The sequence below is a fragment of the Medicago sativa genome, chromosome 6 (assembly GCF_051527215.1).
Source record: "Medicago sativa cultivar Bolivia chromosome 6, Bolivia_mono, whole genome shotgun sequence".
Classification (NCBI taxonomy): domain Eukaryota; kingdom Viridiplantae; phylum Streptophyta; class Magnoliopsida; order Fabales; family Fabaceae; genus Medicago; species Medicago sativa.
Window position 1 is genome coordinate 23983538 of NC_140754.1, and position 72089 is coordinate 24055626.

The following is a 72089-nucleotide window of genomic DNA, read 5'->3' on the forward strand; positions in this document are numbered from 1 at the left end:
CTTCTGGTTTATAAAAACAAATATGGATATGGTAAGGATATTTTTTGTGTTCTAGTCTATCTTTGATATTTGATCATTCACCCTAACAAGGTAGCTTTGGACAAATCAAGATAATAAGCCTTTCATAGAAGCATTTCCTTTGCAATCTTCATTCATCTCTCTGTTATACAAATGCTTTATTAGAGAAATTCTCTGGCATTTCCTTTGAACCGAAGAAGGCATTGTGTTAGAGAGATTTCATTGTCTGCAACAACTGGTATATAACTGTACAAGTTTTAATTTGACCAATGTGGGTGCAAAGCCAGAATTCTCTGGCATTGCTCGGGAAGATGAGGATGTAGACGAGACAGATGTTGATCCCTAAAATTTCATTTTTAATTCCAATGCCAAGAATGATAATTCTTGTTTAATGTCAATGCCAAGAATGACAGTTGTTTTATATTGTTTATTCATAGTATAAACTTTTGGTTCTTTGATCTTCATTGCATGGCTTATGAATTTGTGAAAATTGTTCGTGGATTTCTTTCCGCACATTTCATTTTTAATGGTTATATAGAATCTGTAAATCTCTAAATTAGCCTCTCTTTCGGTGTGTATATACTTTTCTTGACTTAAACTAATATGGACGCTTTCATCATTTTTTCGTATCTATGCTGTAAAAACTGAAAATTCTGAGAATTTTATTGTTATGTGTGTTATTGAATGAATTCTGAAGGAGTTGCCTCAATATTTTATTTCATCTCATCCTTCCTGTTCTTGTTTTGAACAAAGTAGGAATAAATAAAAATTAAATTAAACTAAGATTAAGTTACGTATGATTGACTAATTAAATTATTAACCATTGGAATTATATGTTAAAGAAATTAATTTGATTGTTAGAATTAAAAATATTGGTTTTGTTAGTGTCCTTTTTAACTTGCCAATTAAAAAAATGTCCTTTTAACTTTTGAAATTTCTTCATGTATCAATAGCGTGTATTTTTCTCTTAAAATGTTGATGGAGAATGTCTCAAATCCCAACTCGGCTAATTTGGTTGTATTATCCTTATTTTAGCATTTGAATGAAATTTAGTTTACTATAAAAAAAAATATATGTATCTATGGTCGTTAATACATTGACATGAGAAATTTTTGCAAAATTTAAAAGATTTTCCAAAAATTAAAAAAGTTTTAAATAGTTTATAAAGTCTAACTCAATTAATAATACCAATATTGTTAGATTGAACAATATCACATATGTTTGAACCGAGGATATGTAAAAAAAAATTGTTATGGAAAAATTTAAAATTTCGGATTGTTTAGTTTATGGGATACATAGCTTGGAGAACGCTTAGTATGACCACAATATTTGAACACAATCTTTGGCCACAAACGCATACATACCTATCTTCATTTTCTATAAGAAAAATTGTCCCAAAAAGATTAAATTTCTCAACGATCATGCAAGTACTTCTAATGCAAATATGTGATAGAGATTTATAGTAAACATCTTCATAATGAGTATTACCATTTCTAGAAGGAAAATTTGGCATGTCACTATGATATTATAGTAAAGCTTTTCATAGAGACTATTAATGTCATAATCTAACCACCTTTAAATGAAATATATATCATAATATATCATCACCAATCCGAGTTTACCAATATCTCGTAGATAAATACACTACTCATCTTGTGATATTCAAAAGGAACACACTAACTTAATATTTTAGGTCGTAGATAAATACACCACTCATCTTGGGATATTCAAAAGGAACACACTAACTTAATATTTTAGGTCGTAGATAAATACACCACTCATCTTGGGATATTCAAAAGGAACGTGGTCATGAACTTCACAAGCACATTAATACTATGTAGGCAGTATAGCAACATGCACATATCTTTAGACAATTCTTTCTCTCCACCTAGGTTTCACAATCATCAATTATACCCAACAACCATTCCTTGAGTTTCTGTATTATCTGCAGAAGAAGAAAAAAGAAACAAAGTGTCATTATTAGAAATTGAACCGTGCAACTCAAGTTTAGATCAATAAGGTTCCATCATGCATACCAAGCTAGAATTGCTAGCCCATCTTGTGACGGAGCTGGCTGGATTTCTGAGGTGAGAACAGTGTGGAGAATCAAATTTCAAGTAATAAGTTGAGTTTTCATTAGCATCAGCAACCCATATCTGGTTTGTATAGTCCTTCTCCTTTTTTATAAGATTACAGAAACCAACCTGCATAGAACAAAAACACATGTTTTATCTAATTTCTCAATTGATGCGAAATAAGTAGTGTTTTGCAAACTAGACGGCTTAAAACAAAGGAATTGAATCACAGTCCATGACCGATAGTTAAAACAATAGTAACAAGAGTTATAGAACAATGTAATTACCGTAGATCCAACAAGGTTATGGTTGATTGGTGTAAATGAATCATGATCAATCAATGGGGAGCAAAAGCAAATAGCAAGCAATGTGTCCATAAACTTTTCCGATTGTAAACCTTTAATGATTGATCCATCAGTCACAAAAACCCATTGCTTCTTTTGCTGACCTGATGTATAAGCCTTTCCGACATGCACAACAAATGCAACAATATCGAACTCGCTGAATAAGTATAATAAGACAACGTCAGATATTTTCTTGGATGTTCTTTTTTGACTGCTAGTACAAAGATATATGTATATAAGGACTAGGGCGATAAAATTACTTGGAAAGAGGGATGTGACGCAAACTTGACAATGGGATTGATTTCCGACTATTGAAAAATGAACTACAAAGGACAACAACAAGATGGGTTTAGAATTGACATAACCATAATAAAGTGAAGTAGAAATTCTCTTTTTTTGGCGTCCTATTCTAATTGTTAGATGCCTACCTAAACTGTTCCTTTGCGTTAGAAGATAATGGCAACCACTTGGTAGTAGATCCTCTAGTCTGCAAACGAAGGACATCCGAATCAGATCCATATGGTGTGAGTCCTGCAATTGCATATGCTTCTCCCTCTGCCAGCTCCTGACACTGTCACATTGTAACACAATATAATGAAATTGTGAGCAATCTTCCGATGTCCATGATAAACATGTATGTTAAAGAATTGACAGAAAGGAAATCAAGTACTGTATAATAACTAGCTAGGCGTGCATGAGAAAATCATTTGCATAAATTCTGCAACCATAGAAATTGTGAAAAATTGTTGACATTGGAAAATATGATTATTCTTTGCATTTCGATGATCAGACTCACCTGCTTCTGTGTTGGGTTCCAGATTGTTATTATGCCTTCCTTAGGCTTATCTTGTCGATTTTTGTAAGTTAATCCAACGACCCGCAATTTCATAAATGGCGTCACATCTCGGTTTCCCAAGCCAGAATCTTTCAAAGCTTTCTCAATCGAACTTTCCATTTGTGATTGTCTAGTTGCCTGAAGATGGATATGAAACCATAAATATATTTCATGCATATAAACTAGAATATAAAATGTCTTGCTAGCTGATGCTTTTAAATTCAGGTTGGGCAACAGCGAAAGAACTAGCTTTTGGAAAGATGTGTGGCTTGATGTGTCTGTTAAAAGAGTTATTTTCTCGCCTCTCTTTGCTTGCAGCGGAAAATGTGACAGTTGCAGAATCAGGTTGTTGGTCTGGTTTGAGTTTGAAGTGGAATTTATGTTGGAGCAGGACTTTGTTAGATAGGGAGGCAGGCGAGGTATCTATGTTGGAGGATATTATTGTCGGCATATCACTGGTAATAAATACTCCAGACTAGTGAGTTTGGTTGTCCAACGCTGCTAGAGGTTTCTCGGTTAAATCTTGCTACCTCTGGTTGACAAAGGAAGGCATGTGACTCGTACAATACCAAAACCCGTGCTCTCATTTATTGTGTGGATGGCTACAGTTTGGTGCATGTGGCTAAGTAGAAATCAAATTATCAGGTTAAAGGAAATTCAATGGATGTAAGTGTCATAGTGTCACATGTTAAAAGGGTTTTAGTGGATGTAAGTTATTCTAGTTGGTGTATAAATCCTTCGGAATGTATTTAACAGTTGTACTCATTTACTATGGGGTTGAGTATGCTTTGCACTCCCCCTAATAAAGTGGTTACTTATAAAAGAAAAATAATAACAAGAATATTAAACCTCACATTTAATTTGGCCTTATACGCAGCAAACAAACGAAGTTGCTCTGGAGTCATATCCGCCATTAAGAACTCAGGTTCTGCAGCTGTCTCCAACATCATGTAAATCTTAGCCCCTTCACTGTCGTCGTGATCATAAACATGTGAAACCGCTCTTTCCTTCTGATACTCCGAAACAATGTTATCCACAACAGCTGAGCGTCTAACACCATACAAGTGTGATCAGTCATAGCAAAACAACCAAATTCATATTAATGGGATGTGAAAAGAACAACCATGCCAGTATTGTGAGAGCCTGATCAATTTTTTGAGCTTCCTACATGCTTATTAGTCACAATAATATTTTACAATGCTTTGTGTTTCATGGTATTCAAATTAAGACTGTTAAGATGGTACCAAGCCCCACACACACACACACACACTGTGTCCATGTCTTTAAGACTCTAGCTAAAATGAATGCACATAGCAGATTGGATTTCTGATGTAGTTGTTTATTTTTTTTCTCACCTCCTTCGGTGTTTTTATGGAAATGAGCATAGAACAAATGATAAATGAACATGAAAAATAACCAAATTAAACCACTTGAAATGAATAGATATGATATTCAAATTATTAAATACTTAAGAATAAACTAACAACTAGATAGTCATTTTCTACAAACCAAGTTCTGGAAAATGTGAAAATTGAAAAGCATTTCCCTTTACAGTAAAGAAGACATCCTAAATGAGTTGTACTGCCACTATAAGATTGTTTTCCATGTATATAACAATGTACATTTATATATATAACCTATGAACTTCTTGCTTCACTAGTAATCGACAAAGCCGCATTCCTAGCTGCTTTCAATGGAGCCCTATTAATCTTCTAAATACTAACTAGATTTGTATGCAAAGATTTCAGAGGATTGACCAAAATCTATATGGTTAATAACTACCACTATCAGTATCATGCAAGATGATCAATAAATAGAGAGGAGAGTGTTAGTTTTATTGTTAGATGAAAAGCTCAACTTCTCTGACACCTTTGTAAAGGACCTTTTATGAGCAGAAGATCGATTGCCATTAAGATCACTCTTCTTTGGAGGCCACATTATCATTTAGATGAGAAATCAGAAAATTACTCTCTCATTTCATTCTCTCTCTCAATTGAGAGAATGAATATTACAAAACACACATGAAAGACATGTTTTATGCTAGATAATGAATATTACATGGCTAACTGAAACAAGACAAGCTAGAAATAGGATTTGGATTCTAAACCACAAGTAATATATTAATGTAAAACTTTTGCAGTTATAGTAAAAGATTTGGAACAATGAATGTCAAAATAAAAATCAAATATTTTATGGGCTGCAAGAACTTGGAAATGAACCAAACAAGCTTTTTTTAAACAAAACCTTCCAGTAAACTTTGACCTAAGCATATTTTCTGCTAAGAAATGAAACCAATTCTATTTAATATTTAAGAGTACCTACATGACAACTAAATAATTTCATGTACCTTTTATTTATCTAGAACAGATACATGATGAATATGGAACTAAACTACATATTAATTCTTGAAATCCAAGCAATAAATTGAAAAGGATTTACCTATATCTGCTTTCAATCGAGGCCCATTAATCTTCAAAATTCAAACTAAATTTGTATTCAGAAATTTCAGGTTTAATCAATCTATATGTTTAATGACTACTGCTATCATCAATAGTCTTCTAAATACTAACTTCTTTGACACCTTTTTAAAGTTATTAGGACTGTTAAAAAAACGTGAGAACAAGTACATGTCACCATCTGAGAATATAAGGTATGGAATTTAATTGTATTGTACACTTATAGTTAGCATTCAATAAATTCAAACACTTCTTAGAATTATGTGTATATCATGTATCAGATGAAAAATAACACGATAATTAAAAAAACTAATGTGCAGAATCTAGATACTAGGCCTACCAGACCATAATTGTGTGCAAAATCTAATGTGCAGAATCTAATTGTGTGCAGAATATAGCCAACTGAGTGAAATATTCGCATCAGACGAAGAAAAAGGAGATTGATGGGAATATGAGAAGTCACCTTTGATTGTGCAGCTCCATCATTTTATTCTCCATCCTCTCTGATAAGACAACAGACCGTCCATTGCTTAACCTAACAAGGAAACCAGTTCTTAACTTTTTGGATAGTATAATTAAAAAATATATCTACAGAAAACAAATTTAAGTTACCTTTCTTTGTAAAGAATGGGATATATACGGGTAATTCCTGCCAAGGTCTGAGGTATTAAACCTCCATTGTTTTTTATGCATTTGAAAGCCAAAGGCGGACCGGCAACTTTACCTATGATTAGCTCAAGAAGATAAGCTCAAGGAACAAGATACTAATTTTCTCTAACTACAAGAATGACATCCACAAACTAAAAGATGCTTACAATATCCTAACCGCTCGGACCAATGAACTCTATGTGTTCCATTTATGTGAAGAAATAAGCTAACTGTTGATGACACCTACAATTATAACAGAATATAAGGAAACCATCCAACAAGACATTACACACAGATACTCAATCATATTCTTAAGCCAGAAAAACCTCAAAGGGTGAAACTGGCCCGTTCCAGCCACATAATTCTGCTCCCCAGATCTGCACAAAAAATATGAAAAGAAAATTCAGTATCAAGTATAAAGTGTGTTGTAGTCATAGACAAAATTCAGACCGACACATTACCCGAAGCTTCTGTCCTACAAATAATCTTCCAGCATCCAGTTGCTTTGACAATGGAACATCTAAAATGGCATTTATAGAATACCTGTGAAAGAAAATCACTTTGTGTTTTAGGGAACCTCTTTTATTTTCACACGGCACAGTTGAAATTCTTACCATCCATCAGTTAGTACAACTTTTACTGCCTCCCTGCTCTGATTCCCGGTTTGTGCCTCAAATAATGTCCCACTTTCGGTCACATGATCAGAGTGAATGCTAGAGATGCAAAGGATCATCATTGAAGAAGGCGGTATATCCCCTTCAAGAACTTTCTTGATGATAGACCGGTGGCCATGATTCACTTCTCTTTCATATCTATACACCAAATTTTGCAATTAGTTTTATAGACCTAAAATATGTTGTCTAAAAGCAGTTACATACCTGTACTTTAGTTCCTCAAGCACATTTGATACAGTCAGAAATTTTCCCGCACACCTAGCTGGATAGTATCTCTCATAGCATGCCAGTTTCCATACAATCCACTTGTAATGATTCAATACCCACCTAAAGAGATATGCAACGGAAGTGAAAAAATTCTGCCAATTAAGACTAAGCAAAAGATTACATACAAAGTGCCTTCCAAGTACCCAACTCACGTACTTGAATTATGAAATTTAACAACAGAGGATAGAAGCAACTTACTCTTTTGAAGCAAAATGCAGGAAGCCCCTTGTTGTGTCAATAGATGGATGAAAGCTTCTCCTCCAATACCATTATCATCAGAGCCATCATAGAATATGTACTCTCCTGCATTACCAGATGTCACCTGCCTGACCGGGTTCGGAAAATGCTGCAATGAATTTCATTTTAGTTTATAACAATAACAAATGAAATCCTAGCAGAATATGCTAAACAACATTGATAATATATTGATTAACTAACCACTTTTTTCTTTAATGTAGGAACTGCAAAAAATTCCTTTATGTGTATCCTTGCATGCCGAGATGGATATCGGGTGGAAACCTTTCTTTTGCATCCAGAAGCACCAGATGATAATTTAGACAAACCTTAAGAACCACACATATTGAAATGAGTTTAATCGATCTTGCAACAGATAAAAGTGAAAGGAATGTACTAAAAACTCTTAAATCATGCATACCGTTATGAAATTTTTGAACATGTTGGTCACCAGAGGCAAAAGTTTTGGAAATGCGAGGCTTTTTGAAGGAAGAAACATTTGCAGTTAATCCTAGTCTCCTTTTCCCAATAGCAGGTTGTTTATTATATGTAGGATCTGTCTTAGTAGTATTGGAAACATCAACCAATGTCCTACCCAATGGTTTTCCACATGAATCCATTCTTGAAGAAAAGTCGTTCAATGAAGAACTTTTTCTTGTTAAGTCAACAACTTCATTCATATTATACAAGGGTTTCTGTTGTCCAAGAGTGTTGCTACTTTTACAGCCATAATCACTTTCATTCGCAACATCATCAAATTTCATGATTAAATTATTCCCATTACCTTCATGGCCAAGCAACTTATTTGAAAATTCTGTTTGTCTCGAAGGCTGCAAAGGGTATGTGAAACTTTTTGTCACGTTATTTTGATTGCTTTCTGGTGTCTTTTGATGGACCAAAGGAGTATAAGTATAATTATTACTCTCACTTCTTTCAGCAGAGGATGTGATTGTGCTAGTTTGTCTCATATCCAAAGACAAGAAAAGTGAATCCTCTCCATCAAAGAAATCTCCCAAATCAGGGTCACCAAGAAGGCTCCTAGCGCGTTTCAAGGCATCACTGGAAATGGATAATGACATCCCCCCTGCAGTTCGGAATTTAATTTGAGCTTGCTTAGCATCCCTACCACTATCTGGTTGCACAATTTTATTCTCAAAACCACTCTTCAATCTACCAACTAAAGGACTTTGAAATGACTCAGCACTCGTCATTTTACAACTTTTCATAAACTTGTAAATGGGGTGATTCTTCTTCAAAAGCATTAAAACTTCTAGCATTTTGAGGAGTTTGAAATTTAATCGGAGCTTTCTTAGAACCACTACCACTCTCTATTTGCACAATTTTATTCTCAAAACCATTCTTCAATTTTCCAACTAAAGGAGGTGATTCTTCAACAAAACCATGAAACTTCTTGGCATTCTTAGGGGTATGATTATTACTATCAATGATTTCTTCTTCCAATCCCAATCCTAGTAACGTCTTTGCTCTAACAAGACCGTCGAAGATAGAGTAACTTTTCTTCCTGAAGCTGTCTTGAAAAGAGAATTTGAGAAGCCAAAACTCTCATCTATCACATTTTCTTCATCTGCAAAACAGAAAAATATACATTAATTCAAATGAAGACACTTCAAAATTTACCTTGCAAGACTTCGTGAAAAACCGAAAGATAGATAATAAATGGAATGTTATCATCGGGATAGTTCAAAAGTTTTCAATTTATTAGAAGACTTGGTATTTTGTTTCAATTCCTAGCAAGGTTTTAAATACGGATCCATTACCGCGAAAATGGCTGCGACAAAAAGGTATAGGTGGCCACCATTACCGTTTTTACCTATTTTCAAGGTGGAAAGTAAAATCACACCGAAACACCGATTAAAACCGCGACAAAACGTCGATACCCCCGTGAAACTCCGTTACAAATGCGACACACCGTTATGGTTATGGAAGTGAAGAACACAACACCGTTCATAAGAAAAAATGGAAAATGAGAGATTGTGGTGAGCGAGCGGTAAACCCTATTTTCGTGTTGTAAAGTTGTAATTATTATATTTATTTGAACCATGTTATAATGTATAAAACATTAATTCAATTGAAAATTTTAATAATACTTGTGCATTGTTGCGATTAATTCACACTATAACAACCACAATCAATAATGCAGAATACCTAACAAATTGAAATCACGAAACCTTAACGCGACCGTTGTTTAAAACCTTGATTCCTAGTACTATTCATGTTTGAGTGTTCTATTTAGTAATTACTAACTGATTATTGATTCTAACACTTCATTTCTATGGTTTTTTCATTGAATCATCTAATCTAATATGAAAATTTTTGAAACATGGATTAACAATATGAGGGCACAACTTAACTTATCATTGAAAAGAAAACAATAGATTAATGAATTTGAGAATGAGTACCTTGTAAATTAACATAAAAGCTTATTTATTTGCGTAATTTGTTTTACATAAGCTCAAAAAATAAGCCTAATCCAAACGGACCCTTATTTATTCATGTGTTTATCAACCAGAACCTATGAAGCATATACACTCCACAGATTATACATGTCCCGGTGTCGGACATGTGTCGTGTACACCGACACCGAATTATGTGATTTTCTTAAATATTTAGTGGTGTCGGCGTGTCGGTGTATGTGTGCCGGTGTATGTGTTGTATCTGGTGTTCGTGTCCGCATACGTGCCTCATAGACCAGGACATATATTATCCCACACTAGCAGCAACCGAGCAACGTCCAATCACTAATCATTATCATGTTCATAATCGAAATAAAAATCATTATAAAATAACAGATTTGGGGCCATTATAGTAACACACAGATTATCATTTGATACTAAACAATAGTTATCATGATCATTATAAAAACAAGAAATAAAAATTAAATTAAATTAAATTATAAGGTTAATGAATTCAATAATGAGAATGAGAGTTACCTTGAGCTTGGAAAAGGTGTGAGGTGGAAGCATGAAGCAGAAGATCATACATAGAAGGAAGTGGGGAGGTGATTGGAGGGGGTAAAGGTTTGATAACATGATCTGAAGTGTTGTTGATTTTCTGCCACTTGTAACGGGCGTCGGCGTCGGCATCGGCATCGGAGAATATCTCCCATGCACTCATCTATTCTTGTTATTCAGCTTACTTTCTCTGTGGAATGGGTTTCAGAAATGGGTTTCTTGTTCTTCTCTTTCGTTCTCTGTGTGTGGAATGGTTACTTTACTTACTTTCTTTGTCTTTTCAGCTCCAATTTTTCATTAGTTTTCCCGCCAAATAGAAAAAAGGATCGTACGATTATAAAAGAAAATGGACATGCCTACATTTTTTCGTTAGTAAAAAAATGCTGAATCATCCATTTAATGTAGAGGGCAAAATGGATTTTAATACGTAATTAGGTGTTTGGCTAATGAATCATTCATTTAAAATAAATAAATATTTTATTTTAAACTATAATAAGTTACAGAGGGTAAAAATGGATTTTAGAGATAATTATAAGTGTGAAAATGGAAGAAAAGATGATAAGTTATAATTTGTAAGCTCAAATGCTACTTGAAATAGTGAATTGAAATAAGCTATAAGATCTCGAAATAATTTATAAGTTCGTTGTGAAAAGATCATTACCAAACGGATCATTTTTTGCCAAACAAACTTATACGCTATAACATATAAGCTCGTTTCATGACTTTACCAAACGAGACCTCGGCATATGTTGGTTATCTCTATTATATCAAAGCAACACTCTCTCAAACACTCATTTTTTTATTGGTTAAATCAAAGTGAGTCTTACACTTTGAAATTGGGTTCCACTTAAAGTGGTAGGACATACAATAATTTCATCCAATAAGAGAATGAATGTTAGAGAAAGTGTTGAAAAGAGTGTGTATCTAGCATTCCTCTTGTTAAAGAATGAAAGACACTTCAACAAGTTTTTGCCTCTTTGGTAATCTTAATAACAAGAAGAAAAAAATTATGGAAAAAAATTCATTTATTAAAGTTTTAAGATAATTTCTCTCCAAAAAAAAAAGTTTTAAGATAAGGTTTTTTTAGAAAAAAGTTGTAAGATGTTGAATGCATAATTTTTTAGATAAAATTTCTTTTTAAAATTAAATTACTAATCAATTACTTAATTAAATTACCGATCCACTAATTAATTAAAGGGGCGTGCTAACCGGTGCCTCCGACACTGGTCAATGATGTCGAAAAAGGATATTATTACCATAAAAGGAAACATTTTTTACTTTTTTAAAATTAATTGCACAATTTTTCAATGCAATAACTATTATATAATTTCTTTTTTTAACATCCTTAATTGCGATTTTTTCACTCTTTGGTGCTGCTGAGGCCTTTGGTTAGTATTTTCCTTTAATTAAAAGGATTTTTTATTTGATTTTGACTTAGTTTTTATACAAGTGAAAGATGAGGAAAAATAGAAGAAAATATGATTGTCTCTCTTAGTTTGGTCATTAGAAAGCTAGCTTATGGTAAGCTCATTAACAACCCTTAATCTATCTATATTCTATAGCTATAAATAATTGATACTTTACAAACAAGTTAAATCATTATAGCTTTTCTGTTAAAACCTTATGCAAATTACTAGGCTAGGTTGATCAGAATTAAAGCTACTTCAAAAGTGGTACATCAATATAGATAGGCTTAAGTTATAAATTCCAATAAAGAAATTAGAAAAAGGAGAATATGAAGAAAAAAAGTGAGATGATTAAACTCATCTCAACTTATGTAAGGAATAAATTATTTAGATGGTTTTGTCATTGTAAGATCATTTCAACTTTTCATTTTAAGTGTTTGAAGAAACACCGACAGAGACGCCAAACACAACACGGACTCCGATTCTAACATGTCAGTTAATGCAAACAAAATGTACATTCAAGAAGAATTGAATCGCCAATTTCCTTAAAAAAATCTAATAGATAGTGAACCATAATCAATGATATAGTGAATCAAATATCAAAGGTTTTTTCTATATATTATCAGAGACCAACTTTTGAAATTTGAATTTGTCCAAGTATGCTGATATGTGTCACATCTTAATTAACTTGTTTCTAAGTTTTTCTTAGAGTTCAAACTTAAATTATGTAACATCTTACCAGATAGAAGATGAATCAATAGTCTAGCTTTGGTTAAAACGATCTAAAGATCAAGACAATAGTAAAAATATTCAAGAGAGAAAATTTTTGAAACTATTAGAACTTGATCCATAATGAAAGAATGCAAGTGTGTATAACTTACTTAACAACAATTGAGAGTAACCAACCACTTAGAAACTAACTAACCAAAAATTCTCCAATATAAACTTCAATGTATAATTTCAATATTAACATATATTAAAAAACAAGATCAACATTTGATTTTCAACTTACCTTTATGATCTCATAAGCCTCTTGTTTCAAAGCATCTTGGTGTTTATTGTCCAATTCTCTAGCATATGGTTGCCTCTCCTGAAGAGATAATGAATTTAAGTGTTTATTGTCCAATTACCTTTATAATCACATATGGCATAAGAAGGTAGCAATACATCTATTGTTCCACATTAGATCCAAGAATAACTTCAAGGGGACTGGAGAACATTGCAAATTGTTGACAAGTTATCTTACCACCTTGTAAAGGCTATGAAGAGGCCACTTTTAGTTATAGTAATAACTTTGATAGCATAAAGAAGCTATAGGATCAAGATTGAATAGAAATCATATAATAATTTATGAACAAAATTGAATAGGCATCTAAATAGATCAAGTTTGAACACGAATCATATCATAGTCATAAACAATGCAACAAAATTCAATAGGATAATGTCAAAGAAAGAAAGATAGGAAAAATGGAAAACAACATCCTACATGTGAATTTGGATTCCCTAGTCCTGCATTCACGTAGTTTGGACATAGGTGGTTGTTCGATCATGATGAGACGGTCCCAAAAAAATGCAGATTCTATTTTTAATATGAATTGATTGAACGTCTACAGGTGTCTTGATTGCGTGAATGTGGGGAATCCCTGACTGCATATATTGAGTAACATACTAAAAGGTTGAAATTCCTTTAGTACATTTAACACTAAAGATGGACTTGCGAGTGAGCAATGTTACATTAAAATGTGATAAGGCGAAATGGGTTGGTTCTTCATCAATTGTTGAATGTTTGAGCGAGTTCGCTTGGGAACAGTTCTGAGTAACCTTTTAAATTGAATGTTGTTGGAGTCACAGCCAATGCAATAGCAACGGACATACCACAAGTTCCACTACATACATACACATTCAATTTAATCATATTAAGTATAAGCACAAAAATATAAAATACAAAAAATGAAAGAAAGAAGAAAAGGAACATTGAATTGAATTAATGCATACCATTTGAAAAAGGCACTTCCATCAAGAGCACGAATTCGACGAATGGCGCAAATCCTTTTTTTAACTCTTATTCTTCTTTGTGCCATATTACAAGTAATGAGTGATTCATGATGAAAATAAACAAAACAAGTAGTGAATGTGTGTTTGCTTGTTGATGTGTGGTGTTGTTCAAAATAAACAGAAAAAGGGTACTAACCCTTCCTGCTATGAACCAAAACCTTTCGTGTTCTCTAGTTTTGGGACACAACATAATTTGATGGGACACTTTTGATTTTTTTGTTTTCGAAAAGAAATTGAGTTAGTGCCTACTAGCTTAGATTGATTAATTAAGTTAGGGGTACTAGTTAAGGACATTAGATAGTAAATTTTTATGAAAGTTTATGTAATCGGTGTATTGATAATTGAAAAGTTTAACATTTTAAAAAATAATTACTTGATTTAAAATGTTTAAAAGGTGTTTCGGGACACTTGTTAGTAAGACCATTTAGTCATTTATTTGAGTCGATGAGCTTTTTCTTCCTTCAATGTGTATGCACGTTGAAGGACACGTGATTTTTTTTCTCTCTTCACAGTGTCACAAATTGTATTTTTTTCTCTCTTCACAAGAAAATTTTGCTTTTTTTTTTTATAAATAAATGGTGACATGTGGCACTTTGTGGTTGGTCAATGTCTCATTGCATTAGCACTACAATGTCACTCAAGTGTTGTCCAAATGAGTTTTTAAAATAAATCTTATTAAAAGTAGGAGTAAGACACAACAAGAACAATATTATCCAATATAAAAAATTTACTATAATTTTATTTGTTAAAAACTTTTTGATTCATACACAACAATATCGTAAATTGTAGTACAATTTAAATGATAAAAGTTACAAATACATTTATTATTTCACAGATAGACTTTTTCAAACCAAAAAAAATAAATAAAGAACTAAACACTAATACTACTAATAATTTTATTAAATTATTTTATGTAAACCGAGTTTACATACACTACGTAAGCTGAGTTTACACAATTTATGTAAACTAAGTTTACGTAGTTTATGTAATCTGAGTTTACATAAACCGAGTTTACATAAGTTAAGTAAACTAACGTAAACTGATTTTACACGGTTTAAGTAAGCGAGTTTACGTAGTTTATGTAAACTCAATTTACGTAGTTTATCTAAACCTGAGTTTACATATACTACGAAAACCGAGTTTACACGGTTTATGTAAACTAAGTTTACGTAGTTTATGTAATGCGAGTTTACATACACTATGTAAACCGAGTTTACAATAAGAGTTTACACAGTTTACGTAGTTTATGTAAGTTGAATTTACATACACTATGTAACTGCGAGTTTACATAAGTTAAGTAAACTAACGTAGTTTACACAGTTTATGTAAACGAGTTTACTTAAGTTCATGTAAACCGATTTTACTTAAGTTCATGTAAACTAAGTTTACGTGTATGTTATTCCTCTTTAGAATATGTACGTAAACTAAATTCACGTGAGACCTATGTAAACGTAAATTACGTTACCCTTCTACGTAAAATTAAATCAAACAAATCGACGGACAAACGTGAAATTAACAATAACGATAAACATCCATGGTAAAATTAACAACATCAAATAAATCATAGAGCAAACGATAAATAGAAACTCGAAGAAAATTATGAAATTCACTTACTTGTATGAATCGAGTACGTATCAATGGATGAGATGTTGATTTAATTGGCGATTTTAGTAGGTATTGATTGCATATCCATGGCGGTTTGTGGGTGAAAAAGGGGTGAGGGTTTAGAATGATAATGAAATAAGGGTTTTTAGAAATTTACATGAAGAGGACAATTTTGGTATTATTGTAAAATTTTAAATAAATTTGGGTGTAACTAAAATTATATGGGGTGAGACTAGAAAGAGTCTTAATATTATCATAAATATAAAGTACGATAAAAGTTTCTTTTTGAACGCTATGGTGAAGATGGAATCGAAGCAGAATACATGATCATCACCATGACGTATTTGATGAAGAATCAAATGAGATTTAAAATCTGAAGATGGTAAGTATGGAAATGATTCAATAGGTAGAAGCTTAGGTGATTTGTTAGATTTGAAAACACCTTATTTGACACTTATATCATTTCCACAATTTTTTACTCCTCTTAATTGTAGTTCTTATAATTGTAGTCTCTATGATCAACATGGATTCAATAGATTAAAGTCATTACATCTTTCAAAATTCAAGTTCATACAAGAGAAGAGAACAAGGCCAGTTTGTTTTTCATTTTACTAATGTATCCGACATGACACTGTCATAATTAATTAAAATAATAATAATTGAGTGATGAGAATTGAGATGGTCATAAAAGATGGTCATACTCTTTTATATGTCTAAAGGACATTGAAGTGAATTTGATATTTCATTTTCTTCTCTTTACAAGACGATAAATGAGACATATCTTAAATCAACATCAACATTGTCCCATGTCATGTTTTTCCTTTATTCAATTATCCCTCGCATACTTAGTAACACAATCACATAAATCCAATTTGTCATTCATATGGTGAAACAAACGCTTGCGACGATTCTTTGGTGAATATGGGTTGTGATTTTATTGATGGTTGAATGTTTATGAGTTATATTAAGGATCAGTTTATTTGATAGTGGGTGGCATGATTCATGGATTAGTTTGATTTTTAATAAATAATTCATGAATCGATTTGTAATTAATTTCATTTTAAAAAAATCAAAATTTTCTATCAAATTTGTCCCTGTATACTTTGAAGTGACTTGGAACTCCACGTCGGTGTTTAACGTGACATGTTGGCACTATTAATGACGAGACTTGACAAAGAGACTAAATTGATTGAACTTTGTAAAATTCGGGGACATATTAACTATTGCGATTAATTTGAGGATGAAATTGACTGGTGCGTGCAAATTGAAGGACCGAAAAACCTATTCACTCTTATGTATAGGTTGATGTTCGAACCCTATACATGACAAAAAAAAGGTTGTTAATTTTCTTTTCTTAAAAGCTTATAAATCAACAAGGACATAAGTTCGGTTAATAAGGAGTTATTCCGTGAGGACATAAGTTCAACTTCTAATATCGGCGCTAAGTTTTTTAAGTCTTAAAGTATGCCTCGTCGAATTCTTCGCGCTCCAAGAGGACCTTGAATACACGTTATTGTTGCGGCATAACTAATCGGGTAGAATAATTTACACCATCATTATGATTTACTGGTTACATACGATGGAATTGTTCACCTCAATCTCTTATTGATACTAAACAAAATCATGGTTATTGGGATGAACAAACCTTACTAATTATTGGTGTTTTGATGTGTGAATTTATGGGTGTTGTGGTGGACTAGTGGTGTGGCGAGGTGTGGAATGATTTTGCATTATTTGATTTGGACAAAAAGGGAGGAAAAAACATGAGTTTTTATTTTTAAATTATTTTAATTCAATCGATAATGAACCGATTTTTTTATATTAAAAATAAAAAATTGCATACATGTGTACGACTCGGCTAAAGTTTTTTTTTTTAAGAAACTAAATTAGACCACCTAAATTGACACTAGAAGGAATCGAACCCGAAACTTCAAGGAGGAGCACACTCTTAGAACCCAAGTCAATAGCACTAGGCCAACCAAAGTGGGTTAAAGTTATGTACACCTATACATTAACTAGATCCATATTGAAGGGACCGACATTTTTGCAAAATGGTTATAGATAGAGTCAAATTATTTAAAAAGTAAAGGATTAAAATTGTAGCTTTGTGAAAATTGAAATTAAAATTTCATTATTTTTTTGTGTAAATTTGGGTGTCACCGCACGCAACTTGCGGAGACTAATCCCTCTAGCTTTCGGAATTCAAATGGACGACAAACTCTTCTTAAGAGTTTTAACGGCTGATTGAATGTCCAAGACCGAATTCAAACTCAATACCTTAATTAAATTAGAAGAGAGTTGTATCATCTCATCTAAGCGTTCTTGGGTATTAAAAGTTCATTTTAGCACCAAGAAGAAAAAAATTACATTATGGAGCAATAAAAATTCCAAAAGTTTTTTTTTTTTAAGATAAAAATAAAAAAAGAAGTTATTAAAAAAGAAAATAAATGGGTTAGTTATTAAAAAAGAAAATAAATGGGTTAGTAGGTGTCACAGCTTAAACCATCTCATCTTCATCACTGCCCTTTACACATTCCAGCGCTCTCTCTCTCTCTCTCTCTCTCTCTCTCTCTCTCTCTCTCTCTCTCTCTCTCTCTCTCTCTCTCTCTCTCTCTCTCTCTCCATTTCCGACCCATTTTACTCATTTCGGTGACAGGAACTTTCCGGTGGTGGTCAGGTCAGGTAGTGATTTCTCTTTCTATTTTTTCCCCTTATTCTTCGGTTATTGCATTTCCGACCCATTTATCAAACACTGATACGAAATAACTTATTTAATGTAATTAGTATGTTTGTTTGTACCTCGACGGACACCTACACACGTTTTCGATCAGAAATGTCGTCGGTGTTATTTCTTCCTTATTTACAATGTCGGTGTATAACCCTATCAAGCCAAGCACCCACACCAACATCCATAATAATTTGACAAAATGATATAATTCTATGTAATTGTTATGTTTGTAGATGGACACTGACATGTTTTCGATCATAAATGTCGATTCTACTGAACCTCTGTTTACCTGTTGGGTAATTTTTTTAGTTTTCTTTTTTATTTTTCTGTCACACAGGGAGAATGGAAAGTCAGCATTACAATGAGTTTGCGTACGTCGACAATCCTTTCAGTAAGTATGCGTACAAGGGAAATCATCTTACAAAGAGTGTTGTTGAGGTGGATTCTTGTCGTGCTAGGAAGGTCTTGTCTCGTTATTCTCAGAAAATCGAAGAGTGTAAAGTGGAGCATCCAGAGAGGGTCGTGTCTCCTTATTTTCAGAAAGTTGAAGAGTGTAAAGTGGAGCATCCACAAAGGGTCGTGTCTCCTTATTTTCAGGAAGTTGAAGAGTGTAATGTGGAGCATCCACAGAGGGTCGTGTCTCGTTCTACGAAGAGCATTGAAGATTTAGAACAGTTTAGGTATCAGAGTGAAAAAGTGTCAAGTCAGTGTGTTAAGAAGAGTGAACTTCCTCCTAAGATTTTCAATGGCTCTCGAAAGAGACCGAAAGTTGAAAAGCCTAGGAAATCAAAAAGAAAAACTAAACCTTTTCTTAAGGCTGATAGATGTAGGGAAGCTTACATAAGGAAAACACCGGATAATAATTGGGTGCCTCCACGTTCTACACCTCCTCTCGTTGAAAAGCGTCTCCTTCAAGAGTATCATTTCCGTGATCCATGGAGGGTGATTGTTATATGTATGCTACTGAACCGCACTAAAGGTGAACAGGTACATTTATCAAAGTATTTCTTTAGTTGCTGATGTTTTACTGTCAGTCCTGACTTTATTATGATACTGTTTCTTTCTATTTTAGTGATTAATGAATATTGTTTCTGATTTGCTTTAGAAAGGTTTACTGCTATTCTTCATTGTTTTGGCTTTCTAAAAGGTTAATCGTCTTTTGGTCGCATTGCTATAATGTCATATTTGAAATTTATCTTCTTGAGGTCTTGCTTAGAAATTATGATTAAGAATTTGGTGCTGAACTGCTGATTTTGTTAGAAGCTTGTTGATGACTACATGTTGAAAGAGATGCAAACCGTTTGCTTCAGTTGAGTTTTATTGAATAGTAGAAAACACAAGATAACATAAAAAGTAAAAATCCTTTTGAGTCATTTTGAATTCATCGTAAAGAAGAACAGTGGCACAGTGGCAGCCTTTTTCTCTTTTTTAAAGACTTACAATTGAACGTGAATTCTGCTCTGCAATACTCTGTTTGGACAGGTTTTATTGCATTTGCACATGTCGCTACACTTGTACACATGATAACCTTTTTGTTGTTCTGTAGAAAAATTTCCAGCATGTAAAATATTAATTCTAAATTAGTAATTTAGAAATAAAGAAGGATAATGTATTAGGATTTTAGCAGACTCTTGATTTGTTACCAAACAATGCCCAACATTTTCAAAACAGTTCCGTTTTGGATATAATGGCAGCATAGTATTAATGGAAATATCATATTCCAAACAGTTCAGTTTTGGATTTAGTGGCAGCTTACAATTAATGGAACTTTTTGTAATAACTGGTAATGATAGAATAATTTAGAAACTCTCTGTTCAATATATAACATTATTGGTGTCTGCTGAACATAATGTAATGCAAACAACTCTTTGCGACATTATCGGTGTCACTTTTATTACAAGAATCATACACGAGTATATCATAGAAATTTAGAGAAATAATGTTAATGTAGTTACAAGGTTGGTTCCTACCCGAGAATCAAGAGCTTGGTCTCTCCCTCCTAATTATTAATCCAATTTTGATCGAATCCTCCCTCCCTTGACCTATTACATGAATACATAACCATAACTGTCCTATACGTGATCACACAATAATAAAAGAATATACTAAAGGGGAGGAAATAAGTTACACAATTTCTGCTGTGATATGCTTTTGCGGATATTATTTTTATTCATCAGTTTAAACATGTTATTTCCATTTTCATGTTGCTTCTATATAAGCTTGTTGATGATTTAACTTCTTTTCTAATGTTATTAGAATGTACCATTAGTTCTTTTTTATAGTGACTGCCAATGAACACACTTTATGATGACATACTTGCCCCTCATTTTTGCCGTGATTTAACCATCGACTTTTTAGGGATGCCTCAGATTTAGGCAATGTGGGTCGTGTCCTTTTCACATGATTTTTTTTTTTCTTGATGCTGACTAACTTTCCCTTTTAACAGGGATATTTTGTTCATGACTTTATCTATAATCTATGAATGTCTCGAGTGCTGATATTTTGTTAATTTATGACATGATTTGATTAATGTCGGATGAGGTGGATGCATGATTTGAGAATATGTTAAATTAGGAAACTGGTAAATTTATGTCCCAACATCTTGCGTGTCATTGACAAGTGTTGCATTTTTGCTTTGGTTAAAACATCTTTTCTATGTGTTACGTTGCTCCTTTTGTATACCCTATTATGAGTTAGCTTCTTATTTTGCAAAATGCGGGCGAGAAAAAGTTTTAGCAAACTTTTTAAGTTATGTCCAAACGCAGAAACTTGCATGCAAGTACCAAAAGAGGAAATACAAGAGGTAATTAAGACATTAGGTCTTCAAGTGAAAAGGTCGGAAAGTTTGCAACGCCTTTCTCGTGAATACTTAGCCGGGACTTGGACGTATGTGACTCGAACTGCACGGTGTTGGCAAGTATGTGTGCTCTTTATTAACATTTTATATGTCAGTTTTTCATTTTTAACATGTTACTTTTAGGCTAAATTACAATTTTGGTCTCTCAAGTAGTTTGTTCTATGTGTAATTTCGGTTCCTCTAGTTTTTTTTAGTGATTTTAGTCCATTCATCCTTTTTTGTTTCTTTAAAACCCTCAAATTATTATAATAAATTGAAAAATGTACAATTTGAATTGTTTAAATTGAAAAATGTACAACCACGATATAGAGACGATGTTTACGAGTTTAGTTCGATTGTCGACGTATTCTATCTTTAAATTGTGACTTTGAGGATAAGTTTGTTCGGAGACAAGCGAACATGGTTGCTCACTCTCTATATCTACACAAGTTTTGAAATTTCTTAATTTTAAACTTTATATCTCAAATTCATCATCGAGCCTTAAATATTTTATAAAAAAAAAAGTAAACCTTAAAAGATTTATGTCAAATACAACTAATGGTAGGATTATATTTCTTTAATTTTTATAATCAAGGGACTAAGTTACTTGGAAAAAACCGAGAGGGGCCAAAATTGCATATAACATTGTATATTATCTTTTCCTTACATTGATTGATATCGGTTGTCGCTTTTAATCGGGTATGCGGCGGATGCATATGCAATATTTTGTACGAGCAAGTGGGATGAAGTTGTACCTCATGATCACAAGTTGAACGAATATTGGAATTTCCTTCACAACATAAAGGATACATTGTGAACATCACAAGATTCCCAGTGTATTTATCTACATTGGTATCTCTAATATTATGGTATATATTTCCTTTAATGGTCGGCTAGCTGCGGTGAAGGGAAAACTATGGTGAGGCATGGTAGTTTTTTTTTTTTTGTGACAAAAAGCCAATATGTATTTCAAATGTTGCAGTGGTTTAATCAAAGCTCTGACATATATGTTGGAGGATACATTCCTACAAACATTGCTTTTTGGACTGTTATATCAATTTACTCTTATTGAAATATTTGTGAACATGTTTTGCAATCTGGTTATTACAGATTTTTATTCACACTGATGATTTTAGACCAATTTATCTCGGGGTTTAGATGGATGGTTTTAAGCGCAACCTTATGGTTATAGGGATAATGTTCTGCTAGATACTGCCGAGTTACCAAACAATATTTGAGTTTGTACATAAAAATCAGATCCTAATGGGAATAGGATTCCCCGCATTCATCGGAATCATGCATTTTTGAATAATTTAAAATACCGAACTTGAATTTTAATTGACGTTGATGTCTTGTGCAATTTTTGACATATCATTACATGTATCGGCTTTAAAATTTCATCATTTGTAAATGTTATATAAAGTAATGTATTTATTATTTATAGTGAGTGAAATTTGTTCATCCCCTGCTATATTGTTCACTTTCCATCACATGACTCATAATTTTGCAGCTATTCGAAAGGAAAAATAGAAAGAAAAAAAAAGTAGTAGTGTAAATAAAATGAATAATGTATTCTCATTGTTTGTCATTAATTCATTATGTTCTTTTGGCCTTTTTTTATCAAGTTGTCTAGTGACTATAATGCCTTCTTTTTAAGGTGAATAAGTGTGGAATCCATAATTGGAATCCCGACCCCGCATATATAATACAATATCCCTGATAACCGAGTTATGTTTGTGGGCACAGTGTTCTTTTAGGCTTTTTGTACAATAATACTCATTTCTCTTCATAATAGCACTCGTTTTCGTTCATCTATTGCGCCACAATGGCGTCAAATGTGTGAGAACTGGTGAGAGGAAAGTTTTGGCATTGTAGTAAAGTGTACTCAAAACCCATATTGGCATAGGGATCACATTGAATTAAGATTTGATTTGGTTTTTTTGAAGAAAAATATAATTTAATTTGATCCGTGGTTAACTTATTCATCATTTTAAATGCATTACAAGAATGCACGGTTGCAAACAATCGACCATAGATATGGTTTGCACTTTGCACATTTTCAGTGGCAACATAAGCAATATCATAAGCAATATCATTTTCCTCATATTGGATTTAAGCTTATGCTCTAACGAACAAATTGTCAAGATTGGTCTGATTCTAGTTTCTTTTGAAAAGAGGTTTTCAGGTAATAGCCACAATTCTAGCAAATAAAACTTCATCCTTTCATCAACGTATTTTACTCAGATGATGTTTTTGTTGAAGTTTTCGATGTAGCTCCATAGTTCTTCTTCTTTTCCTTAGACGATGACCCCTATGATTTCATTAGTTCTGAGGTGTCACTAAGAGGCTGTAAAATGGGAGGTGAATTGCCAGCAGAGTACCTCCCAAGAGTCTATGTAGTTGGGTTGCATGTCTTTGTAGTGTCATGGTTCCTTCTTTGAGGGTCAAGGTGAATAACCTACATTTCTCAAGGTTTTGCGCTCCTCGGTAGTCGAGGATGGCTTCAATTTTCCCAGTGGTTCATCTAGATCATTTTTTTTTTAACCACACTTTCAACGCATTCTTTTCTTAGTTTCATTGCTCACTTGAGCGTTGGAGTGCTAATGTGTCTGCATGCACCTTTCGTTCCACCGCGAAGACTCATTGACATTGTTGCATCTCATCCATCCTCACCGGACAGATCACTAACACATTTGCTAAGAAGAAAAAAAATTATTGAGAAAGGGACATAACTTTTTTTATAGCAATTATGTGTCAACGTAATTCCGGCGAGAGATCTCGGCCACCGCGTCAACGTAATTTAGCGGCCACCGTCAACCACCTTTGCATCGGTGTCTTGTTGTGGTTGTGTGATATCCCTCGTTTAACAAGCTGAAGGCGGATTCGGAAGCGAGAAGGAAATCGGCCTACCGCAACACCAAATCGGGCGAACAACGGGGTTTTTCTCTGCTCTCGCACTCTCCGTTGGCCACCATTAAGGTTTCTTCAATTTGGGAATACGCAATCGCGCTAATGCCTAACGGTGTTACAAAGGTTGGGTCACGTAATTCTCAAACTTAGAAACTCTTACGGTGTTCTTTTATAGCAATTACGTGTACCGATTGTGTTCACAATTCTGCCTTCGCCATGTTTGATTGGCAAGCGAGTTGGGGGCTCTTGTTCGGTCCCGGTTTCGGTATCGGCGGGGCAACTCCGTCCCTCCGGCTATTGCATTAGTCAAGAAATCTGCACCGTCACCCCAAAACCATCATTTGCTCGGGCACTTCGTGGCCCTACTTGTCACTTATTCGGATCCTCTTCCGGCATCTATCTTTCGGGGGAAACGTTGTCAATTCACATCACTAAGGATGCCTATCTTCGAGGGTTGGAAGCTTGTAGAACTAATCTTCGGGAAGGCTAATGTTAAATAAAGGAGATAAAGCATACTCGTCCGAGAGAACTATTTTCTAAGCTTCGGACAACATGAAAGCTCTCGGCCCGGTGGAGTCTGCGCTCTATTGGCGGGGATTTTATGAATTCACCTTTGCTACACAAGAAGACTGCGCAAGGTTTGGGCCGCGAGGCTTGTCACTTTGAAGCCGGGAGTGCTCCGTTTATTTGAATGGGCAAAGGATTTCAATATTCACACGCAAAGACAAACACATGCTCGGGTTTGGATCCGTCTTTGGGAGCTACCACAAGAATCTTGGATGGAAATAACGTTGTATGAGATTCTTTGGGGCGGTTGGTACTCCGTTGATTATTGATCATGTTACCAAGAACCGTACTGTTTGGCCACTATGCTAGGATATTGGTAGATTTAGATATTTCTAAAGACTTATTCTATGAAGTGATGGTGGAAAGGGAGGGTTTTGCCTTTCCGCTTTCGATTGAATATGAGAACTTGCCGCGAGTTACGCACGCATTGCAAAAGTATTGGACATAATGTGAACTCTTGTCGTTGGTCGCATCCGAGGAACGGGGACAAGAAAACGACACGATTGACAATGGTAAGAAGATAATGCACTCACAAAGACAACAACCTGGATGGAAGCCTAAGGACAACCACGATGGTGTTGGGTCCTCTAAGGCTTTTGAAGCACCCCAACCGGAAAAAAAAAACAACAATGCGAACCTCCAATTGTGGAGACTCCATTTGAAGTAAATCGGATTGATGTTACTCAAATTGAGGTGAGTATTTTAAATAGGGTCAATCATTCACAAACTCATGAGATCCGAGTCCAATCCATCGAAACACGGGCAGCCACGAAAATGTATCACACTACGAAGATGACGAGACTAGGGATGAAACTACTCCGAATGAACAACGATCGGTCCCAACTTCTGCTCATTCTAAGGAACCTTTCAAAATTCCTCTACGGAATGTCACGACTAATATGGCCCGTCGGGGAGGTTGTTAAGAATTATGAAGAACCATTTCTTACTTTAGCTTCGATTTTCCGAATGTAAAAAATATTGTGGCCCGGCACGACGATCCGGTGGATCCGATGCTACAAAAGGAGATTGAGATGGTAAAAGATTCTTTATTAAAGGGTGCAACGGCGAGTTGTTCCTTTCACCCCATATCTCTCGAAGCGCAAAAGAAGCCCAGGTTGGCCAAGGCATCATATGCAACCCGCTCTCGGGGTCCATTACCAACCTCCCAATGAAGATTATTTCTTGGAATATTCGTGGAGTTGGTAATCATGACTCAGTTAGCTCTTGGTGAATTATATCGTGTTCATGGCCCGTCTCTTGTCTTTTTGGCGGAGCCAATGGTTTCTTTAAGCTCTGTTCCCGGCTGGTTTTGGACTCATTTAAGGATCACTAATCATTATGCGAACAACCGTGGTTCTTTGTTACCCGATCTTTGGGCTCTTTGGGGGGCCGACATTGACTTTGTGGTGAGGTATGACTCCTCACGGTGTCTAGTTTTGGAATATCTTTGTAATAATAAGAAAATTTATATAGCGAGTATATATGCGAGCACCAATTATTTACACCGGAGACAACTTTGGGCGGAGTTGTCGGGGTTGCAAAATTTTTATGTAGCTCCTTGGATTTTTGTGGGGGACTTTAATGCCATCTTGGGTGCTCATGAGAAGAGTGGTCGGAGACTTCCACCTACAATTTCTTGCAATGACTTTCTTGGTTGGACTAATGTGAACCTTTTGCTGCATCTTGATACTTTTGGTGCTCTATATACTTGGTATAATGGCGAGGTTAAATTCGATTCTATTGCCCTACGTCTCGACCGCGCAATTTGCAATGAAGCTTGGACGGATTTTTGGGGGACCACAACTTGCACGGCTCGGTCGGGAATCCATTCGGATCACAACCCTCTTTTACTACAAATGGATTGCAATTTACATAAGAAGCGCGGCTCTTTTAAATTTTTTAAAGTTTGGACCACTCATGAGGATTGTCGTCGTCTTGTGTTGGAAACTTGGAATAAGGCGGTGGTGGGAAATGGGATGCACCGTTTACAACAAAAATTAGTTCGTGTTAAAGAAGCTTTTAAAGTGTGGAACAAATCTATTTTTGGGGATGTTCATAGGCAGCTTGACCTCGCTTCTATGGAGGTTACTCGCATTCGGCACCTTATAGATGAATACGGTATTGATGATGATGACCTGCACGCTCAAGAGTTACAAGCACAATTACTTTTGACAAAAGCACTAAATTGTCAAGATCAACTTTTGCGTGAGAAGGCTAAGCACCAACGGTTTTTATATGGCGACGGGAACTCGCTATTTCCATCGGTTAGCGAAAATTAAAGTATCTTTTCGGCAAATTTCTATGTTGATGTTGGGCGAGGTGCAGCTAACGAGCCTAGTGATATTGAAAATCATGTGTTAGAATATTTCTAAGATATTTTTGGTGTGGACAATTCCTGCATTTCTAATGATTTAGTGAGCACGGTGATTCCTCATTTGGTTACCGAACATGAAAACTTGATGCCGATTGCGACCCCGGTGTTGATGAGATTAAAAGGGCTGTTTTTGATTTAAATGGTGATGGGGCGCCTGGTCCTGATGGATTTGGTGGACATTTCTTTCAATTTTTTTGGGATATTGTGGCTCCCGACGTCGTCTCCTCGGTTCGGGATTTCTTTTATTCAGAGTGTTATTACTCCGAACCTTAATTCTAATATTATTGTTTTAATTCCAAAAATGTACGGTGCTTGCTCGATGGGTGACTTTAGGCCTATTGCCTTAGCCAATTTTCAATTCAAGATAGTCACAAAAATTCTTGCGAAAGGCTAGCTATTATTTGCATGCGGATTATTTCCCCACAACAACGTGGGTTTGTTCGTGACCGTAACATTTCGGCTTGTGTAATTATCGCTTCGGAGGTTATTAACATGCGCCAAAGAAACGTTTTGGGGGTAGCATAGCTCTTAAGGTGGATATTCGAAGCGTTTGACACCATGGATTGGAATTTCCTTCTCTCGGTGTTAAATTCTTTTGGTTTTCATTCGGTTTTTTGTAAGCTGGATTCGTACTATTTTACTCTCTGCTCGTCTGTCTGTTTTGGTGAATGGTAGTATTGTGGGCTTTTTTCCTTGCAAGCGTGGTGTCCGTCAAGGTGACCCTTTGTCTCCCCTATTATTACGCCTAGCCGAGGAAGTTCTTAGTAGAGCCATCGAATTGAGCGGTTTCGGTGCATTGCGACCTATGCCTTATTGCAAAAATATGTTTACGCCAACCCACGTTCTTTATGCGATGATATCTTTATCCTGTTGTACGGGCACTCGTAAAAACATTAAATGTACGATGCGGTATTTAATTCTTATTCGAGAGGTATACGGTCGGTGGTGAGTTTTGAAAAAAGCAAGCTCTTCACGGGCGCTATGACTCCTAATAGGTCTCGTAATTTGGCTAGATTATCGGGATTCTCTTTAGGAGCTATTCCATTCAATTACCTTGGCTGCCCCATCTTCCGGGGTCGGCCTAGACGTGCTCACTTTCAAGCTATTGTCGATAGGATAAAAGTAAAACTTGCAACTTGGAAAGGACATCATTTAACGATTATGGGCGAGTGTAGTTGGTGAAATCTATCATACATGGTATGTTAGTTTATTCTTTCCACATCTATCGTTGGCCTAAAAATCTTTTGAAAATGTTGGATCGCTGGATTAAAAAATTTATTTGGAGTGGGGATATCTTTACTCGGAAAATTTGCATGGTTAAGTGGAATGTTGTACGTCTCCCATGGGACGCGAGGTGGGTTGGATACGAAACCAACAACTCTTATTAATGATTCCTTATTGTTGCACTTGAGTTGGAAAATGTATAGCCGGGACTCACAATGTGCCTCTCTTACGAAGCAACGATATTTTTGTAATGGAATTATTCGTCGACACTATATTAAATCTTCGGTTTGGCATGGTACGAAGCTTCATATGGATACGATCATTGATAGCTCCATCTGGATGATTGGCAACGGGGATAAAATCAATCTGCTGGTTAGACAATTGGTTGGGAGCCTCTCTTGCTTCTATTATGAATATTGACCCCGGCAACTTCGGGTCCCTTTCCTCCAAGCTATCCTCGGTTATAGATGCTTTGGCGGTGGCGCCTTCCTCCTTTGCTCTTATCTAACGACATGGTTGCAGCAAGCATTTCCCACATTACACTTCCATTAACGCCGTTATTGGATGTTACTGGTACGGACTCACACAACGGATGGAGGTCTCACCGCTAAGCAAGCTTTTCATTTTTTGCGTGGTCCTTCGCAAAATCTGAATTGGGCGTCCGGCATTTGGAGTAACAATATCCCCCCTTCTCATTCCTTCATTTTATGGCGACTTGCACACAAGAAGCTACCTACGGATGAACACTTGCGGTCCCGTGGATGTACTCTAGTCTCCATATGCGTGCTATCTTGCAAATCAGCGAAACATCTATTCATCTATTCTTCGAATGTGATTATGCGAGCTGCACTTTGGAACTGGATTGGCCCGCTTTTGAATTGCACTTTTCGGGTACGATCTGTTGCCGAAATTTTGAATTGTATCCCTGCTGCATGTTCTTCTCGGGTACAAGATGTTTATACTTCATCTATTGTTCACGTGATTCATGCTATTTGGTTGGCAAGGAATGCAATTCGGTTCGACGGCCGTAGGCTTCCTTTGCATACGGTGCGAATAATATTTTAGCCTCTGTTTCTTTGTCTGGATCTTTATCGAATGGTAATTGTCTTCCTTCGAGACACCAATTTGTTGGAAAATTTTCATGTCCCACCATCTTTCCGTAAGTTTAAGGATATTATCTCTGTGGTTTGGAAGCCTCCCACCGTCGGTTGGATTAAGGTAAATACGGATGGTTCGGTCATCAACTCGTCCGCTTATTGCGGAGGTATTTTCCGTGATCATAGAGGCACATTCATGGGCTGTTTTGCAAGCAATTTGGGTGTCCTTTCCGTGTTGGAGGCTGAACTGACAGCTATTATTATTGCTTTGGAAAATGCAGCAAGGTTTAATTGGAAAAACATTTGGGTCGAAAGCGATTCTTCTATGGCGGTGCTTGCTTTCAAGAACTCGGAGTTGATTCCTTTCCGTCTTCGAAATCGTTGGCATAATTGTCGTTTGGATATTAATGCTGTTTGTTCACATATTTATCGTGAAGGAAACAATTGTGCGGATAGGCTGGCTGCCCTTGGTCATGGCGTCTCGACTTGGCTTGGTTTGACGGATTACCGCCATCTGTGCTCTTTGATTTCTCTAGGGATAGAATTGGACTGCCTTATTTTCGTTTCCCCTAAGTTTTCTTGTTGTTTATTTCTTTTCCGCTTTCCTTTGTTTCGAGGGTCTAGGCCTAGTCCCCCCTCTTGTGTATTTTTTTCCCCTTTTTTTAATAATATATATGAAGTAGACGGCACATGATAGGAGTTCCGGTGGGGTGCCAACCTAGTTGGGATGTCTCTGGCCTCCTTGATGTCTTCCCTACTTCTTGCCTTATCCAAAAAAAAGAAAAAAAATTATTTTAGGTAGAAAAAATCATTTTTTAAGTTTTAAGATAAAGTTTTTAAACAATAAAGTTGTAAGATGTTCAATGCACAATTTTTAAGAAAAATTCATCAACAACCCTTAATGGCTTAATCTATCTATAGCTTTAAAATATTGATACTTTACAAACAAGTCATAGATACATAGTAACATCTCGTTAAAAAAATTTCATATAAATCTAAACAAATGAAATAATTGTGGTTTTTCATTCTCCCATCAATCTATAGATCTACAAACAATGAATTTGTTCATGTTTGTTGATATGTTTCACATGTTCATTAACTTGTTTCTGAGATAGATTCCATCTTTCAAATTTAAGTTATGTAACATCTTCTTCGCCTCTCCTCCCACCTTCACCAACACCGAACCCACCCTCACAACTCCCTCGTCTCCCTCTTTCTCTACTCCCCCCGACACCTTCCCTTCACTCTCGGCCCATCCTCACTTTTTTCTCCCTCTTCCTCGTTCTTCCTCATCCTCACCACCTCTCGTTCGCCCTCACCCTTACCACCTACACCCTCGACCCTCCTCCCTCCGGACACCTTCCTATCAAATCTAGCAAGCAACGCACGGACACAATATTGTCCGAAACACACCTTATTTACGTGGGGGTGAAGGGTAGGAAAGCAAGCACAAATGTTCGGCTTCGGCCCACAAAGCTTGTAAGGAAGTATCGGTCGACGGAGGAGGATTTGAATTGGGCTTTACGTGGGTTGATTGGTACGGTGATAGATGGTGAATCTATACCTCTTATTCAAAGTAGGGTGGAAGATGCGAGGCTTTAAGGATGTCGATATTATACCACTCGGTGCCGACAAGGTTTTTATTCACTCGTTATGCAGGGCTAACATTGTTCAAGTTGTTAATGAGGCTAGACAATTCTTTGATTTGATTTTTTCTAATTTAGTATCTTTGGAAGAAAGTGGTGTTACCTTTCCAAAGGGGAGCATGGATTCGTTTGTATGGCATACCACTTCATGCTTGGAATGAAAACTTTTTAAATTATGTGTATTGGAACGTGGTAGATATCTCCGTGCCGATAAGTGTTCTTTAAACGAGAGAAAGGTTTGACTATGCTCGAGTAATGATTGCCACTTCGTCGTTGGATGTGTTGAATGCGACGGAGCAAATCTGGTTGATGGTACGATGGTGGAGATTAAAGTTGTAGAAGAATGGGGTTTTAATTTGGGTGATGATGTATGTTTGTATGACGAAGATGACAAGTCGGTTTCCGATTCTCGGAGTTCATGCGGACAACCATAATGATATTGATCTAGATAACAATGTGAATATTTTGGCGGACAAAATCATTCAAGATTTAGTGGATGCGGAGGATGAGACCAGCGAAGATATGAATGTCAAAGAGAAGGTAAACGCGGAGACTACGGACTCAATTGAGATTCACGCAAAAAATGATTGCTCGAAGTAAGAGTACGGACGGTCAAAAGTGTGCTTCACCAAACATTGTTGTTGAGGCATTTCGTTACGGGAGAAGAGAGGTTCGAGTGGATCGGTTTTGAGGCGAGGTACGTAGTTCGGTTGCACCATTCATGAATGAAAAAAGTGCGGAAACGGGGAAGCAACGCAGAGACGGGCAGCGGCTGTTCACACGAGAGGTGGCGATGGATAAAAATATAAAAAGAAGTATTAAATCCACTTTGAGTTCGCAAGTTACAGCCGAGTCTTTCGATTCGGAGTCCTTGGAGTGTGGAGTGGTTAGAAAATATTCAACAAGGGGATATAGGGCTCATTTCGTCAAAGAAGAAGCGCCTTAGGAAAGTGGGGAAAGAATTTAATGAAGGCTGGTGGGAGATCAAACGAGAGGTGCTATTAAAGTAAAGGCGGGTGGCGTACTCCGTCATCAGGTTCTCACTTTAAAAAGGTGGCAAGATTACCAAGTAAAGATAGACAAGAGGTCATGAAGGTCTTTGCATAACTCTAAAATTTTGAAAGTCTTGAAACGAGAAAATTCGAAATAGCCGTAAACGTTTAAGGGAGAAAGTGACTAGGTCGTTGGAAGAGGTTAATAAAAGGTCTCTTAATGAATCATCATCTTCGGCTTCGGTGAGCAATGATTGGAAGCATTGGGCATTTTAAATGGTAGTGAAGAGACAAAGGCGGTGATGTTCAAGACACAGGAAAAAGCATAGAGTGTGTCTTTTGAAGGGAACAATCATAACAAATTCGGTGCTCTTTCAAGAATGAAAAAAGTTGAATTGGGGCTGTGTTGACGCCGGTGTTAGATGGGGGAGATGAGGAAAGTGGGAGATGTTAGGAAAGAAAGAATGGTGTGGGGAGGTGGGCGTGGTACGTGTGTATGATGAAATTGGTTTCGTGGAATGTGCGGGGGCTCGGTGGGTTGGAGAAGAGAAAAGAATTAAGAGAGCGGGTGGACGAAAAGAAACCTTTTATTTTATGCTTACAAGAAACAAAAATAGCGGTGTGTGATGAATTTTTATGCACGTCGGTGTGGGGTGATACAAATCATGATTTTTCTTTTCGTCCGTCTATGGGGGCTTCGGAGGTTTGTTAACTATATGGGATTCGAAGGAAGTGGAAGTTTGGTCTTCGGTTAGTCGTGATCATATGCTTTTAATACATGGCAGATTTATTCGTAACAATGAGGAGTTCTATGTGTTTAATATTTACGCTCCTTGTGAAGCTCGAGCAAAACGGGAATTATGGGTTTCTTTGTCGGATCGTTTACGGTTGTTACGGGGTGAAAAGGTGTGTGTTTGTGGGGATTTCAATGCCGTCCGTAATGCGGAGGAAAGAAGGTCGGTTAGGGGTTACGAGTTCGGCCCGGGAGTTCCGGCACTTTAATCTTTTTATCGATGAGAATGGGTTAATAGATTTGCCGCTATGTGGTAGACGGTTCACTTGGTACATAGGGGATGACACTTCCATGAGCGGGATAGATCGTTTTCTAATTTCGGAGGAATGGTGTCTTCAATGGTCGAATTGTTTTCGGGTGGCTCTTCTACGGGGCCTCTCGATCATTGCCGTTGCGGTTGTACTGCTGGATGAGGAAAATTGGGGACCCCGTCCGTCTAGAATGTTGAAATGTTGGCAAGAGGTCTTTGGGTTATAAACATTTTGTTCAAGAAAAATGGCAATCCTTTCGAAGTTGATGGGTGGGGTGGCTATGTTCTTCGAGAAAAATTAAAATTGATTAAGTACGCTTTGAAGGAATGGCATATGGTTCATGTTAAAAATATTCCGGGTAGAATTGATGTTTTAAAATCTCGCCTTTACGAGTTAGACGTTAAAGGGGAGGATGGTGGACTATTAGAGGACGAAATTGATGAAATGAGAGGTTTAACACATGACATCCATTCTTTGTCACGTGTTAGTGCTAGTATAAGTTGGCAACAATCAAGGATGCTTTGGTTGAAGGAGGGAGATGCTAATTCCAAATATTTCCATTCTATTTTGTCTAGTCGTCGGAGAAGAAATGCCATTGTTTCTACGATGGTAAATGGAGAGCTTGTGGAAGGTGTGCGACCAATTCGAAGAAGCGAGTTTTTGACCATTTTAAGAATCATTTTGCGGAACGAGCGGGTCATAAGGCCGGATGTTGGTAATTTACGGTTTCCAAGCTTGTCTCATGTGGAAGGTAGCGGCCTAATAAAACCTTTTTCGGTTGAAGAAGTAAAAGCGGCGGTGTGGAATTTGTGATAGTTATAAAAGTCCTGGTCCGAGATGGTGTGAATTTCGGGTTCATTAAAGAATTTTGGGAAGATTTGAAAGGAGATGTGATGCGCTTCATATCGGATTTTCACCGCAACGGCAAGGCTGACAAGAGGTATTAATTCTACTTTTATTGCTCTTATACCAAAAGTGGATAGTCCTCGAGAGAGTACGGGATTTTCGGCCCATTGCTTTGGTGGGGTGTTTGTATAAAATTTTGTCGAAAGTGTTGGCAAACGAGGTTGAGAATGATTATTGGTCGGAGTTGTATACGAGACTCGAACTGACTTTTGTGAAAGATAGACGAGATTTTAGATGGTATTTTAATTGCAAATGAAGTGGTTGACGAGGCAAAAAAGAATAAAAAAGAATTGATGCTTTTTAAAGTTGATTTTGAAAAAGCCTACGATTCGGTCGATTGGGGAGTATCTGGATGCGGTAATGCAAAAGATGGCTTTTCCGGTGTTATGGAGGAAATGGATCAAAGAGTGTGTCACTTACGGCAAGCGCTTCTATTTTAGTTAATGGAAGTCCAATGATGAGTTTCCTCTTCATAGGGGATTGCGGCAAGGGGATCCCCTTTCTCCTTTTCTTTTCTTATTAGCGAGTGAGGGCACTGAATGTTATGATGCAAGCGGTAGTGGATAATAATTTATATACGGGCTACGGAGTTGGAATATCAAGATCGGTTGTGGTATCTCATTTGCAATTCGCGGATGATACTCTAATCCTTGGAGAAAAGAGTTGGGCCAATGTTCGTGCTTTAAGGGCGGTTACGAATTTATTTGCGGATATGTCTGGTCTTAAAGTGAACTTTCATAAAAGCTTATTGGTTGGTATTAATATTGGGGATTCTGGTTGTCGGAAAGCGGCATCCATTTTAAATTGTAAGGTGGGCAAAATTCCGTTTGTGTATCTTGGCTTGTCGGTGGTGGTGATCCTCACGGAGTTAGGCTTTTGGGAACTGTGGTGGCTAATATTAAGTCTAGACTTACGGGGTGGCACGGTCGTTTTCGTCTTTTTGGGGGCCGTTTAACTCTTCTTAAATGCGTGCGACCGCACTTCTGTCTATGCTCTTTCTTTCTTCAAAGCTCCGTCGAGTATCATTTCTCTCATTAATTCTATTTTTTCTAAATTTTTTGGGGAGGGAGTGAGGAAAACGAGGAAAATTTCTGGATTGCTTGGAACTCTATTTGTTTAAAAAAGGAGCATGGAGGATTGGGGGTGAGACGAGTTGAAGGAGTTTAATTTAGCCTTATTAGGTAAATGGTGTTGGAGATTGTTGGTGGATAGAGTCGGGTTACGGTATAGGGTTTTGGTGGCGAGATATGGTGAGGAGGCGGGGAGGTTGGCGGTTGGGGGCCGGAGTGTTTCACCGTGGTGGAAGGAGGTAGTGAAGATTAGGGATGGTATAGGAGAGGCGCATGGGGGCTGGTTTGATGGGAGGGTATCGAAGGTGTTAGGGGATGGATCGAATACGTTCTTTTGGTTTGATAGATGGTTAGGAGTTATTCCTTTGCGTTTGAGATTTCCTCGTTTATTTGATCTTGCGACAAATAAGTATTGTACGGTTGCGGATATGTGTATCCTAGGTTGGGAGGACGAGGGAGAGGCGTGGGGTTGGAGGAGAAGACTTTGGGCATGGGAGGAAGACTTGTTAGGGGAGTGTAGGGCTTTACTTGAAAATGTTGTTGTGCATTCGATGTTTTCGACGGTGGCGAGTGGGATCCAAATCCCCACGAAGGATATACGGTGAGAGGTGCTTATCGGGCAGCGACATCTATGGAAGTTTCCATTGCGAAGAAGGACAAGATCTCATTTGGCATAAACGAGGTTCCGCTAAAGGTTTCCATTCTTGCATGGCGGTTGTTGAAGGACGGGTTACCAACCGAAGTAATCTTCATAGGCGTGGTATCCTTGCGGCTGCAGACACCACTTGTTTATCGAGGATGTGGCATGGAAGAAACCGCCTCCCATATCTTCCTTCATTGTGAAGTTTTTGGTTCTTTATGGCATTATATCAGGTCTTGGATTGGCATGTACGGACCTCATCCCCAAAATATTAGTGAGCATTTCTTTCAATTTACTCACTTTATTGGGCATTCGAAGGCGCGTCGAACTTTTTTACAATTAATTTGGCTCCTTTGCATCTGGTTGATTTGGAATGAACGTAACAACGAGGTTGTTCAAGAACAAAGAGACTCCGATCTTACGGTTGTTAGAAAAAGCAAAATATCATTCGTTATGGTGGTTAAAAGCAAATAACACCAATTTTGTGTACGGTTCTCAAAGATGGTGGTCGGACCCTTTACTTTGTACGGGTATCGGCTGATTTTCTTTGTATCTATGTTGTAAACAATTCTTTTTGGGGTGAGTTTCTCTAGTACACCTTGTGCGAGAGTTTCTTTCATCGCCGTTGTTAATATATATCATTTTGATTTCTTAAAAAAAAAAGTTATGTAACATCTTTCAATTAGTAATTACGTTATAAAGGCAGTCAAATTTTGATGTCAAATATCACTTCTCAAAATATACCTATGTCACAGTCCCTAACTTGATTACCGCAAACATCTCATGTAACATTACCGCAAAAGGCAGTCAAATTATCAACAATTTGTCTTAGGCATGTATGCTCACTATCAACATTGCTCCAAGGAACTAAAAATCTCCGTTTTGTTTCCATTTTTCAACGTTACTAATGTCATGAAGCCTAGGAAAGGATTTTTCATTCAATACATGAAAATATACAATTAGAAAATTATGAAGAGATACGACCACAAATATTTTAATATTTCAAGAAAAATTAACTCAATAATATATATAATTGGATTAGTTGTAACTTTAAATTGGAAAAAAACAAGAAAATCGAAGAAAGATAGAGATACATACCATCATTGAATAACAAGTCATACTTACACTGAAGATTATTCTTCCGAGTCCTCTAAAGAGTATGTAATCATGAATTTGTGATGTTTAGGAGTGGTTTGAATTGGTTTTACCTTGGATATGAATTGGGTTTTAAAACATGTTAAAAATGGGACGAACTTTGAGTTTTTGCGAAAATAAATCAACCTTGTGAAACCGAAATGCTTTGGTTGATTAAAGAAAAATGTTAGATGGTACGTAGGGTTGTTTTTAATGATATGTAAGATCATGGAACCCTATTTTGTGAATAAAATTTAAGTTAGACGATTTTGTGAAAAATAGACGAACTTTCTGAAATTGAGTTTTATGACTTTCAAAACTTGTGAATGGGTTGTAATCATGTTTAAATGATGGAATGATGATGAATCAATGTTGAATAGGTGTCTAACATGATGGATATCATGATGTTGTTGTTTGTCCGTCTCTCGTGCAAAATGTGAATTTGAAATGATATGGTTTCTTTAAGGTGAAAGTTGTTGAAAGTGACTTATGTTAATGTTTTGATGATGATTATGATGATGATTTTAATATTGGTGATTAATTCTTACATGCAAAACTAAGTAACCTAGAACGATGTAGAGGAACAAAATCCAAAAAGATTAGTAGCAAATCCCTAAAACTTTAATCAATAATTCAAGGAACAAAATGTTAAGATCTCAAATAGTACACGAGTCAATACACTTGGCATAAAATGATTAGTTGAGAAAAATGATGAAAGTTTCTCCTCTCTTCCTTTGGTACTCTCTAATAGAGTAATGACTTAGTCTTAGGACTTAGTCTTTCTTCTTTCTTTTCATTTCTCTTTTATGTACTAATAACATCAATTTTAATTGAGTTCTTATCTATCGATTTTATCTTTGTTTCAATAGTTAATTTGCAATTATCCATTTTATCACATTCTCTATTTTGGGAACCATTACACAAAATCAACCGATTTTGATAAAAGAATAACAAAATCGGAAGGTTTTTCGGGGAAAAAAAAAGAATTTTCGGTAATGCATTTGTTTTGTTGAAAACTAGTGAGTGACCGCTGGAATTTATCTTATATAAAAGTGTAATTTAGGTAGTTTGGATCAAATGTTGGCGTTAAAAAATAAAGAGTATTACTTTTTCCACCCTATAGGATTCTCGCGCGCCCTGCGTTTTTTTCAAAAATGTCCTTGAGGTTTCCGGATTTCATAATCCGGAATGATGTTTTCCTTTGTTATAGGGTGAAAAATGGAGTTACGGATTTTTCCGGATTTTGTAATCCGAAAACTTCAAAAATAGAGCGCGTTACATGATGTTTCCGGATTACATAATCCGAAACCCCTAAACACCCGTTTTCAAGGTAAAACAGTTCGGATTATATCCGAACTGTATAAGCACAAATCCTAAACATGTTTGTAACATGTATAGCCATTTTATGGACAATATTAATCTTCCTAACTCTTATCATTCTGTTTTGGGTCATTGTTACTGTTCTTAGTCAAAAATTGGGTTTTCGGGCTACTTGATCGGATTGCTCTGAAACTTCCCCGGAAAATCGAGAAAAATTCAAGGACCATGACTCCCATTCGGGACTCCGCCCCTCAAAATCCAAAATTCCATCGTTTAGACTCATTTTTCATTTTTTTTTTAATTTTTCATATTCTCGTAAAAAATCCGAAAAAAATTTGCACTAGTTTTATTTGATTTTTAGAATTTTTTGGTGCTATTTTTATATTTTTATGATTTTATTTGAGAGGTTTTTAGCATTTTTTACTTAGTTTTTTTGTTGTTTTTAAAAGTAAAACTCAAAGCTATTTGAAATGTGAGAGAGTACGATGGTGATTATACATAAGAATTATCCGGATTATAAAATCCGAAATAATAAACATGAATCCGCATTTTAAAATCCAGAATTTGCACAAGGACATTTTTGTATAAAACGCAGGGCGCGAGAATTCTATTAGGTGGGAAAAGTAATACTCCTCTACTATAAATGTAGGGGTGTGGGGTAAAACTTCTCCAACCTACACACATTGAAAATCAAACCACCGCAAAATCGCTTTTTCTCTTTCTCTCGCAAAATCGATTTTCTCTTATCGTTGTGTGCTCTAACTTCAAGTAAGTACCGTTCATCGCCACTTTTTTAGTGTTAATTAGTATTTATTCAAAAATAATGCTTGAATATGCTATGCTTGACCTTTCTGTTTGAAAATAAAGGTATGTTACTTTGTTTGCTTCATCTTTTCATCATTTTCGACCAAAATCATTATCTGGGTTCTTGTTATTTTTTCCTAAATGCAAATGGGTTTGTTCAAAAATTTGATTTTTATTATATTTTTATGGGTTTTCAGAACCACCACCATTGCTTCATTTTTTTGTTTGAATATTCATGTAAACGGTGTTGTTTTGAGTTTGAGTATACTATGATGTAGGGTTTCAGTTTCTATTTATTATCAATATATGTTATGCTTAAAACTGTGTTGTTTTGGTGTTGATTTTGCAACGATTTCATGTTTAGTTTGAGTATCTTTGATTTCATTTTGTAATCAATTAATTCTCATTGTTTCTTAATTTGCAGAGGAATTATCATGAGGATTTTAGGTTGGAATGTAGGAGGGATTACTGAGTTAGGAAAATCTGCGATGATCCATAAGGTTGCTCATAGGTGTAATCCAATTGTGTTGGGCTTGGTCAACACACAACATTCGAGTCTCACCGATGAAAAAGTTAAAGGATGGTGGAAGGAGGAGAACAATGTAAGCTGGGTAGATGTTCCAGAAACATGTTCCAATGACGAGAAAAGTGGGGGACAGGGATTGGTATTCTCTTGGAACGAACAACTTTTTTCGAAATCAAAAGTTTTAACAAATAAGAGATACATCTTGGTTGAAGGAAAATTGATTCAAGAAGGTCTTGACGTGTCTTTCCTATTGGTTCATGCACCGAGTTGCAGTCAAGAGAGATTTGATTTATGGAGAGATTTAATGAATCTCAAGAAGTCTATCTCAACAACACCTTTAATGATGTTTGGCGATTTTCAAGAAGTTTTGGAACCGGAAGAACTAAAGGGTAATGAGGTGACTTCACAAGGAATGAAAGACTTCCGACATTGTATAGCTGAAATGAACCTTGTGGAGCTTCCGTTGTTGGACAGAAAGTTCACACGGTATGACTATGACAATAACCGTGCAGGCAGAATAGATAGAGTTTTTGTAGATCAGGAATGGCTAGAGCATTTCAAGGTTTTGAAGCTGCGGGGATTAGAGAGAATAATCGCAGATCACCGCCCTCTATTAGTTCAATCTGGTTCAGTTGATGACATTACAAGCGTATGTGGAAATTAGAAGTGAAGGTGAGGCTTACACATATGTTGAAGCATGATTTTCAGTCAAGATAACATTTGATGTCGTGGAAATTAGAACTTGATCGATTTTAATGTCCTGTCATTTTGTTTACTTTTAGAACTTGATTTTGCTGAGTTTTGAGTAAATTTGTCTTTTGACTCTGTTATGTTTTTATGCTTTATTGACTGCACTCAGATGTAATTCTTGGTTACTATGATATGATTATGCAAATGCTTATGATTTGAAACCTGTTAATTTATTTGCTTGGAGAGTAAACTTGGCGGCGCTGTTTGTGCTAAACTTCCAATATGTAATGGAATATCCGGTAGGCTCATGTTTATTTTCCTTGGTTATGAAATAATCGACAATGGTTGGTTTGGAGAAAAGTAGATGAAAGATTTCCTCTTGATTCATGTTTAGAATATAGTTCATATAGTTCATGTTAAAGATTATCTATTTGAAACTTCAGGATGCGCTTCGCCAATTCACAGAAAAATTTCTAAAAAAACAAATGTTTTTAGATTATACTTCTGAACGGCACAAAATCAGATGTTTTTAGATTTGTACAATCAAAGTGATAATCGAGGGTGTGAAATGTTCTTCCTGAACATATATTGCAGGATGTGGATTTGGACTTGTTAAATTAGCATTGATCATAATTGCCTTTCAATTTGATGGGTATAAGATGTAATGAATCAGTGTTGTATGGTTATTGTTCTTCCTGCTGATTCTGGATTTTATTTGGATGAAGCTACAGATTGTTGAGAATCAAGATATGGCAAGGTCTTAGTACCACTAATGTGGCCTTCCCGATATAAGGATTTTACATTTAGAAATTATTTACACTCACATTGTAGTGTTTATTCTGCATTTGCTTCATTTCCTTTTCAACAATCTCTTTTAAGTACTTAGATTGAAAGTACTTAGATTGAAATCATGTGTACTTTCGATTTTGTTAAATTTTAATTTTTAAACAAAATTTAGAGTGCAGAGACATAGGCATCACATGATGAAGATAACATTTCAACTATGTTGGAACTCCACAACGACTACCCTTTAGGGTGTGTTTGGATGGAGGGTTTAGGAGGGAAGGGAGGGGAGAGTTTAGTTTTCATTTTTAAATTACGGACACTATGAAATGTTTTTTAAAAAGTTAACATATTAACATAATATATGATCATATAATACTTCAATCACACTTGATTTATTTTAGAAAAACATGTTATATATTCTATAATTTAAAATAGAAAAGTAAACCCTCATCTCCCTTCCCTCCTAAACCCTTAATCCAAACACACCCTTAGTTTTGTTGAGTTTAATGTAGCTATGAATTATTGAAAATATAGAACATATATTATTATAATGAAACGAACTACAAGAACAAAAAAAAAAAAAGAAGCACGGGATCAATGAAGTAATGTAAATGGAAATCCTGATTAGATGCAGTGATCATGATTATTGTTGCAAATGTTGAGTGAGAAAGCATGATAAAATTGATAATTAATGGAAAGAAATGGTGGGCGCAATGCATGAGAATAAATATGAATATAACTAAAAAAAAAAATTAAAAGTAAAATTGGCATGAATCAGATTTTAAGAAGTTCAGTATTAAGACAAAAAAAACCGAGAGGAATATATTTGAAAGTAAGTGCATCTTTGACATCACATTAAGTATGTAAGAATCACGATGATACACTTTGCAATATTTTGTAGAAGTTATAAAGTGTAATTTTTGAAAAATTAGAGTGGATAGTCGTGAATCGACATACCGAAATATAAATAAAAACTATGAAGGATGCCAATGATAATTATAAATAAAAATTATGAAGGGTGCTCATGAAAATTGACAATAACTAGCCTTGTAATTCACTTAGGTAAAGACAATTTGCCAAAAAAGCTACTATTGTCTTGCGACAAGCTACATTGATTGTTCCACATTAGACCCAATTAAGAATAACTTTAAGGGGACTAAAGAGCATTGCAAGTTGTTGACAAGTTATCTTACCACTTTGTAAAGGGTATGAAGAGGCTGCCATAATCTTTAAGCCACTTTGTGCCATTACAAGTAATGAGTGAGCAATGATGAAAATAAACAAAACAAGTAATGAATGTAAGTAACGAATGTGTGTTTGCTTGTTGTATGAACCAAAACCTTTTCGTGTTCTCTAGTTTTCGGACACAACATAACTTGATGGGACACTTTTGTTTTCGAAAAGAAATTGAGCTAGAGCACTGATTTAAGGACTTTAAAGAATAATTATTTAATATAAAATGTTTAAAAAGTGTCATGGGGGTACTAGTTAGCAAAAAGTTTCTTTTTGAGTCCTATGGTGAAGATGGAATCGAAGCAAAATAGATGAGGTTTTTGTTCACCATAGATGAAGAATCAAACGAGATTTAAAATCTGAAGATGGCAAGAGTGAAAAGGATTCAAGGTATTTGGAGAAAATTTTAGCTAACACCAAAGTTTCATCGATCAATTAAGAACTCCTTTATATTTTTTAATTACACTGTGGCCAATTTGTTTTTCATTTTACTAATGTATCTGACATGACACTGTCATAATTAATAACAAAAAATTGAGTCATGAGAATTGAGACGCTCATACTCTTTTATACATGCATATGTCTAGAGGTTGCAATTATCCCTCGTATAACACAATCACATAAATCCAATTTGTCATTCATATCGTGAAGCAAACGCTTGTGACGATTCTTTGGTGAATATGAGTTGTGATTCTATTGATGGTTGAATTTTTATGAGTTGTATTAGGAATGAATTTGATAATTAAGATAAATAATTCATGAATCGATTTGATAGTGAATGACATGATTCAGATATTAGTTTGATTTTTAATCAATAATTTAGGGATAGATTTTGGCGGTGTAACAATTTATAATGACTTTTATGTATAAAAAAAAGTTCAAAATTCTCTATGAAATTCGTCTACACGTGGATGCCTTGGTTTGGAACTCCACGTCAACGTTTAATGTGACATGTTGGCATTGTTAACGACGAAACTTGACGAGAGAGACTAAATTGCTTGAACTTTGTAAAAATCAAGGACACATTGACTATTTCGATTAATATGGGGATGAAATTGACCGGTGCGTACAAATTGAAGGACGAAAAAGCATATTAACTCTTATTTATTTTAAACAAACGGAAAAAATTGATAGCTTAGTTGCTAGGAATATTACATTATATATGCATAGATTGGGGTTCAAACCCTAGATTTGACAAAAAAAGAACTTAGCTCGATATCGGTAGCTACGTTCTTCGAGTCTTAAAGTTAGTCTCGTTGAATTCTTCGTGCACCAAAAAGACTTTGAATACACGTCACCGTTGCAGCATAACTAATCGGGTGGGATGGCTTACACCATCATTATGATTTGCTAGTTACTTATGATAGAATTGTTCACCTCAATCTCTTATTGATGGTAAACGAAATCATGATGATTGCGATGAATAAACCTTACTAATTATTGGTGTACGTGATATGTGAATTTATGGGTGTTGTGGCGGACTAGTGGTGAGGGGAGGAATGGTTTTGCATTATTTGGTCATATTTTAATTGTTTCTTTTAGGCCGGAGGGAAGTGAGAATTTTGGGAAAATCTCTTGGATTAAATGGGATATAATTTGTTTGAACAAGGAGAAAGGTGGTTTGGTGGTTAGGAGGATGAGAGAGTTTAATTTGGATTTTCTTCGTAAATAGTGTTGGAAGGTTTTGGAGGAAAGGGATAAATTATGGTATAAGGTGTGTGTTGTCCGTTATGGAGAGGAGTGAGACTTATGTTATGGAGGGGTAGCGAGTTTCGGTTTGATAGAAGAATTTCAACATGGTTCGAGAGGTAGTAGGTGTGGGTGTGGGGAGTTGGTTTGTCAACAATACGGCGAGGAAAGTGGGTGATGGGTCATCTACGTTGTTTTGGAGGGATCCTTGGTTGGAATGAGGTTCGTTGAATGTTAGGCTCATAAGGTTGTATGAATTATACGATAATAAGAGCCCGTTTGTTATAGTTTTTTTTTAAGAAAAAAATCACTTTTTTTAAAAAAATAATCATTTTAAGAGTTTTGCATCCGTTTGTTACAACTTTTTAAAAAAATCATAATCTAAAAAAAATCTAAAAACGGCTTCAAATGAGAAGGCTGTTAAGAACAACTTCTCAAAAAATAGTTTTTTAGAGGAGAGAGACAATATGGATTAAAAGATTGAACTAATTTTGTAACAAAAAATCTCTTTTATTATATAGTTGCATCCAAACAAACTAAATTATTTGTTTTAAACAAGTGATTTTTATTACGGTAAACAAACACACAATAGATTACGATTTTTCATAAAATCTCTAAATTATTTTATGTCAAAATCATTTTTATTTTAATTCGTAACAAACGGGCCCTAAATTAGTTACGGTAACTAAGATGAATACCATAGGCCGGGGAGTAGGTTGTGAAGCATGGATTTGTGGAAGGAGGTTGTTAGCTTGGGAGGAGGATCGGGTGAAAAGTACGGTGAGTTGTTTACATTATATTCTTTTTTTTTTATGTTACATCATATTCTTTTACGGGATGGTGTGAGAGATAAATGTGTGTGGCAATGACATCCGTCCAAAGGCTATTATGTGGGTAGCGCTTGTCACTATTGGCTAAAAGTAGTGTCTCTCAAAGTTAATCTTTTCACTTGGCGAGTTTCTTCTCGGTCATATTCCGACCAAAGATAATATGCTCATAAGGGGAGTGCTTAATAGTAATGATCAAAAATGTGTAGGAAGTTGCGACATGAATGAAGGTGTGGATCACTTATTCGCCGAGTGCGAGTTTTTTTGGCGAAATTTGGTACTTGATTTCGAGATTAGTTCGGCTTTGTTATTGTTACTACGAGATCCCTTTTAGATAAATTTTTGCATTTTGGTTATTTAGGTGGTTAAACAAAGCAATCTTGTTTGCCTTTAAACATAGTTTGACTTTCTTGCGTTTAGGTCCTTTGGAAAGAAAGAAACATGTGCATTTTTCGGCATAAAGAGAAAGGTTTAAAGTCTCGATGTAAAAAAAATTAAGCTCAAATCTTACCTTGATGGTTGAAAGTGAAATATACAACGTTCTTTTTTTACTACCATTGTTGGTGGCTTAATCATCTATAGTGCTTGTCATATGTTTCGTAAGCGTCTTCCTTTTTTGTTTTGCTTTTGTTTTGGATTAGGTGTAAAGTGAAAAAATTATATAAAATAAAATAATAAAAATAAAATAAGTGTTGGTAAAAAAAAAAAAGTGAAAAATAGAGATTTTAAAGTATATCATCATGAAATGCAATCACGGAAAACCTAACCTAACCTAACGAACGCCCCCTTGAGTTTGATAATGGATGATTCAACAAATCGCAACCTCATATTGGTAATCGAAAGTCGCATCGATGAACTAGAGAGATATCCAAGCAACAATGAACAACTCGCTCGCATTGATGAGTTGAAGAGTATTCTTCTTACAATCCGTCCTCCTCCTCCTCCACCGCCGGCCATGGTTGATTTTTCAGATGCCGAGGTCATATGCATAATCAAAAGTCGTATCAAGAAACTAAAGGATTTTCCAATCTACAGGGAACAAGTTATTTGGGAGGTGGAGAATCTTCTTGAATTTCTTTTCAATCTTAACAAAGAAGATATTGTCCTAAATTCCAGTTTGACTCGCGCCGCAATAGTCCAAATCGATAGTCGTATCGATATACTAATGAAATGTTCAACCTATAAACGAGGAGTTATTCGTGAGTTGAATAAGCTTCGTCAAATTTTGGTTCCTCTTCTCAAAAGTCAGGTCCACGATTACAGTGAGGTAGACGTAGACGTAGACTCCTCTAAAAAGAGGCGTGAGACAATTTGTCTCCTTAGGGCTATTGTCAAATTGCTTTCCTTAGCTTCACCGGAACTACATGATCCAGATTTTTTTGATCTCCTAAATAACCTTACTTGCCGTGATCCGATGCTTCTTCTTGATGAAAATGATTTGGAAACTATCCATCAATTTGTTTCGAACCCTGATGTTTCCAACAATATGTGTAATAGGGACGCTATTTCGGAATTCTGTATCCATGCTAACTGGTGGCTTGAATGCAATGCTGATGCTGTTGCTGCTGTTCATCGTCCTTTGTGTGTCAGATTGAAGAATATCATTTCTGCAATCAACAATCCTCCTAATCCTGTAGTAAGTCCCTAATTAGTTTGGTTTTTAACAATTTTATTTAAATTTGGTTAAAATTAGTTATATATGTATATATTACCTTGGTTATCGGTACTGGTGTGTGTGTTAGGAACCCGATTCATCGACAATGAGTATGTTATTTATGAAATTAAAAGATAAATGCAAACAGATGAATATCTGATGCCCACAGAGCAAAGCTCCTACAGTGGCAAGACACCCTCACATCCCACTCTTTCCTCACATCCCTATATAACAAAACACATCACTCAATCCATATGCTCCCTGTCCTGCCACATAATGGGTTTGGACAGAAGATTTGCTGCTAATTTACTATTTGGGCCCAGATTCTCCTTTATGGAGCTATTTTGGCCAATGATTCTATTTCCTTACTGGATTTCGTCTCCGTAGAAAACCTCTTTGAGGACGTACCTTCCACAACAATTGTCTCTATATCCACATAAGTCCTATTGTTAGCATAGCCAGTGTTATTACCAAGGAAAGGCACACAAACTTATTTGATCCATCAATTAGACTTTTAGCGCATGGTATAGCCCTAATGCTTGAGAAGAATTACTCACTGTTAAAATTAAGAATCTTTAGATTTTCCTTTAATTGTACTACTTCCTAGATTGATTGCTATTACTCCTGTGGTATACAACTTCTTAGGACCGTGCATACTCATAAATACTATGTGTGTGATCTCATTATATATACATGGAGTTTTACATATTTTTACACTCGCATTAGCCAAAACAAAAATTGAGAAGCTAGTACCATCTACTTGACTCATGGATTGAATCTCAGAGTCTTTGTTTAAGAAACCTTTCTGCTTGTGGACAACATATGCCTATAGCTCTACCATAGTTTATCCAAGGGAGTTGATACATGTCATTTTGAATGTAGGTGGCATCAGTCTTCGTACTCCAAGTTTGAGAAACAGACACATTAGAGCTAATAGGCCAGACACATTAACATGCGAATTTCCAAATTTGCCCCTTGCCCTCCTTTTCTCATGAAAGTCAAATCTGTAGTTGAGTAAGGTGCTGGACCCACCGTGCCAAATACCCATGCTCCACTCCCCTCTTTCTCCAACAAGGGAAATGTTTCGACGTTCTCGTCGCGGGAAGATTAATCAATACAATCCATACAATATAAGTTTAGTTGCTAATTGCTATTGTTGATTTGGATTCTCTTTATTAATGTCGGTTTTGTATCTTGTGAGTTTAGTTAGGACTTCAAAACAACAGGGAATAAGAATTGTAAGTATGTAAATTGTCAACTAGACTCTTGTTAGGTGCTTTGTCTTGCTTCACCTTGTATTTCTGTTTTCCATGTTGAAGAGGGGATTGCAGCTCTTTCATTATATCCCTGAGCTGTTATTTTGTCTATGTTTGCTCACTACTCCTTGTTCTCTTTATTTGTGTTGGTTGATACTATGACATGAGGGATGGGTACTAGAATTAATAGACCTCCATGAATCAAAATCGTCCCCAGACATGTTTTTGATTGATACTTGGACTAAATTTTGAGGGAGAAAATGGTCCTTTAATTGCATTCTGTTATGTTTATTGAGGCGTAAAGTGGTTGGATAGCTAGATAAAAGAGGGTTGGCTTAATTCGAACATGTTTTATTACTTGACACGAGAGCAGAAGTGAACAATTATATCCAATTCATTTACATTGTTGTGGGCTGCATATGAAATGACACAATATTATATAGTTTAGAATATGCATGCACTGTCTGGTTTCATGTAATGTACTAATGTGTTGGTAGGTGCCATTGATTAACCTTGTTAGAGGGTTCATGTTCTAGCATTTGGAATGTTGTCTCGTTGTATTGGAAGAAATCTTGTGTCCGTGGCTAGGACACTTTTGTACTCATGCTATATATTGTTTAGATTGTTTCTAGTTGTTCTTTGTTCTTAGTGTAACATCTAATGTAATACTCTCTATCTATACAATGTATACTATTATGTAGATTATTTTGAATGATTGCATGTTTTTCAGTCACTGGAAATGGAAAGTGAAAAACTCTCTGCCGACAATGGCCAGCAATCTAATAGTCAAGATGGAAAACGAGTCTGATGAACAACAAGAAAAGAACTCTGTAAGGATTTTGTTATTTTTTTCTCTTCTTCTTTTGAAGTCACATGGTTCATGACTTTATTGTCATCTGTCAATGTGTCTGCGATATGTTTTTATAATACATATGTTAGCCCACATGGATGCATGTGCTTGTTAGCTAGTCTTACAAGGAAAAAATGCAACTTTTAACATCAAGCAAGCATTTTAATTGTTCAGAGTTAAGGATGTACAAAACCAAAGAATAATGTTTGGTAATTGATTAAAATGCAACAGGTTCCGATGGGTTTGCCGTTGGAGCAAGATGGTGAAGATGCTAGAGCAAAAGGTGATGATGCTGTGATGCTGGAGTAAAAGGTGAGATGTTAGAGCCAAATGAAGGAGATGGTACAACGAAGGAATTTGTGTTTGTTCACTTGTGTTCTTTCAATTGCCCAACTTTGCACCCAAAACAGCTCTCGTCTATCTTAATTGTAGTACTAGTGTGGACGTTATTTAATAATTAAAACTATGTCATAATAAAAATATCAGTGTACTATGTACCTGAAATATTTAAATGTTATTATACTTCAATGCAAGGAATTCAGAATATGATCTATGACCCGTGTGTTGCATGGGTTAAATGTAATATTTTAATTTTACAATCAATAAGTATTTATAAATCAACCGTCATTAATCTATCCTAAAAATCTTCATCCAAAACATGAACATTGGTTTTGATGTTCATAATCAACCCAAAAACTCAATCGAGAACACAAAGTTGGCCAACTTGTTCACTACTAGATCGATGAATGTACACAAAGTTGGCTAATTTGTTCACTACTAGATCGCTCAACGTTGGCTAATTTGTTCACTACTAGATCACTCAACGCACGTGTCTTCTTATGTGGTAATTTATGTTACAATAAAAAAATAAATAATTCTTTAAGGATATACATATACCAACAACAAAAACAATAAATTAATACTAGAAATAGAACTGGAAATGAGTCGAGTCGATCCGAACTTGACTCGGTTTGGCTCAACTCAATAAAAATTGGTTCAACTCGAAAGTTAATGAACTTAATTTTCAATTCCAGTTCAACTCATTTAGTTAATGAATTTAATTTTCAATTCGATTTCAACTCATTCGGTTCACGAACCAAGATCAATGAATCATTTATCGAGTCGAATCTTGAACTTTGTTTGAGTTAGCTCGGTTCGTTGCTAACCCTATTAGAAACAATTAACACTATCCAAATGCATTGTCAACATATTTCTTATTACAAATTTAGAAAAACTTTTCTATAAACAACATTTGAAATTACATTAATGTCTCCACTTTATTGGCAGCTTAGGGTTGAAACACTTAAAAAGAAACCGAATATTAATTTTAGATTTGAAATAACGGATATTAAATCAAATCTAAAAAATAAAATACTAATAGAAAACCAATAATATTTTTTGATTTCAAAAACCAATCATTTTCTAATTTACATCAGCTGCTCCAACTATTTAAAACAAATACTAAATCTAATCCAAAATTAATACATACGGTTTGCCTTCTTTAAATAAAATAATTATCATGTTAATGAATTCCATTACTCTCCCTTGAAATTAGTTTTATTGGTGTGGCTTCTGATAATATTTCATGAATCACCAAAATGTGAACTAAAAATAAACAATTTATTTTACCAAAATGTGTACCATTTATGTTCTAAAAAATAATAAATGTTTAAATTTAAGATTAACCCCAACTCTTTAAGACGACATTCTTTATGTTAAAAAAAATTAATTTGTATAGACCGACAATGTAAAATAGTTCTACACATCCATCCAATTAAATCACTCTATTAAGCAACATGGATGCATGTGATAAAATGCACTGCTTGCTAGATACTCTTACAAGGAAAATCTGCCCTTTTTAACATCAAGCAAGCATTTTAATTGTTTAGAGTTAACGGTGTACAAAACCAAAGAATAATGTTTGGTAATTGATTAAAATGCAATAGGTTCTCAAGAGTTTGAAGTTTGAGCATGATGGTGACAATGATAGAGCAAAAGGTGAGGATGTTACCATAAAAAAAGGTGAGGATGTTCTCAAGAGTTTGAAGTTTGAGCATGATGGCGACAATGATAGAGCAAAACCAAAGAATAATGTTTGGTAATTGATTAAAAAGTGAGTGTTTTTTTGAATCAACCAATTTATTTGAAACTCCGCACCTGAACAAGAAGGGCTGGCATAGGCAATAACAGTACAAACACACACTTCAGGATAGAAAACACAGTACAATCCACCATTTGTCAACTCAGTTACAAAACATCAAATTTGAAAAACCTCACTTATTTAGAAGCTCGTCTCAAACATATTATGTCATGCTTAGTCAAAAGATGAGAATATCCACTAATTATGGTTTCAAAATCATAATTGTTTTTAGCATATTTAGGTTAAAGATGAAAAGAGGACTAATTATAAGGACTAATCACATTGAGCGGATTGCATTTGCATTTTCTCATATGGTTTTTCTATCATCAATAACAATTCAAGCCATTATTACTAGGCAGAGAAATGGAAACAATAGGTATAGAAATTCAAATCCATTTCAAAGAAAACAAGCAACAAAAGGTCAACAACCAAGTGTTTGTTTTGAATGTTTCAGAGATATCCAAATCTTTGAGTCGGTGCTTAAGCTCTACCTAGTATCTAACCACATATCCAAACGTATTGGTACAATATTGCAATCACCAAAACAAACAATGTATATGTTTAGCAAGAGAATATATGGATCCAAAACAAAACAGTTTGTAAATGACCATAAAACAGTCTAAAAATTACTAGAAAAACAAACCGATAATAGATCCAAAACATGTAGCAGATCAGCCACAAAAATATATACTAAGAAAGAGAATATTAATGGCTTGATTTCATCTTAAATGCCTATAATGCCAATCCAATCTTGTCTGAAATCTGCTGTCTACGATCCATAACCTTCTTCTCGGCAATCTGGAACCTATTCCACCTCTCCTCCAATGCAATCCTCTCGGATTTCCCCATCAATTCCAATCCCCTTTTCACGTCATCCATGTTCAGCCCAGCCAAAATCACATCAGTATCGAATCGAATCATTTGACTCAAAATAACACTCTTATCAACACCACCTTCCACTTTAGCATATTCTTTCTTGGCAGAACCACAACCTATTTCTCCCGTTTTCATATCTATATTTGCCTCTTTCTTGGTACGCTTTGTTCTGTGTTCTGACTGGGACCCTCCCAATTTTACATATGCTTCTTCTATGGCTGGCATATTTGCCTTCAAGATGGACCATTGATCCACATTCAAACTTATTCCTAAAACGCAGAAAAATAGAAATCGAAAACAATTTTCAATTTTAAAAACATAATTATGTTTCGTATAAGATAGATAAAATTACAGATAAAGTCAAGGATGTGTAGGCAAAGACACACCTACTGTAATATCCCGCGTATTAGGAACTAACGTAATATCTGAGAACGATACAAATGTACACGATTAAGGAAAGGGCAAAATGGTCAATTGAGCTTAAGGACTACATAAGGAATTTTGGCCCAAAATATTCATTTTTTCATACAAGCTTCTCTCTCTAGGTATAGAAACTTTTCTTGTTCTCTCTTCTCTCTCTAGGAACCGATCCAATCCTTCAATCTTTTGCTCAAAGTTGTTCAAGATACTAAGAGCAAGTGATCAAGTGAACCATGGGTGGATAGGAGCAAGCATATTCAACCTTTTTACCTTCTCAATCAAGAGTAGTGATCTAGGGTTTTGAAGTAGGAGGACTTGTAAACAACTTCAAACACTTCAAGTGAGTTCTTAGATAGAACCCACCATTGGGGATTATGTGTTTAATTTGCAAGCCAAGCATGATTTATGTTAAGACTAGAAAATATGAGAATTTTATCCCTTTTGCCTTGATCTTGTCTAATACATGTTAATAATGTTATGAAGATGTTTATAATATATATGTATGTTGCTGGAAGTTTTGGTGCCTTGCGAGAACGATTGGGATGAGTTTGGGGTCAAAAATAGCAAAATTTGTACCACAGACCCGAGGAGCCACGCTATTAGCGAAATATACGCTAATAGCGAAATTCCTCGGCAAGGGCTACGCCCCGGCTGCGCCAATAGCGTGGCTCTCTGGACTTGGCCAACTTGCTTTGGCCTGTTGGTCCGGTTCGGGGTCCGTGGTGCGTTCCGATGCTTTCCTTTCAACAATTTATAACTTTATAACCCCAAAACAACATCTAATCAATGCACATAACTTCAAGCAACATCGAATCAAGAATCATGGTAATCTTAACATGTATGTCAAGGAAGGCACAAGAGAGGTTAAGCCGGGTATTCGGGTAGAAAGCATTAAGGAAGGGAATAAACTAGAGCCTCGACATAGTTGTTGAGAACGAGAATGTCATATTACTTTCTAGGTTACATGAGTTATGATGCTAAGAATATTTTCTACGCCTATGTACAAGTATGAGTATGTTTGTATAGGAACATGACTAATATAAGATGTAGGTGCTCGTGTCTCTTGCTATCCACGTCGGGGGGATACAAGAGGTTCCCGACCTAAGGGGAACGATTCAAGCCGTAAGGGACCCGCACGACACCGAGGGAGTCCGATGTACGTACATCGGTCATGTATGGGATAGTTCTCGGGGTTACTCCACCGGGGCTCTCCGTAAAACGAACCAAGATAATATTGTTTGATTCACGCTAACATAATGACTGAACAAATATGATTATGCATGATATGATTATGTTAGATTATGAAATGAATGATTTACCGAAGACGAACTTAGGTTTCCCTATTCGTCCGGTATAGGTTGTGTCATGAATTAGTGTAGACTTGGTGCGTTCAACGTACATTAGCAAGCGGTATTAGGATCCCTTCACCGCCATGACACGTATGATATAGTAAAAGCCTATAACATGTTATGAAGGTTCTAAGACGGTTTCTAGTGTGCACATCCGTCTAGACATAAATGACCACACACACGTATAATCAACCGGCAGGTTGTATTTTAGTCACGTGATAACCGTAGGTTTTCCCCCAAGGTTATCACTAGCTTAGGGCTAGGAAGAACTCAGCGAGGCATTATGTCTCATCCAACTCCTTATTTTGTTCAGTTCACGGGTATCCCGAGGTAAAGGTAAAGAAAAGGTCATGGAGTGATTGTGTTATCTTGGAGCTCTCATGGTGTAGTTTAAGGATGCATATGTTACATTGTGAGTCGTGATATTATGTATATATATTGTCTTGTACCTTATTGTAGCACAACTTGGTGTAAGAATGTAACATAAGAACCTTGGGACGTTGATGTATGTAGACTCAAGACTTGATGTTGTATAATTATTGTATAATTAATGTATCCGATATCAATATTAGCACTCTTTTGAATATTCTAGATATTTTCAAATATGGGTGTTACAATTGGTATCGGTAGCGAGTCGATTCGAGATCGTGCCTTGGGTCATTAATGATACAATACAAGTAGTTGATCTTTTTGAGCTTAGGATATTGGTCCTCATTGTTATATTTGGTTAAAGCTGATCACTTTGACTTAAATATGACGGTTAGAGCGATAATGTACGGAGCGCGAAGGGCAAGAGGCCGGCCAAGAGGTAATCGGAATGAGGAGGATAATGTTAATCCCGATGCTCGGATGTGGGCACGGTTGATGCAACAAAACCAACAGATGATGAATATGATGCAAAGCGAGCGAGATGCGGCGGCAAATGCGACGAATGCTCGGGCTCGGCGGCAATGGGCTGCGGCTATGCGGCAAGGTCGGGGTGTTTTCCATCAGCCCCCTCCACCACCTCCCATTGTGGGAAATCCAATCTTTCGAGAATTTAACCGGAACCATCCTCCGAGTTCGATGGTAGTGGTGAGCCACCTGAAGCAAAGGTGGATCAAGCGGATGGAAAAGATTTTTCGGATGGTTAAGCATGCGAGGAAGATAAGGTGGTCTTTGCAACGAACCAATTCCGAGGTGCGGCGCTTGATTGGTGGGAAGCGCTCGGCGTAGGATGGAGACTAATGGGTTAGCCTTGAACTGGGAGAATTTCAAACAAGTGATGAAAGAGAAGTATATTCCCTTGTCATACAAGGTCGGAAGGAACAAGAATTCCTTCACTTGAAGCAAGGTCATATGTCGGTGACAGATTTCACGAGGAAGTTTGAGGAGTTGTCTTATTACTCTACTCACAACGAGTATGCGGCTAATGAGATGTGGAAAGTTAACCAATATAAGCATGCTTTGAGGGGAGAACTTTATCTTGTAGTAAGTCGGCAAAGGGTGACGAGACTATGATGAATTGGTGCATAACGGCTTGGAGGCCGAAAGGGGTTTTGATAAGGCGGCTAGAGAAAATTATGGGGCAAGTGGGAGGAATAAGGGTAATTTTGTTGACAAGTATCATGAGAAACTGAAACCCAAGGGTTCTCCAACTAGAGGAAAGTACACGAGGTCCACCTAGAACTTATCCAATTTGCGTAAAGTGTGGCAAGGCTCATCAAGGAGAATGCGGGAGAGAGTCGGCAATTGTTTTGCATGTGGTCGGTCAGGGCACTATGTGGCGGATTGTCCAAACAGAGGAAATAAGGGCAAGGGTGTAAGCACTACAATGAGTAAAGGTAGAGTGTATTCTCTTGATGGTAAGAAGGCGCAGCAAATGAAGACTTGATTGGTGGTACGTGTTTTCTTGGCCGAGAATCCTGTTAATGTTTTATTCGATTGTGGTGCATCATGTTCCTTCATTTCATTTCAATGTGTTGAGGCTTATCAGTTGTCTATTTCATTATTAAATCCCCCTATGAAAGTAACCACGGCCATTGACGGGAGTATTGTAGCGAATTATGTTTGTGAAAATTGTCCTATCACCGTCTCTAGCAAGACGTACTATATAGATTTAGTATGTCTTCCGATGAAGCAACTTGATGTTATTCGGGTATGGACTGGTTGTCGCCCAATCATGTATATATAGGATGTGCCGAAAAGAGCATTTACATGCCAACTAGTGATGCGGTGGAAGGAGTAGCCTTGTCGTAATTGATTAAGCACACGTACCGGATGGCTCGGTTTATTTGTGCTCGGGATAGGGGATTTTATGTTATGCTCACCGTGACTCCAGAGTCGGACTTAAGTCCAAGTGATATTCCTATTGTAAGTGAGTACTTAGATGTTTTTCCAGTGACATCACTAACTTGCCACCGGAAAGAGAAATTGAGTTTTCGATTGATTTGATTCGGGAGCCGAACCGATGTCGATGGCACCTTACAGAATGTCTCCCCTAGAACTCAAAGAATTGAAGACTCGGTTAGAGGAGCTTATTCGAAGCATTTCATCGGGCCTAGTGTGTCTCCATGGGGTGCACCAGCTTTGTTGGTCAAGAAGAAAGATGGCGGCATGCGGCCGTGTATTGATTATCGTCGGGCCGAACAAGGTGACTATCAAGAATAAGTATCCTTTGCCAAGGATTGATGATTTACTTGATCAACTTAAGGGGGCATCTGTGTTCTCTAAAATTGATCTCGTGTCGGGATACCATCGGATTCGTATCAAATCCTCGGATGTGTCCAAAACGGCTTTCGAACACGTTACGGACACTATGAATTTTTGGTTATGCCTTTTGGTGTATCCAATGCACCACAGCTTTTATGGATTACATGAATCGGATTTTTCAGCCTTATTTAGATCAATTTGTCATTATTTTCATTGATGACATATTGATTTATTCTAAGAATCCGCAAGAGCATGCGCAACATTTGAGGATAGTGTTGGATATTCTTCGGGAAAAACAATTATATGCAAAGTTTAGCAAGTGTGAGTTTTGGTTGTCGAGGTCAAGTTCCTTGGTCATGTAATCTCTCAAGGTGGTGTGGCCGTTGATCAAACTAAAGTCGAAGCCGTTCAAAATTGGACAAGACCGAAGAATGTTTCGGAAGTTCGAAGTTTTTGGGATTAGCCGGATATTACCGACGTTTTATCATGAAGTTTTCTCGGATTGCTTTACCCTTAACTCGGCTCATGAGGAAAGAGGTTCCATTTGTGTGGGATGAAGAATGTGAGAAGAGTTTTAGAACTCGAAGAAGAAGTTAACTCAAGCTCCGAGTCTTAGCCATACCCGACCCGGAAAAGACATATGTGGTGTTCGTGATGCATCGTCTAAGGGACTTGGTGGCGTGCTTATGCAAGAAAATAATGTGATAGCTTATGCATCTCGGCAACTTAAGACGCATGAAGAAAATTATCCTACTCATGACTTGGAGTTGGCGGCCATAATTTTTGTTTTGAAGATATGGAGGCATCATTTGTATGGAGCACATTTTGAGTTGTTTAGTGATCACAAAAGCCTAAAGTACTTGTTTGATCAAAGAGATTTGAACATGAGGCAACGACGTTGGATGGAATATACTGAAAGACTTCGACTTTGATTTGAAATATCATCCGGGAAAGGCCAATGTTGTAGCGGACGCTTTGAGTCGTAAAGCCATAGCTCAAGCTGAAGTGTTGATGCACACTTGCAACATGTACGAGAAGGTTCGAGACCTTAATCTTGGAGTCACGAGAAGATGATAATGGTATCTGGTTGCATAGATTGGAAGTTTCATGTGATTTGCGGTCAAGAATTATTCGGGCCCGGATTATGGATTCGGAATTGCGTAAAAGGAGTGGTCATCCGTAATTCTCTATGGCCTCGGACGGAGCAATGATGTTTGAAGGAAGGTTGTGTGTTCCAAATGATCAAGAGCTTAAAAGATTAATTCTGGAGGAAGCACACAAGAGTAGTTTTTCGATTCACCCCGGTGCTACCAAGATGTATCAAGATTTAAGGAAGGATTACCGGTGGCCCGGTATGAAAACGGATATTGCTGAATTTGTAGCACGGTGTATAGTATGTCAACAAGTCAAGATAGAACATCGAGGCCAGTGGTATGTTACAACCATTAGAAATTCCTCGGTGGAAATGGGAGCACATCACCATGGATTTTGTGGGAGGTTTACCCCGTACTCAAAGAGGTCATGATTCAATTTGGGTGATTGTGGATAAGGCTAACCAAATCAGCTCATTTCTTACCGGTAAAGTCTACCTACAAAACATCACAATATGCGGATTTGTTCATTTCCGAGATTGTCAAGCTACACGGAGTTCCGGTGAGTATCGTGTCGGATAGGGATCCAATCTTTACTTCACATTTTTGGAGAGCTTTTCGAGAGCTATGGGAACTAAATTGAAGCTAAGCACGTCGCATCACCCGCGTACGGATGGACAATGGAGAGGACTATCCAAACTCTAGAAGATATGTTACGTGCTTGTGTTTTGGAAGATGGAGGAAGTTGGAACCACCACTTACCTTTGATAGAATTTTCATACAACAATAGCTACCACTCGAGTATTGGGATGGCACCATATGAAGCGTTGTATGGTAGGAAATGTAGAACCCCTTTGTGTTGGGCCGAGGTTGGAGATAAGAGTATCATTGGACCGGACATCATTCAAGAAACGACTTTGAAAATTAAGTCAATACAAGAGAAGATGAAAATAGCTCGGAGTCGTCGAAAAGTTATGCGAATGAGAGGCGGAGACCTTTGGAGTTTGAAGAAGGTGATCATGTGTTCTGAAAGTTACGCCTAAACTAGGTTTGAGAGGAGTCTTTAGGACCAAGAAGTTGTGTCCTAGGTACATAGGACCGTTTTTGATACTCAAACGTATCGGGCCGGTAGCTTACCGGTTAGCTTTACCCCCGGCTATGTCGGGTTTGCATGATGTATTTCATGTATCTCAATTGAAGAAGTTTATTCCGATCCTTTTCAACCAATTGAATTAGACTCTATTGAGTTAAGATCAGATTTGACGTTCCGGCAAATTTAAACCGTAAAGTATAGTTGACCGCGATGTCAAGTCTCTCGGGAACAAAGAGATTCCTATAGTGAAAGTGGTTTGGAAGGGGTCACCGGACGGGGAAGCTACTTGGGAACTCGAGTCGAGATGATGAACCGGTATCCGCATTTGTTTTCGGGTATTTTCTAAATTTCGAGGACGAAATTTTTTTTAAGGGGGTAGAATGTAATATCCCGCGTATTAGGAACTAACGTAATATACGAGAACGATACAAATGTACACGATTAAGGAAAGGGCAAAATGGTCAATTGAGCTTAAGGACTACATAAGGAATTTTGGCCCAAAATATTCATTTTTTCATACAAGCTTCTCTCTCTAGGTATAGAAACTTTTCTTGTTCTCTCTTCTCTCTCTAGGAACCGATCCAATCCTTCAATCTTTTGCTCAAAGTTGTTCAAGATACTAAGAGCAAGTGATCAAGTGAACCATGGGTGGATAGGAGCAAGCATATTCAACCTTTTTACCTTCTCAATCAAGAGTAGTGATCTAGGGTTTTGAAGTAGGAGGACTTGTAAACAACTTCAAACACTTCAAGTGAGTTCTTAGATAGAACCCACCATTGGGGATTATGTGTTTAATTTGCAAGCCAAGCATGATTTATGTTAAGACTAGAAAATATGATGTTGGAACAAAATGTGTTTAACAATAAACCTTAAAGAGTTTTCGATGATAACAAGGTATTAAAAATTGTAAATTGGATTAGCTAATATTTGTTCAAGTGTACATGACCATAATTATAAAGTTACATCATCATTGGTTCTGAATGAGCAAATAAAGAGCTATGGAAACAACAAAAATTTGAAGCTTGGACGCTCCCGAAGGCAACTTGCTCTGAAGAAAAAGCGCTCTGAAGTCAAGCCGCTCCCGAAGAAATAGCGCTCCCGAAGTAAGTCGCTCCTGAAGAATAGTGCTCCCGAAGACAAGAGGTCCGAAGTCACATCATCGAAGGAAAATTTGCATCATCGAAGCTGCGAAGTCATCTCATCGAAGCCGCATCATCGTAAGTCGCATCATCGAAGGCTGCCTCATCGAAGCCATTTCACCGTAAGCCGAATATCAATCGGATTTGCAAAGAATCAAGAATTGAAGAATCATCAATGCAAAAGCTGTCTATTGGATTCGAAAACACAAACAAAGGATTAGTGGAGCTTGCAACGGTCATTTCAAAGGTGTTTGAAGGTGTGTGTTTGCAATTTGGACGAAAGCGTTGACATTGTACTTTGTACGAATTGTACAACCACGTTCTCCACTACTATGTTTTGTGTCCGCACTTCAAGACAAGAAAACGGCTCCGAATACGGTCTCGCCTCGCATAGATGTTCCTTTGGATAAGGAATGGATTTCAAATTTGTTCTTCATAGGACAACAACCAAATCGAGCAAAAGATCATTGGTGAAAGATCAAGCTTCAACAACGACTCTTTGGTGTGCCTTGGCAATTTCACAACGTCTCTTTCACACCTCTATATAAAGGAGTGAAGACCTAGAGAATTGGTAATGCAAGAACGCTGAACGAAAGACTCACAAGATTTTCACAAATACCAAACCTCTCGCTGAAATTGTTACGCATTCACTTAGAATTTACGTGTCTCAAAGTCATATCTTAGAAATTCTTAAGTCCATTGAGTCCGTATCGATTTGTATTGTGAGCACCTCTGATTGTATATCAAGTGTTCAACCTTAAACAATTTTCTGTGTAATTTTGTTTAGTTAGGAAGTCTCTTGCGGGTGTGCTTGAGCGAGGAAGTCTCTTGATTGTGTTCTTGAGCAAAGGAAGTCTCTTGCTTGTGTGCTTGAGCATTGGAAGTCTCTTGCTTGTGTGCTTGAGCATTTGTAATCGATATTACTCATAGTGAAATCTCCTTGGAAGTGCAAGGGGAATTTGGACTACTTCCGGATTGTGGAAGGAACCGGTATAATTGCTTTGTGTCGTTCTTCTTCTCTCTCTCTCTGTTTTATTCCGCCGCATTTAGATTCGATCATCACTTCGAAGGCTGTCTCACTTAGCTTCGATCGGTGTATTCGGTTGTTTAGAGAAACGAAGAATTTTTCAAAACACAATTCAACCCCCTTCTTGTGTTTTTCTCACCTTCAATTGGTATCTAGAGCCTTGGTACATTTGTGTATCACTTAACCGTGCAACGATCAAAGATCCTGAGAAAAACATGACTACTCCTCCTCCTCTGATGGTGATACTAGCTATAAAAATGTCTCACATGATTATAGTGATAGTAAGAAAACCGGTGTTGGAAAAGTTCCAAAGTTCAATGGAGATCTTTGAAGAGTTCTCTTGGTGGAAGACCAATTTTTACGAGTTACATCATGAGCCTAGATGAAGAATTGTGGGATATTCGGAAGACGGCGTTGGTGGTTTAGTCCTTGATGAAGAAGGAGCTGCTTGTGGATAGAAAGAAACATACTCCGGGCGAGGAAACTTTACAAGAAGCATCATATTATCGAGAGGAGCTCTTGTCACCGCCATACCCAAAGCGAGAATACATGAAGATGAGTGACAAATCCACTTTGCTAAAGCTATGTTTGCTTCTCTCTGTTCAAATTATGAAGGGAGCAAGAAGGTCAAAGAAGCAAAGGCTCTCCTGCTTGTACATCGGTATGAGTTATTCAAAATGAAGGATGATGAAACTATTGAGGAGATGTACTCAAGGTTTCAAACCTTAGTTTACGGTCTACAGATTCTAAAGAAGAGCTATGTTGCTTCTGATCATGTAAGCAAGATTCTCGAAGCTTACTGCCGAGATGGAGACCGAAGGTGACCGCCATTGAGGAAGCTAAAGATTTAAACACTTTAAGTGTCGAAGATCTTGTTAGTTCTCTCAAAGTTCATGAGTTAAGTCTTAATGAACATGAGTCTACTAAGAAGAGTAAATCAATAGCTCTTCCATCCAAAGGCAAGTCATCAAAAGCTCTCAAAGTGGTTGAATCGAAGAGGAAGAACGGTCAAGTTCGGATTCGAACCGAATGCTTTGCGAAATGGCCATGCTCTCAAACGGACTTCAATATCCGGCCAAGAAGAACGGAAAGTTTCTCTCCGAAGGGGTAACTCCGAAGCTCAAGGAAAGAAGATCGAAGGGATGCTTCAATCGTAAGAAGCCGAGTCACTTCATTCTTTGAATGCCCCGATCTTCAAAGAGAAAAGTCAAAGGACAAGTCAAAGAGGTCTACATTCAAACCAAGCAAATTCAAGAAGCGAGATTAAGCGAGTTTAATGGCAACCTGGGATGATTTGGGTAGTGAATCTGGATCCGATAAAGAGGAAGCCGATGAAGATGCAAAGGTAGCTGTTGGGTTGGTAGCAACGGCAACTTCGAAGCTGGGACGGATTCGGACTCGAAGATGAAAATGAGGTATATTCCAAAATTCCCGAGAGATGAACTTGTTGAGTCACTTAAAGAACTTCTTACACATTTTGAAGTAAGAACCAATGAGTTGAAGGATTTAAAAGAAAAATATGCTGATTTGGTACAACGGCAAAAATCAACTTTATTGGATCCGAAAGCTTCCGAACAAGGACTTAGGGGCTTTGACTTCATGTGTAAAACATATGAAGATCGGCTCGGGTTCTTATGTCGAAGCTACAAGAAAAGTGTAATGAAAAACCTTTAAGTAACCATGAAATTGCTCTTGAAGATTTTATTATATCTGGCATTGACGAAGCGAGTGGCTTCTATGATTTATAGCATTTACAAGAACAATGGCGAGAGGAATTGGTTTTCCGAAGTGAAACCGGAGAAAACCAATCTAAAGTCTTGTTGTGAATGCATCAAGGAAGGTCGAAAACATTCTTTGTACCGAAGGGGCCGAGTTGGAAGCTGTTGTTCAATCGAACACGAAGCTTCTAGTTCTAAGGCTAAGATTACTTCAAAGCCAAAGAACTCTAAGTCAAAGGCTATGATCAAATCGATTCCAAAACTTCAAAGGTTAGGATCCTGAAAAGATCGTAACCTATTCCTCGAGTACGGTGAAACCAAAATGCAGGGTTCGAAGTCTAAGTTTCGAGAAGAAGACGATTCTTGCTTACGAAGTACCAAAACCTAAGGTGATGGTTAATCGAAGCAACCCAACTCACGGCACAAGGTACAAGAAGTGAAGAGTAAAGCCTTAAGTACTAACCTTCCAGGACCCATAGAACAATGGGTACCTAAATCTAAAAATGTCAATGATGCGGGTATGTCTAAGAGCGATTGCCAAAGCAAAGATCATGGTACCTAGACGGCGGTTGCTCAAGACACATGACGGGAGACAAGTCCATGTTCCTCGGCCTAACAATGAAAGAGGGAGGAAATGTGAAATTTGGAGGCAACCGGTCGGGCGGGATCATAGGTACGGGAACTATTGGTAATTCCTCTACCTCAATTAATAATGTATGGTTGGTAGATGGTCTTGAACATAACCTTTTGAGCATTAGTCAATTTTGTGATAATGGTTATGATGTGCTTTTTGAAAAACCCAAGCGTACGGTAATCAACAAGGAAGACAAATCCATTGTGTTCAAGGGAAAGAGAGTTGACAATGTCTATAAAATCAATTTTTACGGGCGATCGAAGGTGATTTGCCTACTATCGGTGAATGATAAGAAATGGATGTGGCACGAAGGTTGGGACATGCTAACTGGAGGTTAATCTCTAAGCTTAGTAAGTTACAACTTGTGAAAGGGCTACCGGACATTGACTATCATTCGGATGCACTTTGTGGTGCATGTCGAGAGAGGAAAATTGTGAAATCATCTTTTAAAACCAAAGACATTGTCTCAACCTCAAGACCTTTAGAATTACTCCATATTGATTTATTTGGACCGGTGAGTACTGCATCCTTATATGGAAGTAGATATGGATTAGTCATTGTTGATGATTACAGCGGATGGACTTGGGTGAAATTCATAAAGAGTAAAGATGTTGCGTGTGATGTATTCGGTAACTTCGCACTCAAATTCAATGCGAAAAAGAATCAAAAATTTTGAAAGTCGAAGTGATCATGGTGGAGAATTTGAAAATGAGCCATTTGAAGCTTTGTGAAAAACATGGAATTTTCCATGAATTCTCTTCTCCTAGAACACCACAACAAAATGGAGTTGTAGAGAGAAAGAATAGAACTTTACAAGAAATGGCCGTAACCATGATTCATGAAAACAATTTACCAAAACATTTTTGGGCGAAGCGATGAATACGGCATGCTATGTTCAAAACGGGATCTATATTAGACCTATTTTGGAGAAAACGGCATATGAACTCTTTAAAGGAAGAAAACCCAATATCTCTTACTTTCATCAATTTGGATGTACTTGTTACATTACGAACAACAAGCTCTACCTAAAGAAATTTGATGCCAAGGCCCAAAGAGGAATCTTTTTAGGTTAGGTCAAAGGCATACAGAGTGTATAATTCGAAACACTCTGTGTTGAAGAATCTATGCACGTTAAATTTGATGACAAGGAGCTTGAAGATAAAACTTCAAAGCGGGGGTGAAAGTTTTGCAGAGATACGGAGTTCCTGAAGCTACTCCGGAACCGATCGATAGCCGAGTCTCGAAGATAGTCCGGAAAAGCCGAACCCACATCGAAGCGCAAGATGAAACTGCTTCGATGAAGCACAAGATGGCTCACATCAAGAAGATCCTCCCAAAAACACATTCAAACACAAGTCTTCACATCCCGAGGAGCTAATCATTGGAAACAAAGATAGTCCAAGAAGAACAAGATCACATTTCGGACAAGAAGAGTCAATGATTGGACTAATCTCAATGATTGAACCTACAACGGTTGATGAAGCACTTTCGGATGATGGATGGATCCTAGCTATGCAAGAAGAGTTGAATCAATTTCAAAGAAATGATGTGTGGGATCTGGTACCCAAACCTCGGCACAAGAACATTATTGGAACAAAATGGGTATTCGAAACAAGGCTGAATGAGCAAGGTGAAGTAACAAGAAACAAAGCCGGACTTGTTGCACAAGGGTATAGTCAACAAGAAGGCATTGATTACACTTTGAAACGTTTGCTCCGGTTGCAAGATTGGAAGCAATCGGGTTACTTCTTTCCTATGCGGTTAATCATGGCATAATATTATATCAGATGGATGTCAAGAGTGCATTTCTCAATGGTGTCATAGAAGAAGAAGTGTATGTTAAGCAACCTCCTGGATTTGAGGATATTAAATATCCCGACCATGTTTTTAAATTGAAGAAATCACTATATGGCTTGAAACAAGCTCCCAGAGCTTGGTATGATAGACTAAGTAATTTCTTAATCAAAAATGATTTTAAGAGAGGACAAAGTTGACACTACACTCTTCGAAGGACCCTTGGGAAAGATATTCTTGTTGTGCAAATATATGTTGATGATATAATATTTGGTTCTACTAATGCATCTCTTTGCAAGGAATTTTCGAGTTAATGCGGGATGAATTTGAAATGAGCATGATGGGAGAGCTGAAGTTCTTCCTTGGCATTCAAATCAATCAATGCAAAGATGGAGTCTATGTTCATCAATCAAAGTACACAAAGGAGCTTCGAAGAAGTTCAAACTTGAAAGATTGTAAAGTGATGAACACTCCAATGCATCCTACGTGCAACCTGAGCAAAGAAGATGAAGGAGCTAAAGTAGATCGAAGGTTTGTATAGAGGTATGATTGGTTCTTTGTTATACCTCACCGCATCTAGGCCGGATATTTTATTCGAGTGTATGCTTGTGTGCAAGATTCCAATCGAATCCTAGAGAATCTCATATGACTCGCTCTCAAGAGAATCTTCGGGTATTTGAAGGGAACAACTAATCTTGGACTCCTTTATAGGAAATCCTTAGATTATAAGCTAATTGGATTCTCAGTGATGCCGATTATCTTGGTGATAGGATTGAAAGAAAATCAACCGGTGGCAATTGTCAATTTTACGGGTGATAATCTTATATCCTGGGCTAGCAAAAGACAAACAACTATTGCTATGTCTACGGCGAAGCGGGAATACATTTCGGTACAAGTTGTTGTACACAACTACTTTGGATGAAACATCGGTTGGAAGATTATCGGATAAGCTGCTAACGGTATTCCCATTTATTGTGATAATATCGCTGCTATTTGTTTGTCTAAAAATCCAATTTTGCATTCAAGAGCTAAGCACATTGAAATCAAACACCACTTTATCGTAGATTATGTTCAAAAAGGAATTTTAGATATACAATTCATTGATGCGAAAATCAATGGTCGATATATTTACTAAGCCTTTAACTCGTTGAAAGATTTGATTTTATAAAGAAAAATTTGAACATGCACTTCGTGTACGATTAAATGTTTGCTTGCTCCTGAATAGGATTTTAGGTTCGAAGTTAGTTCGAAGCGGTAGTCCATCGAAGCTCTTTATTGAGGTTACGAGGAAAACTCGCTTCGATGATGACATCGGCATCCGAAGTCCGAAGCTGGATTTGTTGCTTCGAATAGTTGAATTAGTGGAAACGTTGGGAGTTACTTGTTAAAGTAACTTCGGCCCACTAACTTGGTAGTTACTCTGTGAACTTCTTACGTGGCCTGTATGTGTTGGTGTATAACTAAAAAGGGCAATGATGATTTAAAAGCTTTGAAAGTACTTTTCACGCGCCCCCGATTTTGTCATTAATGTTATGTTTGTTTGTCTCTTTTGAATTGCAATCGTTTTACTTTTAACACTTTGTCAATTCACACACTACTCACTCACAACAAACACATTTGCTCTCAAACCTCTTGCGAAGTAAGCGCATTCTCTCAACCTTAGAACCCTAAAAATCTTCATCTTCTTCAAATCTTCGTCAATCATCAAATGGCATCATCAAGCTCGCAACGAAAAGATTCAGTATCTACTTCAAGAATGGTCCCCGAATATGACTACGAGAGGAAGAAGCATGAAATTGGAAGAATGGGATTTGCAAGTTCGGATAGAGAATCCGGTGGACTTTGATTCTCCGAATTTTCATAGGTGTTCTATCGTAAGCTACTATGAAGAGCAAGGACTCATGGATTATTTCAGAATGTTGAATGGACCAACATATGAAGCTCACAGTTAGACACTTCCGGGTAAGAGCAAAATTTTACAACAAAGCGGCATCCTTATCCGAGGAAAGTCAAATGGTGCTAATGTATCTGAATTAGAAGGGAAAACAAGAGAAGAAATGGGTCTTGCGCCATTTGTTGAAGATGAAATCAGATCCGGCATCTCGTGGTATTCCAATAAGAATTGCACAATGGCACATAGAGTATGTTCTCAAGGCTGCAGCCTCTGGATACTACTCTGGAATTGATCTTTCGAATCTTTCGAAAAACGCATTTGGAAAAAGCAAGCCAACTTGGTGATTTACAATTACGAGAAGGAGAAGAAATATCTTTGAATTGAGCATGGAAACCAAGATGCTTCTGAAGATTCGAATGAGACCACTGTTTCCAAGTGGTGACCGTGTGAAGCCAAATCTAGCTCGGAAGGTCCTTCTCCGGCACTTCATCAAGAAGGAAAAGGTGAATGTGCCCAAATACGTGTTCAAGTACTTGGTAGAGTGTTTGAAGCGAGAGTCGACTCTTGGATAAACCACAGGTTCCTTATGGAAGACTCCTCTCGGAGATATTCTATCAAGGAGGTATCTTGAACAGTCTCGATCGAGGCTCAAGGCTTCGGGTACGGGAGAATTGTGATGAATTTTTCAAGAAGAAGTCGAAGAAGTCAAGGAAGTGGTACATTAAAGCTTCGAAGCGGTTACGAAAGCACCTAGTACTATCACTTCGAAGGCTGGCCACTGCATCGGGTAATCCAGATTCCGGTCACCTCTATCCCCACTTCACCCTCTTCACCATCGGCACTCGAACCAATAGAAGACACTTCGTCTTAGACAATCTTGCTCTCCACTACTCGTGTGAGTTACCCATAGACAAAGCCTCGAAAAAGCCTGCGAAACAACTCCGAAGCGGCTACTTCGAAAATGTTGTTTCGAGAAAACCCTCATCAACAAACACACGAACCACAAAAACCCACAACACCCCCACAATCACCAATAGCCATCAACGACCCCCAACTCAACACTCGAAACAACAACTTCACCACAACAACCACCATACGAAACCGAATTTCAACCTTTACCTCGAACACTCTCCCGAACCAACTCCCATGGATGTTGACATCTCTCTAGTCAATGTTCAAGCCTCAACCTCCACCACACACATTGATTCGACCAGCCCTCATCTTCTAACACACAAACACACCTTACCATTCCAGTTCCTAACCCTATTCAAGACTTAGAAATCGGTGATTCGATCTTGAAATCCTTGAACATCCACCCACAAACATCCTGGAATCTGGATATATCAATTCGAGCTTCGACAATCTTGAGTCGGATGCACAATCTGCAGTGGATCAAAGAAGGACGATTGATCTCACGGGTGCATATGAAGACTCCTGGGTATCTCTTCGAACCGGGCATTGGGGTTATTGAAGAAATCAAGGCTAAATGCATCGTAGTCAAGCAAGCTTCGGTCGAAGGCTAATGGAAAATCTGAATCGAGTCTTAGAGTAAGAAGTTCTACACTTGCTCTTGGCAAACCAGCCTTTCTTCTTTGAAACGGATTACTTGACCGAGAGAAGCAAGGCTGTGTAAGCTTCGAAGAAACGAGATGGCACGGCGAGCGGCAAGAAGCTAGAGAAAGGGAACAAGCTCTTCTTCGCAGGCAACAACAACTTGAAGAATTGTTGAAGAAGAAGATTGAAGAAATGGAAGAGATGAAGAAACAACAACAAACCAACCCTTAGTTGCACACCCTTGTGTTTTTCTTTGTTTGTTGTTTGTTTTATTTTCTTAGTCCTTGCTTCGAAATCATCTTGTCTTATTTCTTTTGCTTCGAATGCTTGCGATTCGACCGTTTGTTTAGGCGCTTCGACAATTGAATATACATGATTTTTGCTCTGATTTATTTAGTTCATTGCTTAGTATACTCTCTCACGTTTGAGTTTTTCTCATATCTTTTTGTCTTTTGTGCTTAGATTTATTTTAATTTTTTTTGATAATGACAAAAGGGGAGTATATGTGACAAGTATTTAAAGGCTACGAGCCCCATTAATGGCATTTGAAATTTTTGAAAAACTTCTATCTTTTTACCTTATTGGTATAAGCTATGAATGAACGAAGGAGTATCAAAATTCAAGTAAAGTTAATTGAACCATTCTTCTTATCTATAAGTAAATTCTTTCAATGATTCAATTTTGTTTTTAAGCTCGATAAGATTATTGTGCGAAAAATGAATTTAATTAACACTGGATAGAACTTAGGGGGAGCTTACAAACCTCACCTTAAAGACTATCGAGACTCAAAGGGGAGTTTGAGCTTACAAACCTCGGATTCGAGCTTACAAACCTCGAGAACCCCAAAGTCAACTTGTTAATTAGATTAACAACAATTGATCAATTTTAAATACTTTTGTTTGTCATCATCAAAAAGGGGAGATTGTTGGAACAAAATGTGTTTAACAATAAACCTTAAAGAGTTTTGATGATAACAAGGTATTAAAAATTGTAAATTGGATTAGCTAATATTTGTTCAAGTGTACAAGACCATAATTATAAAGTTACATCATCATTGGTTACTGAATGAGCAAATAAAGAGCTATGGAAACAACAAAAATTTGAAGCTTGGACGCTCTCCGAAGGCAACTTGCTCCTGAAGAAAAAGCGCTCCTGAAGTCAAGCTGCTCTGAAGAAATAGCGCTCTGAAGTAAGCTGCTCTGAAGAATAGTGCTCCGAAGACAAGAGGTCCGAAGTCACATCATCGAAGCCGCATCATCGAAGGCTGCGAAGTCATCTCATCGGAAGGCTGCATCATCGAAGCCGCATCATCGAAGCCGCCTCATCGAAGCCATTTCACCGTAAGCCGAATATCAACCGGATTTGCAAAGAATCAAGAATTGAAGAATCATCAATGCAAAAGTCGTCTATTGGATTCGAAAACACAAACAAAGGATTAGTGGAGCTTGCAACGGTCATTTCAAAGGTGTTTGAAGGTGTGTGTTTGCAATTTGGACGAAAGCGTTGACATTGTACTTTGTACGAATTGTACAACCACGTTCTCCACTACTCTGTTTGTGTCCGCACTTCAAGACAAGAAAACGGCTCCGAATACGGTCTCGCCCATAGATGTTCCTTTGGATAAGGAATGGATTTCAAATTTGTTCTTCATAGGACAACAACCAAATCGAGCAAAAGATCATTGGTGAAAGATCAAGCTTCAACAACGACTCTTTGGTGTCTTTGGCAATTTCACAACGTCTCTTTCACACCTCTATATAAAGGAGTGAAGACCTAGAGAATTGGTAATGCAAGAACGCTGAACGAAAGACTCACAAGATTTTCACAAATACCAAACCTCTGCTGAAATTGTTCTGCATTCACTTAGAATTTCTGTGTCTCAAAGTCATATCTTAGAAATTCTTAAGTCCATTGAGTACGTATCGATTTGTATTGTGAGCACCTCGATTGTATATCAAGTGTTCAACCTTAAACAATTTTCTTCGTGTAATTTTGTTTAGTTAGGAAGTCTCTTGCGGGTGTGCTTGAGCGGAAGTCTCTTGATTGTGTTCTTGAGCAAAGGAAGTCTCTTGCTTGTGTGCTTGAGCATTGGAAGTCTCTTGCTTGTGTGCTTGAGCATTTGTAATCGAATATTACTCATAGTGAAATCTCCTTGGAAGTGCAAGGGGAATTTGGACTACTTCCGGATTGTGGAAGGAACCGGTATAATTGCTTTGTGTCGTTCTTCTTCTTCTCTCTCTGTTTTATTCCGCTGCATTTAGATTCGATCATCACTTCGAAGGCTGTCTCACTTAGCTTCGATCGGTGTATTCGGTTGTTTAGAGAAACGAAGAATTTTTCAAAACACAATTCAACCCCCTTCTTGTGTTTTTCTCACCTTCATATGAGAATTTTATCCCTTTTGCCTTGATCTTGTCTAATACATGTTAATAATGTTATGAAGATGTTTATAATATATATGTATGTTGCCGGAAGTTTTGGTGCCTTGCGGGAACGATTGGGATGAGTTTGGGGTCAAAAATAGCAAAATTTGTACCACGGACGAGGAGCCACGCTATTAGCGAAATATACGCTAATAGCGAAATTCCTCGGCAAGGGCTACGCCCCGGCTGCGCCAATAGCGTGGCTCTCTGGACTTGGCCAACTTGCTTTGGCTTTCGTTGGTCCGATTCGGGGGTCCGTGGTGCGTTCCGATGCTTTCCTTTCAACAATTTATAACTTTATAACCCCAAAACAACATCTAATCAATGCACATAACTTCAAGCAACATCGAATCAAGAATCATGGTAATCTTAACATGTATGTCAAGGAAGGCACAAGAGAGGTTAAGCGGGTATTCGGGTAGAAAGCATTAAGGAAGGGAATAAACTAGAGCCTCGACATAGTTGTTGAGAACAGAATGTCATATTACTTTCTAGGTTACATGAGTTATGATGCTAAGAATATTTTCTACGCCTATGTACAAGTATGAGTATGTTTGTATAGGAACATGACTAATATAAGATGTAGGTGCTCGTGTCTCTTGCTATCCACGTCGGTGGGGATACAAGAGGTTCCCGACCTAAGGGGAACGATTCAAGCCGTAAGGGACCCGCACGACACCGAGGGAGTCCGATGTACGTACATCGGTCATGTATGGGATAGTTCTCGGGGTTACTCCACCCGGGGCTCTCCGTAAAACGAACCAAGATAATATTGTTTGATTCACGCTAACATAATGACTGAACAAATATGATTATGCATGATATGATTATGTTAGATTATGAAATGAATGATTTACCGAAGACGAACTTAGGTTTCCCTATTCGTCCGGTATAGGTTGTGTCATGAATTAGTGTAGACTTGGTGCGTTCAACGTACATTAGCAAGCGGTATTAGGATCCCTTCACCGCCATGACACGTATGATATAGTAAAAGCCTATAACATGTTATGAAGGTTCTAAGACGGTTTCTAGTGTGCACATCCGTCTAGACATAAATGACCACACACACGTATAATCAACCGGCGAGGTTGTATTTTAGTCACGTGATAACCGTAGGTTTTCCCCCAAGGTTATCACTAGCTTAGGGCTAGGAAGAACTCACCGAGGCATTATGTCTCATCCAACTCCTTATTTTGTTCGAGTTCACGGGTATCCCGAGGTAAAGGTAAAGAAAAGGTCATGGAGTGATTGTGTTATCTTGGAGCTCTCATGGTGTAGTTTAAGGATGCATATGTTACATTGTGAGTCGTGATATTATGTATATATATTGTCTTGTACCTTATTGTAGCACAACTTGGTGTAAGAATGTAACATAAGAACCTTGGGACGTTGATGTATGTAGACTCAAGACTTGATGTTGTATAATTATTGTATAATTAATGTATCCGGTATCAATATTAGCACTCTTTTGAATATTCTAGATATTTTCAAATATGGGTGTTACACCTACTTTTGAAATTACTTTTTTTATCTTGTCACTAAGGTCTTGTATGCATTTTTAATCTCCAAGGATGTGTACTTAAATTCTGTAATTCCTAACTTTGATGTTGTGTTATATTTGAGTGTTTCAGGTTTCTTAGATTGTGTTTGTTGGGAGAAAGATTTGAGATTTACAAAATCTTATCAATCTTACCATATGTATTGTGGTTATTTGCTTACATTTTTTTATATGTGCATCGAATAAAATATAGCTACTTTTAAAGTGAGCTTAAATGACCTAAAGTGTACTTTTTTTTAAAAACAAAAATATATTATTTAGAGACGCAACACTTGCATAAGAAGTACAAGTGCGTA

The 72089-nt window shown here is 36.8% G+C and overlaps 5 protein-coding genes and 1 pseudogene across 7 annotated transcripts; 5 read left to right on the plus strand and 1 right to left on the minus strand.

Annotated features, from left to right (window-relative positions):
- Positions 1-1831: 1831 nt before the first annotated feature.
- LOC146914049 (protein BREAST CANCER SUSCEPTIBILITY 2 homolog B-like) lies at positions 1832-10686 on the minus strand (annotated as a pseudogene). Its single transcript, XR_015016569.1, has 18 exons — positions 10503-10686; positions 7973-9083; positions 7756-7880; positions 7509-7663; positions 7255-7377; positions 6991-7188; positions 6838-6919; positions 6703-6753; positions 6544-6619; positions 6341-6452; positions 6192-6263; positions 4127-4322; positions 3234-3410; positions 2866-3008; positions 2698-2760; positions 2381-2594; positions 2055-2222; positions 1832-1963 (listed from the first exon to the last, which is right to left on the minus strand). The product of XR_015016569.1 is annotated as a protein BREAST CANCER SUSCEPTIBILITY 2 homolog B-like (transcript).
- A 7469-nt stretch (positions 10687-18155) lies between these two features.
- On the plus strand, positions 18156-21312 carry LOC146914050 (uncharacterized). The gene is made up of 4 exons (XM_085720989.1): positions 18156-18271; positions 18655-19304; positions 19423-19426; positions 21011-21312. The coding sequence occupies exons 2-4, from the start codon at positions 18660-18662 to the stop codon at positions 21295-21297; spliced, it is 936 nt and encodes a 311-aa protein (XP_085577115.1). The 5' UTR covers positions 18156-18271; positions 18655-18659; the 3' UTR covers positions 21298-21312.
- Positions 21313-25838: 4526 nt separating this feature from the next.
- Positions 25839-26909, plus strand: LOC146914051 (uncharacterized). The gene has a single exon (XM_085720990.1). It carries the CDS (start codon positions 25839-25841, stop codon positions 26907-26909), a length of 1071 nt encoding a protein of 356 aa, XP_085577116.1.
- Positions 26910-33205: 6296 nt separating this feature from the next.
- On the plus strand, positions 33206-33820 carry LOC146914052 (uncharacterized). Its single transcript, XM_085720991.1, has one exon. The coding sequence runs from the start codon at positions 33206-33208 to the stop codon at positions 33818-33820; it is 615 nt and encodes a 204-aa protein (XP_085577117.1).
- A 4934-nt stretch (positions 33821-38754) lies between these two features.
- On the plus strand, positions 38755-40371 carry LOC146914053 (uncharacterized). Its single transcript, XM_085716991.1, has 2 exons — positions 38755-38845; positions 39306-40371. Exon 2 carries the CDS (start codon positions 39316-39318, stop codon positions 40069-40071), a length of 756 nt encoding a protein of 251 aa, XP_085573117.1. The 5' UTR covers positions 38755-38845; positions 39306-39315; the 3' UTR covers positions 40072-40371.
- A 5009-nt stretch (positions 40372-45380) lies between these two features.
- LOC146914054 (uncharacterized) lies at positions 45381-49027 on the plus strand. Of its 2 annotated transcripts, XM_085716992.1 has the most exons (3): positions 45381-46268; positions 48273-48372; positions 48624-49027. In XM_085716992.1, the coding sequence occupies exons 1-2, from the start codon at positions 45432-45434 to the stop codon at positions 48348-48350; spliced, it is 915 nt and encodes a 304-aa protein (XP_085573118.1). In that variant the 5' UTR covers positions 45381-45431; the 3' UTR covers positions 48351-48372; positions 48624-49027. The 2 variants fall into 2 exon arrangements, with proteins under 2 accessions (XP_085573118.1, XP_085573119.1); XM_085716993.1 differs by lacking the exon at positions 48273-48372.
- The last annotated feature ends 23062 nt before the right edge of the window (positions 49028-72089 follow it).

What these genes read in the sequence shown, in the direction of transcription:
- LOC146914051 (XM_085720990.1), top strand. Translation starts at nt 25,839, where the DNA reads ATGACTCAGTTAGCTCTTGGTGAATTATATCGTGTTCATGGCCCGTCT.
- LOC146914050 (XM_085720989.1), top strand. Translation starts at nt 18,660, where the DNA reads ATGGAAAGTCAGCATTACAATGAGTTTGCGTACGTCGACAATCCTTTC.
- LOC146914053 (XM_085716991.1), top strand. Translation starts at nt 39,316, where the DNA reads ATGAGGATTTTAGGTTGGAATGTAGGAGGGATTACTGAGTTAGGAAAA.
- LOC146914052 (XM_085720991.1), top strand. Translation starts at nt 33,206, where the DNA reads ATGTTGGCAAGAGGTCTTTGGGTTATAAACATTTTGTTCAAGAAAAAT.
- LOC146914054 (XM_085716992.1), top strand. Translation starts at nt 45,432, where the DNA reads ATGGATGATTCAACAAATCGCAACCTCATATTGGTAATCGAAAGTCGC. An exon ending in ACAATCCTCCTAATCCTGTA is followed by an intron (nt 46,269 to 48,272) that starts GTAAGTCCCTAA and finishes CATGTTTTTCAG; the next exon opens with TCACTGGAAATGGAAAGTGA.